We start from the raw sequence: 72089 nt of genomic DNA, 5'->3' as shown, positions 1-72089 counted from the left end.
GCACCCTCGCTGCCACTCGTTCCGGCGCTGGCAGCTCCTGCGGTCGAGCGATCACGTGGCAACGCTCATAAAGGTAATGATTATTCACTCCACGCCTATGGGAGTGGAGAGGCATGCATATTCATTACCTTAATGAGTGGGGGACACGTGGAAATGCTGCTGGCACCGGAATGAACAAGATGCAGCAAGGACGTGCAGGAAGGTGAGTAGAATGTGTGCTGGAACATGGCATCTGTGGCTGTCACTGTGCGCACTACAAGAGAAATGAATATTCATTTCTCTTTAGCAGCAGCACAGGTTTTAGCCACAGCTGCCAGCTCCTGCCTCTGTGACCCGCTGCTCCACCGCTCCCCCCCATCGGCTTTCTGGGACAATTGACTCATGTATAAGCTGAAAAACTCGGCTTATACACAAGTATATATGGTATTTAGATTATGAAATGTGACCTCGTGTATGGCCCACACTATCAGCAGAAATGATTTAGATTCTGAAATGTGACCTGGTATATGGCCCACACTATCAGCAGGTAGAATTTAGATTATGAAATGTAGCTTGATGTATAGCACACACTATTAGCAGAAAGGATTTAGATTTTGAAATGTGGACTCCTGGATGGCCAACACTATTAGCACAAACAATCTAGATTCTGAAATGTGCCCTCATGTATGGCCCTCACTATTAGCAAAAAGGATTTAGATTCTAAAATGTGGCCTGGTGTCTGGCCCACACTATTAGCACAAACGATTTAGATTCTGAAATTTTGCCTGGTCTCTTGCCCTCAATATTAGCACAAATGATTTAGATTCTGAAATGTGACCTGGAGTATGGTCCACACTATTAGCAGAAATAATTTGGATTCTGAAATGTGGACTTCTCGCTGGACCACACTATTAGCACAAACAATTTAGATTCTGAAATGTGTCAGCAGCTCTATCTTAACAAAAGTCCTAACAAAAGTATTATGAGAAACGTAATGATTTACCGAGCTTTGGCAATGTTCGTGCCGATTTTGAGATTGGCAAGCATTTTAAAAGTTGCTTATTTCTATTCGTCACTTCATCACGTGGCCAAAAATATGACTTTCCCATTAGTGATGAGCGAGCATGCTCAGATATAGCATTATCCTTAGCATGCTCAGGTTTTATCTGAGTATTGCCAGGGTTCGAGTAATATGTTTGAGTCCCCAAGGCTACATGATTCACGGCTGTTAGACAGCTGTAACACATGTGGCGATTGCCTGTTTGTTAGACAGCTGCAACATATGCAGGGATTGCCTAACAGCCGCGAATCATGCTGCCACGGGGACTCGAACATATTTTTCGAGGCCCCGCGACACCCGAGTATGCTCAGATAAGGCTATATCCGAGCACACTCGCGCCACACTATTTCCTATCTATATATATAATCGTCTAAGGGTCACTTCCGTCTGTCTGTCTGTCTGTCACGGAAATCCCGCGTCACTGATTGGTCGCATCCACCAGGCCCTTCCGCAAATTCGCCCCTTCCTACTCTCTGTCAGTGCCCCCTCCAGTCAGCGCTCACACAGGGTTAATGTCTGTTAACGCTGCTATTAACCCTGTGTGACCAACTTTTTACTATTGATACTGCCTATGCAGCATCAATAGTAAAAAGATCTAATGTTAAAAATAATAAAATAAAAAATCATTATATTCTCACCTTCCGTCGCCTTTCCCGCTGCTCCTCGCGACACTCCGGTCCATGCATTGCGGTCTCGCGTGATGATGACGTAGCGGTCTCGCAAGACCGCTACATCATCATCTCATGAGACCGCAATGCATTCTTGGGACCGGAGTGTCGCGAGGGGCATCTGTAAACGCCTAGGCTGGATCCGGGGACCGACGGAAGGTGAGTATATAACTATTTTTTTATTTTAATTCTTTTTTTAACAGGGATATGGTGCCCACATTGCTATATACTACGTGGGCTGCGTTAGATACTGCATGTGCTGTGCTATATACTATGTCTCTGTGCTATATACTACGTGGCTGTGGTATATATTACATGGCTGGGCAATATACTACATCGCTGTGCTCTATACTAAGTGGCCTGTGTTATATACTGCATGGGCTGTGTTATATACTATGTGGCCCTGCTATATACTACGTGGCTGTGCAATATATCATGTGGCTGTGCAATATATTACATGGCTGGGCAATATACTACGTGGCCTGTGTTATATACTGCGTGGGCTGTGTTATATACTGCGTGGGCTGTGTTATATACTACATCTCTGTGCTATATACTACGTGGCTGTGGCATATATTACGTGGCTGGGCAATATACTACATCGCTGTGCTCTATACTATGTGGCCTGTGTTATATACTGCATGGGCTGTGTTATATACTACGTCTCTGTGCTATATACTACGTGGCTGTGCTATATACTATGTGGCTGTGCAATATATTACGTGGCTGTGCAATATATTACGTGGCTGTGCAATATATTACGTGTCTGTGCTATATACTATGGGGGCTGTGCTATATACTACGTGGTTGGGCAATATACTACGTGGGCTGTGTTATATACTACGTGGGCTGTGTTATATACTACGTGGGCTGTGTTATATACTACATGGGCTGTGTTATATACTACGTGGGCTGTGCTATATACTACATGGGCTGTGTTATATACTACGTGGGCTGTGTGATATACTATGTGGGCTGTGTTATATACTACGTGGGCTGTATGCTACTTGGCTGTGCTATATTTCTCTGCTGTATTTGTGCATCATGAATCGTAGTATATGTCAAAGTTGGGGGCCCACTGAGACTCTTTCGCCCGGGGCCCTCAAAAACCTGGAGCAGGCCCTGGCTTCACTGATTGTTCGCGGCTGGGCATGACCAATCAGCGACAAGCGCAGTCCGGCCATGAATTGGCGCGGAATTTGAACCACGCTTCGCTAATTGGTTGAGCCTGGCCGGCCATATCCTGTGTATAAATTACATTATTCTGAAAACTTCATAAATAAACTACATACATATTCTAGAATGCCCGATGTGTTAGAATCGGGCCACCATCTAGTCTTTCATATCGATGCAGTTCATAAAACCTCCCTTCATAGTTTCTATAAGGTAGACAAAGGATTTTAAGTTTTCTTTTTAGCTGGGGCTCTTGTCTATACTGGTCTTAAAACTGCGCTTCTTTGCATTCTTATGCATTCAACTAAGATTGGCCTCACATCTGCTAGCTCTTATGATTTGCCTTAATTACCTGTTTCCAAAGGAGTGGGTCAGCTGCAATGGGGTCGCTGATTCAAAAGGAGTTTGAATTGTCCTTTCTGGAGAGTTTTTATGGATTTTAATTCTTCTATGACACACTCAATAAACGCAATGAAAAAACGCAAGTAATCTAATTTAGCTAATTGGTACAAATATGCAACAGATTTTCAAAAACGCACCACTCATAGTCTCATAGTGGAAACTTAGCCATAAGGCAGTAGCCAACTATTCAGACAACCCTTTCATATTATATTCCCCAATGTAAAATAAAAATAGCCCATACTTACACTCCCGATTCTTTTCAGTGATGTCATCCCAAGGTCTCCCAGTGCTTAGCTGTTATTGTTATGCCACATAAGCGCTGCAGCCAATCATCGGCCTCTAATGGGCAATGGGCTGCAGTTCTCACACTTCCTTGGTACATCCAAGTTTCTTCCATAGAAGTGTGAACAAAGCAGCCCATTAATGATGGCTGCAGTGATCACATGTCATAACAATGTCACATAATCCTTGCGAGGCCCAGTGCCAGTATGAAGGTGAGTATCTGCTATTTTTACTTTACCTAGGGTACATAATATAGAAAAAGAGTCTGTCAAAGTATTGAACAATTTCCTGCCTGGAAAAAATTCCCCTATTGATTATGGCTGATGCTGTTTAGAAGAAGAAATCAACTGATTGCCCTTAGTGACAGCTTTAAAAAAAGTGATTGTAACAGAAGGATAAGAGGACATTTCCTATAAATACTGGTATTTTATTGTTACTTTAGTAATTGCTTCTTTAGAAATAATCATGTATAAGCCTTTAAAAACAATAGAGCAAATTGACTTTAGATTGGATAAAGCACATTCTTAAATTAAGAGTTCAATATAGGGTTAGGTCTATAGACATTCTATAGAAATCCTCTTGTGACCTGACCAAGATCATTTTGGTTAAAATGTTATTTCTCATTGATAGTTTCTGAGCTCTTTGAAAACCGATTTCAGAGTTACCTTTGAGTCTGAAAAATAAATTAAAACTCAGTTATAGCGAACCAATTGGTTCTTTGAGTGTAAAAAGCCATTTTCCATATTTTGTCCCCTGAGCTGTGTCATGTAAATGACTGTATTTATCATGAAATTGTTCACATTATATTTATGACCTTTTATAGTTATAAAGCCCTCACTTTTTATACTGAATAGAAAAACCATGCTTCCTCTAGGTAGAGCAGGCATTTTCAAGATTTCAATACTTTTATGTAATTAGGTATTTTTGTTTCTTTCACGGAGGACGGAATTTCTGTAGATGAGAATCTCTTCAACGTATTATACCTTTCAAGATTGCATATTGTAAAGTGCATCTGTGTGGGAGACGTTCATGTATATGTAGATATTATCTGCTGCGGTGTTCTTTTTCTATTGCTATTTACATGTCTACCGTGGTTCTCATGGAAGGAGTACATGATGTAATCTAGCTTAACTGTTTCTATGGACATCTTGTAAATAAATCATGGTATATGGGGCCTCAGTGTTACTATCATTAGAGATGGTGCTTGCAGTTTTAAAAAAAGACTGGCTAGTGGGTGGACCATTTTGGGAGTTAAACAATGAACAGATGTCTATTTCTTCTTTTTGCATCATGAAGGCAAAAAGTCTGTGACAACATAATATGTTTAAGCTCATGCTGAAGTTTGATTTGCCTAGTCAGGACAGGGACATACAATAAAATAGTTTTTTTTCAAATGAGAAAGAAGTCTCTGTTGTGTGGTTTCACCTTCAAACACCAGTTTACTCTACACTTTACATAAGAAGATGAACTTGGCACACATTGAGTGCCAAGTTCATCTTCTTTTTCAAGGTTTGGGACCCTATTTGTGCATCATTCTCTTGGAGTGCCGCTTTCACTACTCTACACTTTACAGCTGCTGGTCAGAAGTGGCAACTTAAACAGAGATGTTGAAACATTCATGTTTTTTCCGGTTTGGAAAAAAAGAAATCACAGAGACATGTCTGTTTTTTTCTTTTGAGTCATGGATTAAAATTACGAATATAAATGTATGGGTTTGTGAAAATCATTGACAGCACATATTACAAATCGTTTGTGGTTGCCAATCGACTTCCCAAAGTCCCTACTGTACTGCAATTTTAGATGGATAAAACAAGGCCTAATGTGTCAATTAGTGATGAGTGAGTATACTCGTTACTTTAGATTTCCCAAGCATACTCGGGCAGTGTCCGAGTATTTCAGCATGCTCGGAGATTTAGTTTATGTCGACCCAGCTGCATGATTTGCAGATGCTAGACAGCTTGAATACATGTGGAGAATCCCTAACAAACAGTGAACCCCCATATATATTCAAGCTGTCTAGCAGCCTCAAATCATGCAGCTGCATCAACATAAACTAAATCTCGAAATACTCGGAGACCACTCGAGCATGCTCGGTAAATCTCGATTAACGAGTTTACTCGCTCATCACTAGTCTCAATCTTAGCTTGCAATAATAAATTGGGTGTGATAAAAAATATTTCTGTGCTGAGATAATCTAATAAATGTGTCTCTGTTATATACTGTTATTTGCTTTGCTATGTCCAATCTTGCTGAGCTGCTTCAGTTCATGGTCAGCACTTGCCACACAGCTCCTGGCCATTTAAGGAAGCATATATGATAAGTGAGTATACAGATGAAAACAGAAGGGGCTTGCAGCCGCCGTTTTCTTAGGAAACACATTTCCCTACCTTTCTGACATATCACCAATCCAGTAAGCTCGTCATAAATCAAGTAAGTTACATATAAGCTAAGTGGCTTTTATGATGAGCTCAAAGCGTTGAACCCCTGCTATTTTGTCTGTATACTCACTTACCATACGTGAAATATGCTTCCTCCTTTGTTCGAAAGCTGAGGTATATGCCAACCATGAACTGGAGAAGCTCTGCATGGTTGGACACAGCAACTATATATAGTGGGTCACATTAATAAAATTATCTCAGCATGGAAACATTTTTTTAACATATCCAACTGTGGAGCTTATTATCGTTCTAAGATCTATTGATTAAAAAATACTTTGATCATGTTCAAGCTTTCCATGATAAGATGTAATTTTTTTTCATCAAAAAGGCATTTTTAGTCCAGCCACTTGGATAGAGCACAACATTTTATTTTTTGAATATTGAGTAAAAACATATTATGACAGAGTAATATTATAAATAAGGTATGGAGCCTACGCATTTCAAGCGGTTAACCTGCTCTTTATGATGGCATATGGTGTTCACCTTGGAGTGAACATATGAAGAGGTAAGCTCCAGAATGGATCAGGGTGATGTCACAAATGTTCTCCATATGGTCTTTCCAAAGGCATTTGATATGGTGCCACATAAAAGGTTGATACATAAAATGAGAGTAATATGACTAAGAGAAAATCTGTGCAGTTTCCTTAAAGGGAATCTGTCAGATATTTTTTTCTATATAAGCTGAAGATAGCATGCTGCATGGGTTAAACACTGATTTCAGTAATTCCCTTCTTATCAAGCTCAGTGGTTTTGTTTGCCTGCAATGATTGTTTTAGCACCAGGAGCTTATCATTGCTGTGACCCAGCAACCTCCTTATCCAACTGCCCCCTCCTACCGAAGCTCAATGTCTATGGACTTTGTACTTACAGAGCCTGCTGTGGGCGGGGTTAGCTTTCTCAGCTCTGCTTCGTTGCTAAATCTAAGAGCTCCTTCTCACTTGCGAGTAATACGTCCAAGTCTCGCAGGTTAAAACCCTGCTCTGGCGCCGACACTCCAGAGCGGAGCATGCGGCCGCACAGCAATACATGGAGCTGCACGCTCCGCTCTGGAGTGCCGAACCAGAGCAGGGTTTTAACCTGCGAGACTCGGATGTAGTTCTCGCAAGTGAGAAGGAGCACTAAAAGCTCTGATTCAGAACAGCTGCATCCAGTAATCTAAGTGATATCTCGTTCCTTGGATTCAGCTTCTCTTTGCTGCTCTCAGATGAGGTACATAAAAAGCTTAGTGATTCCTTTAACAACTGGCTCATTGATAGGAAACAGAGGGTGTTTATTAATGGAGCACTCTCAGATTGGGTCAAAAATAAAAGTGGGGTACCACAGGGGCCAGTGTTTTATTCAATATAAAGTAGTTTTACCCTATTGTTTTCAAATTCTATTACATGATTGCTTCTAAAGATGTATTTACTCAAGTAAAAAACTACTGGCATTTATAGGAAATGTCCCCTTTTGCCAACTTTTCTATCTAATACAATCCCTTTTCTGTAAACATGTCACTAAGGCAATCAGTTGATATTTTTCTTCTAAACAGGATCCTTTATGAACAACAGGAGGATTTTTTTCTACACAGAAAATACTTTTTGTTATCTTCTGTTTTACATAGGGCTAAGTTTGCTTGTTTTTTTTATCTTGTTGCTATCTGGAAACAGACAGGTCAGTCATTTTTAAAGAAGCTGTTCAATACTCAGCTAGCCCCTTTTTAAATACTATATGTCCAGTGTAAAAAAATAGATGCATCCATGTGGACACAGTGTCTCCCAGGGCTTATGTCACATTGTGCATCACAACAATTGCTGACAGATGATCTGCCATGCTCATTTTTATGATGAGTAGTCTGATGTTTTACTGCAGATAGACATATTATAAAACACTATACATATGTGGGTTTCATTTTAGCATTTTTCTATAGGTATAAATTAGACTGTTCGATTAAAATTTTAGATTTATCAACAACTGGGCCTTATTTTTAAGAACCTGAAACACATTGGGATTTTGTTTTCTAGGAGAGTCATTGGAGGGATGTGTTGAGGGTATGGCTTGTTTGTTTCAATTGTACACCATATTCATCATTCTGTCGCAACAAGATTGGATTTTACAAAAACAGATGACAGTAAAGATAGGTTAGAAATAGCACTGAGATTAGAGAGGTTGTCTGGGATTATGATATTGCTAACCTCTCAATTGGATATGTCATCAATATTAGATCAGTTGATATCTGCTCTGTGTATACAGTATAATGTGCGGAGCCTGAATAGCTTGGCTCCACATTTTGTTTAGTGGTCATACTATATTACTGTACTCATCTCCCATTCATTTTACATATGATAACAGATGGTAATGGGGCTGCCAGGTGTCAGTACTCATTGATCTGACATTGATGACCTGTCCAATGTACAGGTCATCAATATGTAACCATTTTAAATCTGTTTGAGAACCATGTTAATTGCGATATATTGGAAAAAAAGGTATTTTATTCAATCATCATGAGATATGCAATACAGACATAATAACTCACAATATTAACAGTCACTAGTTGCAGTCCATATAATTCAATGCTAATTATATGTGACTATTGTAAAGCAAAATACCCACAAATGAGGAGTAAAAAAAGTCACAAATAAGTAGCGCGCATCACACAATATTTAAACATTGTGTGATAAAAACTGGTATAGTCCAAGCTTATCTCTGCCTACTCTGAATTGCCATGGTTTAGTTATCAGATTTTTCATATAGTCAATTTTCATTACAGAACTATTTCCCATTTATTGTGCAGAAAATCAAAGAACATTGATGCTAAGCTCAAGCAATTTGTCTCCCTCCCTGGATGTCCTGCATAATTAAATTCTCTTTGTCTGCATTATGCAACAACTTTTCATAAAGATTAAGAAGGCTCTGGAAAAAATTACAGAATACAGTGTAGTACATTACTGATCAGTGTACTACAGAAGATTCATGACGTGGTCCTCTGGGAATATAAGCAGGTATCACTGCAGCAGGTAAGGCTCTGCTTACAATGGTATCACTGTGCTCTGCTGTTACATTTTGGTTGCCCCTGATGGACTGAATAGCTTTGTCTGCTTCAATATTACACATTGGAAAGATTCACCATGTTTTTTTTAAAAGCTAACAGTTAAAATTGGGGTTTGCAAAAAAGTATTTGATCTCAGACGGAACATCATTAGAGCCATCAAACATTGATTGCCTATCATTGCAATGATCCATTACTATTTGTGTTTTGCCACCATGACATAACTGCACATCGATTCCCATAAAGCCAACATGGCAAACCAAAGCCTATCATCACCATCCCAACTGCGAATGAACGCTTGGATCCTAATGTTACAGTCAGGTTTTAAAAAAAAGCCTGACCCTTGTTGATTAACCTCTTATATCCATTTGCAATCATGATTATAGCATTTATGGAGTATTGGAGCTTGATAGAGGATGAGGAATTTCAATCAGCATCATACAGAGTGTCCACAGGATTTCCAAGGGTATAACCCTATCAGGCCATTCCAGAGGCATGCTCTGGAATACTGTCCCAGGTCACTGCACATATGTAAATAGGACCCTGCCTATAAGAACTTATAATCTGCACGCAAGGGCATACACAGAAATCATGGGGCTCCATAGCAAGAAATTTGAATTTATCCTGATGAAGAGTTAACGAAAAGTGCATTGGGGAGGTGGGAATTCTGCAGACAGCAGGTGACATCTGCATGTAAGTCTTAACCCCTTAGTGACAGAGCCAATTTGGTACTTAATGACCAGGCCAATTTTTACAATTCTGACCACTGTCACTTTATGAGGTTATAACTCTGGAACGCTTCAACGGATCCTGCTGATTCTGAGATTATTTTTTTCATGACATATTGTACTTCATGATAGTGGTAACATTTCTTCAATATTCCTTGCGATTATTTATGAAAAAAACAGAAATATGGAAAATTTTTTACAATTTTGCAATTTTCAAACTTTGTATTTTTATCCCCTTAAATCAGAGAAATATGTCACAAAAAATAGTTAATAAATAACATTTCCCACATGTCTACTTTACATCAGCGCAATTTTAGAAGCAATTTTTTGTTTTGTTAGGGAGTTATAAGGGTTAAAAGTTGACCAGCAATTTCTCATTTTTACAACACCATTTTTTTTAGGGATCACATCACATTTGAAGTCATTTTGAGGGGTCTATATGATAGAAAATAACCAAGTGTGACACCATTCTAAAAATTGCACCCCTCAAGGTGCTCTAAACCACATTCAAGAAGTTTATTAACCCTTTACGTGCTTCACAGGAACTGAAGCAACGTGGAAGGCAAAAATGAACATTTAACTTTTTTTTGCAAACATTTTACTTCAGAACCATTTTTTTTATTTTCACAAGTGTAAAAACAGAAATTTAACCATAAGTGTTGTAGTGCAATTTCTCCTGAATACGCTGATACCCCACATGTGGGGGTAAACCACTGTTTGGGCGCACCGCAGAGCTTGGAAGAGAAGGAGTGCCGTTTGACTTTTTCAATGCAGAATTGGCTGGAATTGAGATCGGATGCCATGTCAGGTTTAGAGAGCCCCTGATGTGCCTAAACAGTGGAAACCCCCCACAAGTGACCCCATTTTGGAAACTAGACCCCTTAAGGAACTTAACTAGATGTGTGGTGAGCACTTTAGACCCCCAGGTGCTTCTCAGAAGTTTATAACGTAGAGCCGTGAAAATAAAAAATCGCATTTTTTCTACAAAAATGATCTTTATGCCCCCAAATTTTGATTTTGACAAGGGTAACAGGAGAAATTAGACCACAAAAGTTGTTTTGCAATTTCTCCTGAGTACATCGATACCCCATATGTGGGGGTAAACCACTGTTTGGGCGCACCGCAGAGCTTGGAAGAGAAGGAGTGCCGTTTTACTTTTTCAATGTAGAATTGGCTGGAATTGAGATCGGACACCATGTCGCGTTTGGAGAGCCCCTGATGTGCCTAAACAGTAGAAACCCCCCACAAATGACCCCATTTTGGAAACTAGACCATTTAAGGAACTTATCTAGATGTGTGGTGAGCACTTTAAACCTCCAAGTGCTTCACAGAAATTTATAAAGTAGAGCTGTGAAAATAAAAAATACTTTTTTTTTTCCTCAAAAATGATTTTTTAGCCTGCAATTTTTAATTTTCTCAAGGGTAACAGGAGAAATTGGACCCCAAAATCTGTTGACCAGTTTGTCCTGAGTACACTCATACCCCATATGTGGGTGGGGGCACTGTTTGGGCACCCATCGGGGCTCGGAAGGGAAGGAGCGCCGCTTGGAATGCAGACTTTGATGGGATGGTCTGCGGGCGTCATGTTGCATTTGCGGAGCTCCTGATGTACCTAAACAGTAGAAACCGCCCACAAGTGACCCCATTTTGGAAACTAGACCCCCAAAGAGCTTATCTAGATGTGTGATGAGCACTATGAACCCCCAACTGCTTCACAGAAGTTTATAATGTAGAGCCATGAAAATAAAAAAAATCATATTTTTTCCACAAAAATGATTTTTCACCCCCACATTTTTGCTTTCACAAGGGTAACAAGAGAAATTGGACCCAAAAATTTATTGTGCAATTTATGCTGAGTAGGCTGATACCCCATATATTGGGGTAAACCACTGTTTGGGTGCATGGCAGAGCTCGGAAGGGAAGGAGCGCCGTTTTGGAATGCAGACTTTGATAGAATGGTCTGCGGGCGTTATGTTGCGTTTGCAGAGCCCCCGATGTACCTAAACAGTAGAAACCCCCCACAAGTGACCCCATTTTGGAAACTAGGCCCCCCAAGGAACTTATCTAGATGTGTGGTGAGAACTTTGAATGCCCAAGTGCTTCACAGAAGTTTATAATGCAGTCGTGAAAATAAAAATAATTTTTTTTTTCCACAAAAAAGATTTTTAAGCTCACAAATTTTTATTTTGACAAGGGTAACAAGAGAAATTGGACCCCAAAAGTTGTTGTCCAATTTGTCCTGAGTACACTGATACCCCATGTGTGGGGGGGACCACTGCTTGAGCGCATGGCAGAGCTCGGAAGGGAAGGAATGCCATTTTGGAATGCAGACTTTGATAGAATGGTCTGCGGGCATTATGTTGCGTTTGCAGAGACCCTGATGTACCTAAACAGTAGAAACCCCCCACAAGTGACCCCATTTTGGAAACTAGAGCCCCCAAGGAACTTATCTAGATGTGTGGTGAGAACTTTGAATGCCCAAGTGCTTCATAGAAGTTTATAATGCAGAGTTGTGAAAATAAAAAATATTTTTTTTCCCACAAAAAAGATTTTTTAGCCCCCAAGTTTTTATTTTCACAAGGGTAACAGGAGAAATTGGACCCCAAAAGTTGTTGTCCAATTTATTCCGAGTACGATGATGCCCCAAATGTGGGGGTAAACCACTGTTTGGGTGCACGGCAGAGCTCGGAAGGGAGGGAGCACCATTTGACTTTTTGAGCTCAAAATTGTCTGTGGCGTTTAGAGACCCCCTGATGTACCTAAACAGTGGAAACCCCCCAAATCTAACTCCAACCCTAACCCCAACACACCCCTAACCCTATTGCCAACCCGATCCATAATCCTAATCACAACCCTAAGGATAATCGCAACCCTAACCCCAAAACAACCATAACCCTAATCAGAACCCTAAATCCAACACACCCCTAATCCTAATCTCAACCCTAACCTCAAACCTAACCCTAATCCCAATACACCCCTAATCCCAGCCCTAACCTTAACCCTAATCCCAAACCTAACCCTAATCCCAAACGTAACCCTAATGCCAACCCTAATCCAAACCCTAATCCCAACTCTAACCCTAACTTTAGCCGCAACCCTAGTCCTAACTTTAGCCCCAACCCTAACTTTAGCCCCAACACTAACCCTAACTTTATCCCCAACCCTAACCCTAAATTTAGCCCCAACTCTAACCCTAGCCCTAACTTTAGCCCCAACCCTAACCCTAGCCCTAACCCTAAATTTAGCCCCAACCCTAACCCTAAATTCAGCCCCAACTCTAACTCTGCCCTAACTTTAGCCCCAACCCTAACCCTAGCCCTAACCCTAAATTTAGCCCCAGCTCTAACCCTAAATTTAGCCCCAACCCTATCCCTAAATTTAGCCCCAACCCTAGCCCTAAATTTAGCCCCAACCCTAGCCCTAACCCTAGCCCTAGCTCTATCCCTAACCCTAGCCCTAACCCTAACCCTAACCCTAGCCCTAAACCTAACCCTAACCCTAAATTTAGCCCCAACTCCTCTAGCTGCCGGCCGGCCATTTTCTTACAGAAGGAAGAAGCCGGCGGCCAGAAGAGGACACAGGAGGACCCAGGGACACCGGAAAGTATAACAGGGTCCCTGAATCCCCCTATTTCTATGTCCTCTGATGTGCGATCACATCAGAGGACAGAGAATTACACATCGCTTTTTTTTTTTTTTGCGGTCGCCGGTAAACAGTTAATTACCGGCGATCGCAAAACAGGGGTCGGTAAAAACCGACCCCGATCATGTTCTTTGATCGATCTCCCGGGTGCCGGCCGGCGGGCGCACTGCGCATGCGCCCGCCATTTTTTTGCCAGAAGAAGATGGCGGCGCCCATCGGGAGCCACGAGGAGCACCGGGGGAGAGAGGGGGGCGATCGGGGACCCCATTTCTCTGTCCTCTGATGTGCGATCACATCGGAGGACAGAGAAATTAAATGGGAAATCGCGTTTTGTTCTTTTTTGCGACCGCTGGTAAACGGTTAATTACCGGCGATCGCAACTCGGGGTCGGTAAAAAAACCCCGAATCATGTTCTCTGGGGTCTCGGCTACCCCCGGTAACCGAGACCCCAGAGAAAATCCGACACTGGGGGCGCTATTCACTTTTTCGTTTTTCCGTTAATTAACGGCGCTGTGGTTTAAGTACCCTTAGCGGCCGCCGTTAAAAGGCGTATCGGCGGTCGTTAAGGGGTTAATATGGCTATTTAAGTCAACCCTTTGGTGTATATATGCTATGGAAAGTTTAACCATGTGATTTCAGCTTCTCCCTGGGGATTACCATATACAGGTGCATCTCACAAAATTAGAATATCATCAAAAGTTAATTTATTTCAGTTTTTCAATACAAAAAGTGAAACTCATACATTAGATAGAGTCATTACAGAGTGATGTATTTCAAGTGTTTATTTCTGTTAATGTTTATGATTATGGTTTACAGCCCATGAAAACCCAAAACTCATTATCTCAGTAAACTAGAATACTTTATAACACCAGCTTGATGAACATTTCAATATTTTGCGTCTTTGCATGTTTTTGCGATTTATGTTAAAAATTAACCTGATTTTATATCATAAATGTGATGTTGAGAAAATTGATGAGATACAATGTATATACTCTGTATTTGTTTAAAGTGAGCAGTACCTTATGAGTGATTGGTGTGCATATGCCACCACACTATATAAGGCTGCCATTTTATGTAATGTACATGCTTGATAAAGACCTGCAATGGTCGAAACATTGCATCATGGCAGAATAAGTCTTTTTGATTTTTTTCATCACCTGGATGGGATGCTGTTCCTTTATAATACTGGACTGTTTACTCTCCTATTGGGCCATGGGACTGGAACGTGTACCCCTACATTGAAGTGCTGTCGGCTGCTATTTATTTTCTATTAAAAAATAAATGTGTGTTACGCAGCGTCCTTCCTTCCAACACATTAGGACATGCAGCAGAATTTTCTCCTCCTGCAAATCTTGAACATGCACACAGCCTTAGTCCCTGTCCTGTGTCCTCATCATTCACAATAAGTTCTTTATAGCATCATATTGAATGGGGGGGGTGGGAGAAGACTGAGCATCATCCGCCACCTCCCAATACATTACAAGTCCCTGACAGAGTCTTCTCCCACCTTTCAGTTCATTATAAATGTTCTATTTACATTATCACCTCTTCTCCCCAATAAATGTTTAGTCCCCGATAGCATCACAATGAATTGTGAGATGGGGAGGATTCTATCAGGGGCTTAGCACACTCCTCCACTACCTAATTAATTTTACATCCATATCTTATGTCCTTCTCCTCCTCCTCCTCCTAACTCCCATCCCAATCCCCCACATCCATCATTATCCTCTCCACCACCCCCATTATTGCCCTCTCCACCACCTCCATCATTGTCCTCTCCACAACCCCAATCATTGTTCTCTTCCAACACCTCCATCATTGCACTCTCCAACACCCCATTGTTCTCCCCTACCACTCCCATTATTGTCCTCTCTCCCACCCCCATCATTTCCCTCTCCACCGCCCCATCATTGCCCTTCCCATCACCTCCATCATTACCCCCTTTCCACACCTCCATAATTGCCTTCTCCCCACCACCCCTTCATCATTCCCCTCTCCACTGCCTCCATCATTTCCTCTCCATCACCCCACTCATTGTTCTCTCCCACCACCTCCATCATTTCCCTCTCCAACACCCCAATCACTGTTCTCACCCACCACTCCCATAATTGTCATCCCCCACCACCCTCATTATTGTCCTTTCCACCACCCCATCATTGCCTTCTTGACCACCTATACACACACACAGAGTTAGAGCATCACTCACCTCTCTGCACACTCCCCGGCAGCTGCAGGGCACACACACACACAGCACTACTCACCTGTATGCACATACACACTCAGAGCACCACTCACCACTCGGAACGTTTCCCACAGCTGCAGCATCATCGTCGCCGGCATCTTCCTCTCTCTGGCATACCCACACACTGAATGTTGACATCATCCACCCACGCTGCTGTGTCAGGTAGGAACAGGAAGTGCAGGCAGGAAGCAGGATTTCTCAAGGAGAATTTCCTAGAAACAAGCCACGCCAAATGGGCGTGGCTCATGGGATTTCTGTATATAAACCCTTGTACAGATGAAATCCGCACATTTTGCTCCTGTATCCTGCATTAAGATGGATCTTCGCATGGAGAGTTTCTATCGGAATCTGGATTTGGATGTCAACTTGTTTCTTTCCTTTGCACTTGCTTGTGAGCAAGAATGGAAAAGAGAAACGCCGCTCCTGATTCTTGAACTCCAACAGAGCCTACCACTCCTTATTCAGTGAGCTCCATGAAAACCCGGAGAAATATTTTGAGTACACAAGGATGTCTCAAGACAGCTTCATGGAATTGCTGGTCTGTGCACAAGGAGCCATAAGCAGGCAGGACACCCAGCTTCGTAGAGTGATTCCTGCTGAGGAACGCCTGCTGGTGACACTAAGGTACGTAATATTTAAACATTAACGCCTGTCATAATTCTTATTGTTCTGCAATGTACTTAATATTTTTCCCTTTTTTTGTTTTGCTAAAATACTGTCCTAAATATTATTGTTATAAAAGCCACGTTCTTTCTCTTTTTTATTTTCTTTCTCTGTTTTCCAAAACCCCAGGCAAAAATATTATTGTTCTGATTTATTTTTTCTTTCTCTGTTTGGCAGATTCCTTGCTACCGGAGAGAGCCTATCATCACTCAATTTCCAGTTCCAGATAGGAATTTCCACACTATCTGGGATTGTCGCAGACACATGCCGGGCTTTGTGGGATGTTCTCCGCGAGCAATTTATCCCCCTACCCACTACTTAAATCTGGCAGGAAATGCCGTGTTTGGGAGCAGTGGATAGAAAACATATTAGAATTACCAAACCAGCTGAAACTGGATCTGAGTACTTTAATTATACATTTTTTTTTCCATAGTGCTCATGGCGATAGCAGCTGCGGACTGTAGGTTTTTCACCGTGGACATTGGATCTTTTGGCCATGGCAATGACTCCCAGACATTTAAAAACTCGGACATGGCCAACTGTTGTATAACAATCATTTCAATTTCCCCCTGCCGCAACCTCTTCCCAACACTCAAGGCCCACCAATGCCATTTGTTGGGGTTGGGGATGAGGCCTTCCAGATGTGTGGAAACCTCCTGAAACCATACTCCAGTCGGGACTTGACACACACAAAAAGGATTTTTAATTACAGACTGACCAGGGCACGAAGAACAGTTGAGTGCGCCTTTGGTATCCTTGTCTCAAAATGGTGCATTTTAGGGACAGCCATTAAAATCAAAATTCAGACAGTCAATGAGGTTGTCAAGGTGTGTGTGGTTCTGCACAACTACATAATGGCTAAAGAACGACCCAACATTGAACTTGATGAACCTGTTTCTAACCCATTGCCATATTACCATCATCAGCCTCACAGGACAACAGTTGAAGTTGCCCAAATGACGGATACATTTGCATCCTACTTTGTTTCTGAGAGTGGACGTCTGTCCTGGCAAGATTAAATGGTTTAGTGTTCTTGTAATGTTGTGTAATGTTATGTACCTGTAATTATTACAATGTACCTTTAATGTTGACAATAAAACACCTCTAGTTAAACACTTTTTCCAAGTTCCCTCTATATTAGAATATTTTTTTCTAAAGTTTAATAAGGTGATCACCGGTTTACAACTACAGTTTTTATAAAATCCACTCGCTGTATCATGTAGATTGCATGAAACAGGGATTGGATTATAACCAAGTTGAGTTATTTAACCCATGCTTTACACTATACCTCTTCTCTCTGAGGTCACTGCTATGGTAGGTGATGTTGGATTTGCTCCATCGTCTCTTCAGTCTGCATTTCTATAGTTCTATATATTAAAGCAGACTGAAGAGATGATGGAGCTAATCCACCTCATATCTTTACTCACCTCCCCGTGTGTCAGAACAAGTGCACTCAGGATGCAGAAAACACAGCATCTTGAGTGCACTAGTACACTGACACCTGTGCAGTTGAGCATTGTTGACCCCAGACCTTTTTTGCTGTATTAATATATATTTTTGGAGGATTTTCAGTCCTCTTTGTGTTTTTGCCACCTTATAGCTCCATGACAGACACAAGACGAAAAGCTGCAGTGTAAAGCAAATAAAGAAGAGGGGCAGTAGATTGTGTGTCATGGAGCTATGAGGTGGCAAAAACACAGTGTGTGCACACGGCGACATGTTTGTTGACGGCACATGGTGTGTGTTGCCGGTGACGAAAGAGACAAAGAACAAGCAATGATTGGGGAGAAACAACACAAATTTATTTTAAAAAAATATATTAAATCTTACGAACCAATGAGGGGGAAATGTTATGGACCTGGGTAGTGGAGCTGGGAGGATTGGCTACGGGTGGACAATGAAGGGTTCTAGGGGAAGGGCTAACTAAACCTCTGGGGTCTGGGAGGTCAAGGATGGAAATAGACACATTAGGAGTGGAAGCATGGGATGGAAGAGACACATTGGAAGGGAGAGAAAAACTGGACAACACAGACACATTGGGAGGGGAGGTTGGAGGTAGTATGACACTTCTGCTGGCACAAGTCTTTTTGGGTTTCTGTCCATGCAGCAGCTTCTTTTTTTGTGTCTCCTTGGGAGGGTAGGAGTGGTGGGGTCAGCAGTTCATTCAGAATGTGGACCCGGCCTGGTGGTGGTGGTGGACTGTCGTTCAGGATATGGAGGCGGCCTAGTGGTGGCAGTGGACAGCCATGCAGGATCTGGAGGCAGTCTAGTGCTGGTGGCGGTGGACAGCAGTGCAGGAGCAGGACTCTACATGGTGGTGGTGGAGTGGCTTTCAGCAGCACCCAGCATGGTGGTGGCAGTGTAGTGGTGTGCGGCAGGACTGGGCATGGTGGTGGCTGTACAGCGGTATGCAGCAGAACTCGGTATTGAGGTTAAGTGTGTAATTTGTGGCACAGGTGGAAATACCACCTGTGGCTACTGGAAGTACCGAGTCTGCTGCATAGCCTGAACATAAGCAGCATTGCAGGCCTGCATCACGTTGAGCTGGAGTTCAGGCATAAGGTGTTCTGACATGCCCTGCTCTATCTTATTGAAAAAATGGTGTGCTGGTCTCTGGAGGTCGGCTTCCAGACAGTTAAGGTGTTGGTTGACATCCTGGAAAAGTGTGTTAATATGGGTCAGACCACTTTCCAGTCTATCTCCCAGCGCCTTCAAGCCATTCTGGAAGACCGAGCTCAAGTGAATAAAATTGGGCATGAGTGATCTGTCCGAAGCATTCTGCCGCTGGCGGGAAGAGCCAAAAAAAAAAAGAGGCAGAGGACTGGGACAGGGGAACACCTGAAGTACCAGCTGCCTGTTCTCCAGGCTGTGAGGCCAGCCCACTTGCTGCTTCGCTGGTGGATGGCTGGGACTGGTCCATGTCTGTTTGATGAGGGATTGCTCCAGAAGACGATCCAGGTTCGAGGGTGCTGCTACAGGTTCTGTGAAAAGAAAAGTAAAACATTACTACCAAAAAATAACAATTGTAAAAGCGCCAACTCCTGTGGAATAGAAAAACTCAGACTAGTGAATACAACACAATGGAATACAACACAAAAAAACGTACGTTCTCTGAGCAAGGACAGGCCTCAGGAAAGACAGCATCTGGTGGTATTTGTATTTTCCGATCCTTGCTGCAGCACCACTGCAAACTTGGATCTCCTGTCTCCTGTCTCAGGTCCCTGTTGAAGCGATCCTTCATCGAACATCAACGGGTTTTGACTTGGTTTACTGTGAATAGGGAAAAAAAATGTGTTCAACAATTGACTTTAGGCCGGGATCACACAACCGTGTGTGATGCGAGAACCTCACCTTTATGAAAGAGTGGCAAGAAGAAAGCCGTTTCTCGAAGATATCCATAAAAAGTGTTGTTTAATGTTTGCAACAAGCCACTTGGGAGACACACAAAACATGTGGAAGAAGGTGCTCTGGTCAGATGAAACCAAAATCGAACTTTTTGGCAACAATGCCAAATGATATGTTTGGCGTAAAGGCAACACAGCTCATCACCCTGAACACACCATCTCCACTGTCAAATATGGTGGTGGCAGCATCATGGTTTGGGCCTGCTTTTCTTCAGCAGGGACAGGGAAGATGGTTAAAATTGATGGGAAGATGGATGGAGCCAAATACAAGACCATTCTTGAAGAAAACCTGTTGTAGTCTGCAAAAGACCTGAAACTGGAATGGAGATTTGTCTTCCAACAAGACAATGATCCCAAATATAAAGCAAAATCTACAATGCAATGGTTCACAAATAAACGTATCCAGGTGTTAGAATGGCCAAGTCAAAGTCCAGACCTCAATCCAATCGAGTATCTGTGGAAATGGCTGAAAACTGCTGTTCACAAATGATCTCCATCAAACCTCACTGAGCTCGAGCTGTTTGCCAAGGAAGAATGGGCAAGAATTTCAGTCTCTTGATGTACAAAACTGATAGAGACATACCCCAAGTGACTTGCAGCTGTAATCACAGCAAAAGGTGGTGCAACAAAGTATTAAGTTAAAGGGGCCAAATAATATTGCATGCCCCACTTTTCAGTTTTTGAATTTCCACAAAAATTTAAAATAACCAATAAATTTCGTTCAACTTCCACTTGTTGTTGATTCTTCACCAAAAAAATTTACATTTGGTATATCTATGTTTGAAGCATGTGGGAAAAGGTTGAAAAGTTCCAAGGAGCCGAATACTTTTGCAAGGCACTGTATAGCTTGTATACTCACATTAGTCAGAGTCTTCCTATGCTTCCCAAAAAGATGCTGCAATCCTATTAGAGTCTTGAGAGTAATGGACTTCCACTGCCCACACCTTCTTTTATAAGGTTTGTTTGGGGGTGGCTTAAAACAAGTTCCAAGACACTTTTACTCATAAAAATGCATGCGTACGCAAACGCAATCGTACGCATGTACTTGCGTGCGCTTGCATTCCCATAGACTGTAATGCTTTTATTTGACGCAGTCCTTCCGCAAGCGTCCGCATGCGTATGGTGGCAGAAATTTTCCACCACAAAAAATGCAACATGGTGCGTTAGCTGCGCCTAGCCGAACATCGCGAAAAGACGCATGCGAAAGCAAACGCATGCACCTGCGTCTACAATGTTAAAGATAGGAAATCAAGACGCATGCGGATGTATGCATCCGAAACGCTGCGGACACAACCGCAAATGTGAAACCAGCCATAATGCTATACTAATATAGTAAAATGAGCTTAATCTACTTTTCTGCAGTCACTCTATGTGGCTGTGGATGACACACACTGTCAAGATTCCCTTTAATTGTCAGAGAGAACTGGCAGACACTTCAGCACCAATATGCAATCTGCATACTGATGGTCATGATCCAACTAGATTCGTATCCTCTTTTCTTAGTGTTCTCTTGAGACAGCTAGATGAGAATTGCGTGATCTGACAATTGAGGAGAATCCTGACAATGTGTGTAATGCATACTACCAGGGTTTGCCAATCTGCAGTCACATAGAGTGACTGCAGAAATTTATGATAAGCCTGAAAACCCCTTTAATACTATAATGATTGTTACTTATAAGGCCCCCTTTTGATAAAGTATGTAATGATGAACATTGTTAAGCTCGTGCTATTGAAAGATTACTGAATATACTGTATATGGACAGAGATTGTGAGTGATAAACATTTTCTACTCCTCAGTGTTTTTATATTTAATAAAGATGAGCAAATAAATTAGAGTGGAATTGAATTCTACTCAACTTTTACCAAAATCTACATGCGCCAAAATGTTGAATTTTTTGTTTGTAATTCACTTTCACAGAGATTAAGCAAAATGGCACTCGCTGGATGGCATTTTTCAAAATCATATAAGGCAATAAAAATATATAAAAAAAAAAACCTTATACTCAGCTCAGCGCTCACATCTCAAGCTCTACCCTCCTCACCGCTATCCGTTCGGTCCTCATAGCCTCTTCTGGCCCAGGAGGGTTCTGCGTATGTGCCCACAAAGGCCGTGACCCATACTGAGACATTATTATATCATGCGTCGCAACTAGTGTTGAGCATCCGATACTGCAAGTATCGGGTATCGGCCGATACTTGCTGTATCGGAATTTCCGATACCGAGATCCGATACTTTTGTGGTATCGGGTATCGGGTATCGCAACAACATTAATGTAATAATGTGTAAAAAAGAGAATTAAAATAAAAAATATTGCTATACTCACCTCTCCGACGCAGCCGGGACCTCAGCGAGGGAACCGGCAGCGTTGTTTGTTTAAATTTCGCGCTTTTACTTGGTTACGTGAAGTCCCGGCTTGTGATTGGTCAGGGCGGCCATGTTGCCGGGACGCGGACCAATCACAGCAAGCCGTGACGAAATTACGTCACGGCTTGCTGTGATTGGTCCGCGTCCCGGCAACATGGCCGCCATTAACCAATCACAAGCCGTGACGTCACGGGAGGCTGGACATGCGCGTATTTTGAAAAGCGCGCGTGTCCAGCCTCCAGTGACATCCCGGCAACATGGCCGCCATTAACCAATCACAAGCCGGGACGTCACGGGAGGCTGGACATGCGCGTATTTTGAAAAGCGCGCGTGTCCAGCCTCCAGTGACGTCCCGGCAACATGGCCGCCATTAACCAATCACAAGCCGGGACGTCACGGGAGGCTGGACATGCGCGTATTTTGAAAAGCGCGCGTGTCCAGCCTCCAGTGACGTCCCGGCAACATGGCTGCCATTAACCAATCACAAGCCGGGACGTCACGGGAGGCTGGACATGCGCGTATTTTGAAAAGCGCGCGTGTCCAGCCTCCAGTGACGTCCCGGCAACATGGCCGCCATTAACCAATCACAAGCCGGGACGTCACTGGAGGCTGGACACGCGCGCTTTTCAAAATACGCGCATGTCCAGCCTCCCGTGACGTCACGGCTTGTGATTGGTTAATGGCGGCCATGTTGCCGGGACGCGGACCAATCACAGCAAGCCGTGACGTAATTTCGTCACGGCTTGCTGTGATTGGTCCGCGTCCCGGCAACATGGCCGCCCTGACCAATCACAAGCCGGGACTTCACGTAACCAAGTAAAAGCGCGAATTTTAAACAAACAACGCTGCCGGTTCCCTCGCTGAGGTCCCGGCTGCGTCGGACAGGTGAGTATAGCGATATTTTTTATTTTAATTCTTTATTTTACACATTAATATGGTTCCCAGGGCCTGAAGGAGAGTTTCCTCTCCTTCAGACCCTGGGAACCATCAGGAATACCGTCCGATACTTGAGTCCCATTGACTTGTATTGGTATCGGGTATCGGTATCGGATTGGATCCGATACTTTGCCGGTATCGGCCGATACTTTCCGATACCGATACTTTCAAGTATCGGACGGTATCGCTCAACACTAGTCGCAACCTTTAGAAGTGCATGCATAAAGCCATTCGGGCCTATAAAACATGGAAACATAGGCATAGCATTAAAAACCCAGGTATTTCACCACATTCAGGAGTGATAAAAAATTTGACCAGGGTGGGTTGGGGTGGAAGTGAGGAGCGGAAGAGCCAGAGAGGTGAGCAGTGAAGTGAGTATGAGGAGTTCCTTATTTTTTACATATTATGTTTATTACTAGATGGTGGCCCGATTCTAACACATCGGGTATTCTAGAATATGTATGTATGCATATAGCAGCCACATAGTATATAGCACAGGCCACGTAGTATATAGGAGGCATGTAGTATATAGCAGACAAATAGTACGTGGCCTGTTCTGTATACTATATGGCTGCTATATACATACATACATATTGTAGAATACCCGATGCGTTAATACAGGCCACGCAGTACATAACACAGCCAACGTACTATATAACACAGCCCACGCAGTATATAGCAGCCACGCAGTATATAACACAGGCGACGTAGTATATAACACAGGCCACGCAGTATATAACACTGCCCATGTAGTATATAGCACAGCCCCCACAGTATATCACACAGCCCACGCAGTATATAACACTGCCCATGTAGTATATAGCGCAGCCCCCGCAGTATATCACACACCGCACGCAGTATATCACACTGCCCATGTAGTATATAGCAGTATATCACACAGATATCACGCAGTATATCACACAGCCCACGCAGTATTTAACACTGCCCATGTAGTATATAGCACAGCCCCTGCATTATATCACACAGCCCCCGCAGTATATCACACTGCCCACGCAGTATATCACACTGCCCACGCAGTATTTAGCAGTGTGGGCACCATATCCCTGTTAAAAAAAATAATTAAAATAAAAAATAGTGATATACTCACCCACCGGGATCCACCGAAGCTCTGGCAATGTGCGCGCGGCTGCCGCCATCTTCAGTTCCCAGGATGCATTGCGAAATTACCCAGAAGACTTAGCGGTCTCGAGACAGATAGAGACCGCGACCAATGAATATCCATGACAGACAGACAGACAGAAGGACAGACAGACGGAAGTGACCCTTAGACAATTATAAATATAGATGCTCTGGGGTCTGGAGAGACCCCAGACCATAGCAAGAGACATTAAATTTGCAAAGAATAACTTCTCATTGGATCAAATTTTCAGGGAAAATCTCCACTAACAGGGATTTTTAATTTTGTCTGATCCGCTTTTTTTTAATAATTACTGTTTGATAGGAGAAGCTGAAATATGAAATCCTATGTCGAACACCTTTGCAGCTGTCGTCTGCATCTCATGGGAATAAGTTAGTATCTTAATCAGCCATACAAATTGTTTGTAGATCAACAAACAGCATGCCCCTAAAGGCATGATTGTTACATCATTAGGGTGTAAAATCTCAAAGCCTAGTTACTAACTGCCTGAAAGCAAACTCCCATATATTATTTACAGTTTGCAAACAGGGAGAAGTGAATATCTGGATCTAAATAAATTCATCATTGTAAAAATCAAATTACAACTCATATTAAAAGTACATATATTTAAGAGTAAATACTCTTAAATATACGGTATGTACTTTTAATATGAGTGGTAATTTGATTTTTACAATGATGAATTTATTTAGATCCAGAATCAATCATGTTTATGTAAAACAGAAAACATAATTGGCCAGAATATACCAGAGTTAGGATCACCCTTTTTGCTTTCACAAAACTTTCAGTCCTTCTAGGACCATTGTCATTCAAGTTCTAAATTGTCTAGTGAGGATTTTAGATTTGCTATTATATCAGCTCCAGTATGGATATTTGCAGAAATGCATTCTGCAGTGCTATTCCGCTATTCATTTCCACCACCCTCTACAGAAAGGCAACCTCAACGAATAATCTACTACATTACGGTAGCTGTCATCCACAACATGTTCGCGATGGGATTCCCAAAGGCCAGTTTCGTGTACATCACAATTGCAGTGACCCAGAAGACTTTTGCAGGGAGGCAAGAGACTTGACATCACGATTCAAAGCCAGAGGCTATGCGCACAATATGGTGGACTGTGCCTTCTAGGCCTCTGCACACGTGGACTGAAAGGATTTACTGAAACCATGCCCAAGACAAGACCATGCTAAAATCAATGTTATCACTCCCTTTAAAAACTACTGGAATGATATTTATAAGATCTTAAAAAAGAATTGGGGTATCCTTCTCAGCGAACCAAGACTGGCTCCCTTTATCAATGATGCCCCCAAGCTGATAGCGAAACGAGCAAAGAATCTACGTCATTCACTTTGCTCCAGTCACTTTAAAAGATCTACTGTGACACTGGGAAGTGGCACGAAACTTGTCGGTACATACCCGTGTGGGAAATGTACCATCTGCCCATACGTGGTCTCTGATAGACAGATCTCCATTACCCCTCACCCAGATCCTATTTATACACGGTACTATTCCAACTGCTGTACCAGAAATGTTATCTACCTCCTAATCTGTGGCTGTCCGAAACTGTACGTGGGTCAGACCAGCCAAGAACTACGTCGGAGAATGCAGCAACTCACATCCAACACATCCAACATCGTGTGTGCCAAGAAAGATAAAACACTTGGTAAGCCCAATACTTTGGTGGCATCTCATTTTTTGGATTTCATAATGGTTCATGTGCACAATTGCAGGTCATGGTAGTGGATAAAATTCATATATCCATCAGGGGGAAGTGTCACAGATGAACTTCACAGGCATGATGAGTCAAGGTGGATCTATGACATGAATAACTTAGCACCCAGGGTCCTGAATGAAGTTACTCTTCTCGGGTTTTTATAAGAAGTAACCTTATACTTTCATACTGTCTTATTTGTTTACATACTCACTTTCTCTCTCCACAGGTTCTATTCTTTGTGGTGTTATCATTACTTTTCGCCCATCAGTACCACAGTCACCTTGGATCCTCACTGCAATATCTCCTTTGCCTTGAGCGTTGCCCTTAAGCATCACCAGTATTTTTGGTTCATGCACTATAAATTAAAATGTATCAAGTATACATTATATGTTTTAAACTTTACTCCTTCACTATGTGAACTCTGTTGTCACGTCTCTAGCATCGGATTAGGAATGTCATGTTCGCATACCATCTTCTGTGGAGCTTCTTGACCCTCTCTGGACTTCTTTTCTGTATTTAAGAATAACATTGAACCAAATAAATATTTCAACTTTTATATTTAGAAACAAATTCAGCGTGGTTCTCACTTCGATTTCATTTCCATCATGATTTATATCACGCGTGCTTCACCCTTAGGGAATTCTTTAGGTACTTTCCATTTGTGGGCTCACATACCTTTTCTTATAGACCCTATCATTTATCAATGATCTTACTCCCAACTCTACCTAAAATGTGGCTGTACATGTCAACCAGATATTTATGATATGCCCCCTATCGAGGAAGCCACAACGGCGAAACGGCGCTGTCGGGGTTTTTGAGGGTATCACCACCGGGACATTAGCTTTGTAAGTATTTATACTTGTTTACATCCGGACTTTTTTATACTAAGGCACCTTTCTTGTATCATGCACTTTTTTGCCCCAGTCTCATTGCGGGCAGTGGGGAGAAAGGTTTTTTTATAAACCTGCCTCACTGTCTTAATACTTGCAATTGAGATATATGTAAAGGATTGAGTGTGTTATTTATATTTCTAACTTGTCCGAATTACTATTTATTTGGTTATTATACTAAGGCACCTTACTTGCACCAGGCACTTTTGTTGCTCTATTCTTATTGTGGGCAGTGGGGAGTAAAGGTTTTTTATGTGTAAGCCTGCTTCACTGTTTAATATCTGCAACTGAGATATGTGCAATGGATCAAGTGTGCTATTTATTTGTATAATTACTCTAATTATTTATTTTGTTCCGGGTGGTTGTGTTACCCTCATGTATTGATGATTATCCCTTGTATGTATATTTTAAATATTTATAGAATTAAAAGATATAATTTTTATCACGTTATTCTTTGTTTCCTCTCAATTCCTCTTTATTATGTATATGGGGGATTTTGATTAGCTATATTGATTAGGAGAGTGTTCTCATCATTTTTTGGACATTGGATATGCAGATATTTATGTCGCCAATATAAATTGCCTTGACAAAACTTTCCTATGTAAATAATTACGCAACTACTGAGACTTAATATGTATGTTGATATATAAATTTACTCCTCAGTGTCTTTAACTGTGATTGCCCACAACGACTTTGCTTCTACTTGCTACACTGTTCTAGTTGATGTAATCTCGGTAAACTTGGTTGCAATTCCACTGTTTTTAACCCCTTAATGACTGCCGATACACCTGTTAACGGCGGCAGTTAAGGGTACTTAATCCTCAGCGCCATTAAAAACGGCAATGAGAAATAAGGGTATAGTGCCCCTCAGCATTGGAAAATTTCCAGGGTCTCGGCTACCGGTGGTAGCTAAGACCCCAGAAAACATGATTCGGGTTGGTTTTTACCGTCACCAGTCTTGTGATCACCGTTATTCACTGAATAATGGCAATCGCAAAAAAAAAAGAAAAGTCAGATTTTCCATTCATTTCTATCTCCTCTGATATGATCTAGCATACCAGAGGAAAAAGAAATGGGGTCCCCTGACCCCCACAGTACCTCCAGCATCCCTGGACTCTCTGGCTCCATCCCCCAGCCCTCTGTGTAATTTTTCTGGAGGCTAGGGTGGGGCTAGGGTTAAGGCTGGAGTTAGATCTAGGGTTAGGGTTGGTGTTAGAGGTAGTGTTATGGTTGGGCTATGGTTAGGGTTGGGGCTAGGGTTAGGGTTAGAGCTAGGGTTAGGGTTGGGATTAGGGTTAGGGTTGGGCTGGGGTTATGGTGGTGTTGGGGTTAGTGTTATGTTGGGGTTATGGTTGTGGTTAGTGTTGGGATTAGGGTTAGGAGTGTGTTGGGCTTAGGGCTGTGTTAGGGTTGGAGTTAGAATTGGGGAGTTTACACTGTTTAGGTACTTGAAGGGACTGCAAATACAACATGGTGACCACCATTGATTCCAGCCAATTTGGCATTCAAAAAGTCAAATAATGCTCCCTCCCTTCTGAGCCCTGCCATGCGCTCAAACAGTGGCTTTTTTCCCCACATATGGGGTATCAGCGTACTCAGGATAAATAGCACAATACATTTTGTGGTCCATTTTCTCCTGATACCCTTGTAAAAATAAAAAAGTTTGATTCCAAAGTAAATTTTTTGTGAAAAAAGTTAAAATGTTAATTTTTTCCTTCCACACTGCTTTAGTTCTCGTGAAGCACCTGAAGGGTTAATAAACTTCTTGAATGTGGTTTTGAGCACCTTGAGGGGTGCAGTTTTTAGAATGGTGTCACTTTTGGGTATTTTCTATCATATAAACCCCTCAAAGTGACTTCAAATGTGACGTGGTCCCTAAAAAAAAAAGTGTTATAAAAATGAGAAATTGCTGTTTAAATTTGAACCCTTATAACTTCCTAACAAAAAAAAAGTTTGTTCCAAAATTGTGGTGATGTAAAGTACACATGTGGGAAATGTTAGTTATTAAGTATTTTGTGTGACATATTTCTGTGATTTAAGGGCATGAAAATTCAAAGTTGGAAAACTGCAAAATTTTCACCAAATTTCCGTTTTTTTCACAAATAAACGCAAGTCATATCAAAGAAATTTTACCACAATCATGAAGTACAATATGTATTGAGAAAACATTCTCAGAATCAGGGGGATTAACTTAAGCGTTCCAGAGTAAATTTTCATACCCCCAAAAAATCACCTGCATTAAATTAGATCTGCTCGTTAGTCTGCATCTAAAAAGGAGTGATCACACCTTGGAGAGCTGTTGCACAAAGTGGACTAACATGATTCATGGCTCCAACACGAGAGATGTAAATTGAAACAAAGAAGAGGATTATCAAACTCTTAAAAAAGGGTAAATCATCACATAATGTTGCAAAAGATGTTGGTTGTTCACAACATCTGTGTCTAAAGTCTGGACTAAATACAAACAACATGGAAAGGTTGTTAAAGGCAAACATTCTGGTAGACCAAAGAAGACATCAAAGCGTCAAGACCAGAAACTTAAAGCAATATGTCTCCAAAACAGGAAATGCACAACAAAACAAATGAGGAATGAATGAGTGGAAACTGGAGTCAACGTTTGTGACCGAACTATAAGAAACCGCCTAAAGGAAATGGGATTTAGATACAGAAAGGCTAAATGAAAGCCATCATTAACACTTAAAACAGAAAAAAACAAGGCTACAATGGGCTAAAAGCAATCGTGGACTGTGAATGACTGGATGAAAGTCATATTCAATGATGAATCACGAATCTGCATTTGGTGATGATGCTGGAACTTTGGTGCCGCTCCAATGAGATTTATAAAGATGACTGCCTGAAGAGAACATGCAAATTTCCACAGTCATTGACGATATGGGGCTGCATGTCAGGTAAAGGCATTGGGGAGATGGCTGTCATTACATCTTCAATAAATGCACAAGTTTATGTTGATATTTTGGACACTTTTCTTATCACATCAATTGAAAGGATGTTTGGGGATGATGAAATAATTTTTCAAGATGATAATGCATCCTGCCATCGAGCAAAAACTGTGAAAACATTCCTTGAAAAAGACACATAAGGTCAATGTCAAGGCCTGCAAATAGTCCGGATCTCAATCCAATTGAAAATCTTTGGAGGAAGTTGAAGAAAATAGTCCATGACAAGGCTCCAACCTGCAAAGCTGATCTGGCAACAGCAATCAGAGAAAGTTGGAGCCAGATTGATGAAGAGTATTTTTTGACACTCATTAACCCTGCTATTCTCCTGGTTACCACTATACACTTGTTATCTTCCGGTCATTTTTGACCGGACCTGATAAAGTCTTGATTTTTAGCTAATTTAAGTGTTTTAATTGAATAATTTTTGCAGTATTATATTGTATGTGAACCTGGTTGTTTATAAACAAATGAAAAATGGAAAGAAAAACTTACTTTTTTTTTTTTTTTTTGTCAAAACATTTAACATGGCTTTATTGGAATATTTATGCATATTGCACATTTGCACATACAAAAATAATGATTCATCCAACTATAAACTATAACTAATAACAATAAATGTATGTGTAAATCTGCATGGACCAAAAGGACCTAAATAAATTGATAAATAGTAGTAGATGTAATATATAGTCCAAAATGAGATTATAGCTCCTTTATTTTACTCATAAAACGGCTGGAGATCACTATAAAAGGCTATCGGTCATTTTTGACCGAAGAGTACAAGTGTATAAAAAATTGTGAAGCAAAAAAGTAAACATAAAAATATATATATAAAAATACACATAGTAAGAACCCCTCAAATGAGGAAAAGTCAATCAACCACAAGTTTCAGAACCGCATCTTAAATTTTTTTAAAAATATTAAAGTTCAAAATCGGTCGTTTTTGACCGAAGACAACAGCAGGGTTAAGTCCATGCCTCAGAGACTGAAGCTGTTATAAAAGCCAGAGGTGGTGCAACAAAATACTAGTGATGTTTTGGAGTGTTTGTTTGTTTGTTTGTTTTTCATGATTCCATAATTTTTTCACTCATAATTTAGTAACTCCATAATTTTTCCTCTATGCTTGGTTAAAAAAAGTAACCATTACTGACTACCACATTTTTTCTTCTTGATTTCTTTTAGTGTTTATTAAAGCCAGAAAGTTGCCATTTGAAATGACTTTAGTTTTGTGCCATGTCTGTGATCTGCTTTTTTTCTACAAAATTAAACAACTGAATGAACATCCTCCAAGGCCGGTGATTCCATAATTTTTGCCAGGGGTTGTACTTCTTCTCCCAGGAAAACAGCGAGACAATGCATCTTCCTTAATGTTCTTATTACCCAGGATATAAGTTACAAAAAGGTTGAATCTAGTAAATAACAATGACCATCTTGCCTGTCTAGGTGTCAGACGTTAAGCTGATTCCAGATAAAAAAGATTATTAAGATTGGTTATGGCAAAGATTAGAACTGCCCCTCCAAAAAATGACACCATACCTCAAAGGCCACCTTTATTGCCAAGAGTTCCCTGTTACGAATGTCATAGTTCCTCTCGGCAAATGGCAATTTCTTAGATAAATATGCAAATGTGTGCCATTTACTTGAAAATTAACAATACAGGCTCAATCCCCACCTCCAATGCGTCAACCTCCACAATGAATGGCTGAGTGATGTCAGGCTGTATAGGAATTGGAGCAGAAGCTAAACATCTCTTCAAAGTAGCAAATGTCTCACAGGCTGGAATGGACCATTTAGAAAAGTCCTTTCCTTTCCTGGTCATATCCATCAGTAGTTTGACCACTTCTGAAAACTCCTTGATGAACATATGGTAATAATTAGGGAAACCTAAAAACATTTGTAAAGCTTTTAAGTTTTCAGGATGGTCCCAATCCAGTATCGCCCATACTTTCACAGGATCTGTGAGAAAACCAGTGAATGATAATAAATACCCCAGAAAGGGGATCTCCTGAACTGAAAACATACATTTCTCCAATTTGACATATAGTTTATTTTCCCTGAGTATTTGTAAGACCTGCCTGACATGTACCTGATGTGACCTGAGGTCCAGTGAATAAATCAATATGTCATCCAGATAGACTACCACAAATCTACCTGCCAAATGATGGAAAATGTTGTTCACAAAATGCTGAAAAACTTTGAGTGCTTTGTTCAACCCAAATGGCATAACGAGATTTTTGGAGTGTCCATATGGTCTATTAAGAGCAATCTTTCACTCATCCTCCTCCTTAATATGGATGAGGTTATAGGCCCCCATAAGGTCCAGTTTGTAAAATCTCTTAGCCTCGATGATCTGATTCAAAAGATCTAGAATGAGAGGGAGAGTGTATGGATCCTGATCAGTAACCTAATTTAGTTCCAGGAAATCTAAGAAAGGGCATAACCCTCCATCTTTTGTTCTTAAAGGGAACCTGTCTCACCCCAGGGCCTATTAAAGTAAAATAGCCACCTTCAGCAGCACTAAGGCTGCATTCTGTGAAGGTGGCTCTAATGTTTATTATCCTTAAGAACGCTGAAATAATGACTTTTATAAATTCCTCTATTGAGTCAGGCAGGTATGTTTTCTCCCTCTGACTCAACCACCTCGCAGCCGTCCATCATCCAGCTCTGTCCTCCGTGCGGCACCTGCGCTCTGCAATCAGTTCTCGGGCATGCGCCCTGCGCGCTGCCCGTGAACTTACATCAGGTGCCTGCGTGTAGCGGAGGCCCCAGATCCCACCCCGCAGTGTGTTATGATGTATTCACAATGAGGGGCTGGGAATCTGGCGCCATTTTCTGAAATGTGGAGACTCCAAGTTGGGTCTCCACCTGATGGGTTGCCTGTGGAGGAAGGTGTGTCAGAGGCCTTTTATGCTATTTATACTCTGTGGAAATTGATGCCACTTTATTGGAGTAGCATTGTTATTGAGCTCCAGATACTCCTGCACCATCCTCTCCAGTCATTCACAACATGTCAGATTTGTACTCTGTTCTGCTGGTCCACAGGATGGTCTAAAAAATGTGTCAAACAATGCACAGAAATTGCTCATGCCACTTACACTACTACTGCTAATGTTTTTGTGAATGACATTCCCAGGGTTGGATATCTAGAACTGTATGCCTCACTACTACCTTGGGGAAAACCACTTTTAAGATGGTCTACAAGCAAGTTTCAATACTCTAGCATGTGCGCATCCCTTTCCAGAGTTAAAAGCATCTGGCTAAATTCTCTTTTGTACCGGGGCAATCCAGTAGTCAGCACTATTTCTAACCCTAAGAATACAGGCATCGTATTGAAGAAAGTGCAGAAAGAAGGCGTCAATGTGTCGGTGATTCCATGAGGTTGAAGACCATGCTGTGTTGGTGGCAGGGTAACACTCAAGGTTGCATCCTCTGTCCCTTCCCACCAACCATGGACAACAGAGAGTGGATCATTATCCTCTTCATCTCCTGACTATTGCGTGTCCATCACCTCATACTCTTATATTTGTTCATGGCTGCTGCATATTCACTAACAGTTTGTTTGGTAACATGAGCCCCCTTTGATTGCTGAAAAACACCCTCTTATGGCATCTGCCTGTGCGGAAATTTGAGATATTGCTATTAGGGTTGAGCGACTTTCATTTTTTTAAGATCGAGTAGGGTTTTGGGAAACCCGATTTTGTCCAGAGTCGAGTCGAGTGCAGTCGGCCGATTATCGCTAAAAGTCGGGGATCGACCGAAACACGAAACCCAATGCAAGTCAATGGGGAAGCATAGTCGGCAGTGAGTGGAGGCCAGGAAAACACCTACAGTGCCCATTTTAATGCCAAAAACATCCATTCTTGTTTCTGAAGCTTGCCAATCTTAATTAACTGTATAATAATAGTTGGGCATAGGGAATTGGGTGAAAGTTGTGGGGGGAGTAGGGCTGGCTCAAGTTTTTCGTGGGCCCAGGAAATGCGGACTACGTCACGGCGGTGTTGCAGGGAAAGGTAAGTATTTAAAAGTTGCAAGTGCTGTGATCCTGAGCAAGCAGGGGGGGGGCCCACTCGTTCGCATTGCCACTGGCACAGGGCCCCTCAAAGTACGGCGGTGTGTTTGCATGGCGGGGGCGCCTCCCACCAGCAGCGACACTTTTGCGTACTCTGAGGGGCCCTGTGCCAGTGACGTCGCCAACGAGTATGCCCCCCCACCTGATGAAGGAACCTGCACTTTCATCTGCACCTTCCTCTTTGTCCCTGTGTAAGGTGGTATAACATGCGGGAAGGGGAACCTTACTTTCAGCAGGGACAGATTCTGGCTGTGTAGAGTACAAGGGGAATGTAGTGGTCTAGGTCAATGTACCAGCAGACTCATTTAGCAGTGGCTGGGCAATGGGCAGGATGAGGAGGAAACAGATATAGGGCCAAAGAATAAAGTAGGCTACATGCAGTTCAAAATTGGTAACAGGACTAAACAGGCGGCATTGCTTTGTTCAGTGGAGTAGCAAACCCAAGAGCAGCAGACACTGTTTCAAGGGCCTAACCACACTAGTAGGCCAAATGCAGTTTAATATCTGATAGTATAGGGCGAAAGCCAGAATGTGGAAGCTCAGCTTTGTTCAGTTGAGGACAACACCAGGGAGGGGCAGACACCTTTAGTAGGCCGGAAAAGCCTATTGCATTTTTTAAAATGGTAATTTGGAGCAGAAGGTTGAAGCTCAGCTTTATTTACTTGAGGGCAACACCAGGGAGGGGCAGAAGCCGTTAGTAGGCCCTAACCACCATTTTTTTTTTTTAAACCACATAATGAGAGCCGGAAGGTTGAAGCTCAGCTTTATTTAGTTGAGGACAACACCAGGGAGGGGCACACAGACAGACACCTTTAGTAGGCCTGAAAAGCCTATTGCATTTTTCAAAATGGTAATTTGGAGCAGAAGGTTGAAGCTCAGCTTTATTTAGTTGAGGGCAACACCAGGGAGGGGCAGAAGCCGTTAGTAGGCCCTAACCACCATTTTTTTTTTAAAACCACATAATGAGAGCCGGAAGGTTGAAGCTCAGCTTTATTTAGTTGAGGACAACACCAGGGAGGGGCAGAAGCCGTTAGTAGGCCCTAACCACCATTTTTTTTTTTAAAACCACATAATGAGAGCCGGAAGGTTGAAGCTCAGCTTTATTTAGTTGAGGACAACACCAGGGAGGGGCAGAAGCCGTTAGTAGGCCCTAACCACCATTTTTTTTTTTAAAACCACATAATGAGAGCCGGAAGGTTGAAGCTCAGCTTTATTTAGTTGAGGACAACACCAGGGAGGGGCACACAGACAGACACCTTTTGTAGGCCTGAAAAGCCTATTGCATTTTTCAAAATGGTAATTTGGAGCAGAAGGTTGAAGCTCAGCTTTATTTAGTTGAGGGCAACACCAGGGAGGGGCAGAAGCCGTTAGTAGGCCCTAACCACCATTTTTTTTTTAAAACCACATAATGAGAGCCGGAAGGTTGAAGCTCAGCTTTATTTAGTTGAGGACAACACCAGGGAGGGGCAGAAGCCGTTAGTAGGCCCTAACCACCATTTTTTTTTTTTAAACCACATAATGAGAGCCGGAAGGTTGAAGCTCAGCTTTATTTAGTTGAGGACAACACCAGGGAGGGGCACACAGACAGACACCTTTAGTAGGCCTGAAAAGCCTATTGCATTTTTCAAAATGGTAATTTGGAGCAGAAGGTTGAAGCTCAGCTTTATTTAGTTGAGGGCAACACCAGGGAGGGGCAGAAGCCGTTAGTAGGCCCTAACCACCATTTTTTTTTTAAAACCACATAATGAGAGCCGGAAGGTTGAAGCTCAGCTTTATTTAGTTGAGGACAACACCAGGGAGGGGCAGAAGCCGTTAGTAGGCCCTAACCACCATTTTTTTTTTTTAAACCACATAATGAGAGCCGGAAGGTTGAAGCTCAGCTTTATTTAGTTGAGGACAACACCAGGGAGGGGCAGAAGCCGTTAGTAGGCCCTAACCACCATTTTTTTTTTTAAAACCACATAATGAGAGCCGGAAGGTTGAAGCTCAGCTTTATTTAGTTGAGGACAACACCAGGGAGGGGCACACAGACAGACACCTTTTGTAGGCCTGAAAAGCCTATTGCATTTTTCAAAATGGTAATTTGGAGCAGAAGGTTGAAGCTCAGCTTTATTTAGTTGAGGGCAACACCAGGGAGGGGCAGAAGCCGTTAGTAGGCCCTAACCACCATTTTTTTTTTAAAACCACATAATGAGAGCCGGAAGGTTGAAGCTCAGCTTTATTTAGTTGAGGACAACACCAGGGAGGGGCAGAAGCCGTTAGTAGGCCCTAACCACCATTTTTTTTTTTAAAACCACATAATGAGAGCCGGAAGGTTGAAGCTCAGCTTTATTTAGTTGAGGACAACACCAGGGAGGGGCAGAAGCCGTTAGTAGGCCCTAACCACCATTTTTTTTTTAAAACCACATAATGAGAGCCGGAAGGTTGAAGCTCAGCTTTATTTAGTTGAGGACAACACCAGGGAGGGGCAGAAGCCGTTAGTAGGCCCTAACCACCATTTTTTTTTTTAAAACCACATAATGAGAGCCGGAAGGTTGAAGCTCAGCTTTATTTAGTTGAGGACAACACCAGGGAGGGGCAGAAGCCGTTAGTAGGCCCTAACCACCATTTTTTTTTTTAAAACCACATAATGAGAGCCGGAAGGTTGAAGCTCAGCTTTATTTAGTTGAGGACAACACCAGGGAGGGGCAGAAGCCGTTAGTAGGCCCTAACCACCATTTTTTTTTTAAAACCACATAATGAGAGCCGGAAGGTTGAAGCTCAGCTTTATTTAGTTGAGGACAACACCAGGGAGGGGCAGAAGCCGTTAGTAGGCCCTAACCACCATTTTTTTTTTTAAAACCACATAATGAGAGCCGGAAGGTTGAAGCTCAGCTTTATTTAGTTGAGGACAACACCAGGGAGGGGCAGAAGCCGTTAGTAGGCCCTAACCACCATTTTTTTTTTTAAAACCACATAATGAGAGCCGGAAGGTTGAAGCTCAGCTTTATTTAGTTGAGGACAACACCAGGGAGGGGCAGAAGCCGTTAGTAGGCCCTAACCACCATTTTTTTTTTTAAAACCACATAATGAGAGCCGGAAGGTTGAAGCTCAGCTTTATTTAGTTGAGGACAACACCAGGGAGGGGCACACAGACAGACACCTTTAGTAGGCCTGAAAAGCCTATTGCATTTTTTAAAATGGTAATTTGGAGCAGAAGGTTGAAGCTCAGCTTTATTTAGTTGAGGGCAACACCAGGGAGGGGCAGAAGCCGTTAGTAGGCCCTAACCACCATTTTTTTTTTTTAAACCACATAATGAGAGCCGGAAGGTTGAAGCTCAGCTTTATTTAGTTGAGGGCAACACCAGGGAGGGGCAGAAGCCGTTAGTAGGCCCTAACCACCATTTTTTTTTTTTAAACCACATAATGAGAGCCGGAAGGTTGAAGCTCAGCTTTATTTAGTTGAGGGCAACACCAGGGAGGGGCAGAAGCCGTTAGTAGGCCCTAACCAAAGTTGAAGGCCAAATGCAGTTTAATTTCTGATACTATAGGCCGAAAGCCAGAAGGTGGAAGTTCCGATTTAGACAGTGGAGGACAATTTGAATTAGGGACTGCAGACAGACTTAGTAGGCTGTCCCCTGTGGACCATGCATCCACCACATTAACCCATTGCGCCGTAATGGACACGTAATCTTCCGTGGCCATGCCTACAGGTCCATGCGTCTGTTGTCAGGTGCACCTTTGTACTCACAGATTGCCAGAGTGCATGGACAATGCGGTCTTCTACATGCTGGTGGAGGGTTGGGATGGCTTTTCTCGCAAAAGAAGTGTCGACTGGTTAGCTTGTAGCGTGGTACAGCGTAGTCCATCATGGCCTTATTAATAGTAAATAAAATATATAACTAGGCTCTATGAACTTTTAAATAGGTTCCAGGGGTACACGGGCAGCATTGGTGTGGTCAGTGGAGGAGTATTGCAAGTAGGGGCTGCAGACAGGCTATCAAAGGCCTAAAATAACAAACAGTAGGCAGTCATGGCAGTTTTACATCGGTTACATGGATACACAGGCAGGCACTCCAGGCAGCATTGTGGTCAGTGGAGGAGTATTGCAAGTAGGGGCCGCAGACAGGCTATCAAAGGCCTAAAATAACAAACAATAGGCTCATGGCAGTTTTACAGCGGTTACATGGATACACGGGCAGGCAGCTTGGTGGTCAGTGGAGGAGTATTTAAAGTAGGGACCGCAGACAGGCTTCAAAGGCCTAACATAAGAAAATGGGCTGGCTGTAGGCACTTTATAATTGGTTCCAGGGGTACACGGGCAGCAGTGGTCTGGTCAGTGGAGGAGTATTTAAAGTAGGGACCGCAGACAGGCTATCAAAGGCCTAACATAACAAACAATAGGCTCATGGCAGTTTCACAGCGGTTACATGGATACACGGGCAGGCAGCTTGGTGGTCAGTGGAGGAGTATTGCAAGTAGGGGCTGCAGACAGGCTATCAAAGGCCTAAAATAACAAACAGTAGGCAGTCATGGCAGTTTTACATCGGTTACATGGATACACAGGCAGGCACTCCAGGCAGCATTGTGGTCAGTGGAGGAGTATTGCAAGTAGGGGCCGCAGACAGGCTATCAAAGGCCTAAAATAACAAACAATAGGCTCATGGCAGTTTTACAGCGGTTACATGGATACACGGGCAGGCAGCTTGGTGGTCAGTGGAGGAGTATTTAAAGTAGGGACCGCAGACAGGCTTCAAAGGCCTAACATAAGAAAATGGGCTGGCTGTAGGCACTTTATAATTGGTTCCAGGGGTACACGGGCAGCAGTGGTCTGGTCAGTGGAGGAGTATTTAAAGTAGGGACCGCAGACAGGCTATCAAAGGCCTAACATAACAAACAATAGGCTCATGGCAGTTTCACAGCGGTTACATGGATACACGGGCAGGCAGCTTGGTGGTCAGTGGAGGAGTATTGCAAGTAGGGGCTGCAGACAGGCTATCAAAGGCCTAAAATAACAAACAGTAGGCAGTCATGGCAGTTTTACATCGGTTACATGGATACACAGGCAGGCACTCCAGGCAGCATTGTGGTCAGTGGAGGAGTATTGCAAGTAGGGACCGCAGACAGGCTTCAAAGGCCTAACATAAAAAAATGGGCTGGCTGTAGGCACTTTATAATTGGTTCCAGGGGTACACGGGCAGCAGTGGTCTGGTCAGTGGAGGAGTATTTAAAGTAGGGACCGCAGACAGGCTATCAAAGGCCTAAAATAACAAACAATAGGCTCATGGCAGTTTCACAGCGGTTACATGGATACACGGGCAGGCAGCTTGGTGGTCAGTGGAGGAGTATTGCAAGTAGGGGCCGCAGACAGGCTATCAAAGGCCTAAAATAACAAACAATAGGCTCATGGCAGTTTTACAGCGGTTACATGGATACACAGGCAGCTTGGTGGTGAGTGGAGGAGTAGTGCAAGGAGTGTCTGTCCCAGTACTCCCAAAATATAAATAGATGTTAATGTCTCGCAAAACAACCAAAACAAAAAAAAAAGGTGGCATACTTAGGTACAGGGGTGGGCTCATCTACTGAGTTTCTGACATAGTAATTTGGCAGTAACTATTTAATGGTGCCAATATAGGACACAGACACAGACTACTTTAAGTTGCATCATAGATGTCTACAAATTTGTATTGTCAGTGCCAGACATTGAATGATGTCAGCGAATAGACTAAAGATTGGTGGAGCTGTGCGACATAATTTTGCACGTGGTAGAGCACATTTTGAGCTGGGGTAGGGGGGAACTCTCTTGAGGCCGGCGGGACCGCCCCAGGGCCCCTCATGTTACAACGGTGTGTCTGACGTTGGGTGCGCACCACCACCGCCAGAGACACTACATTGTACTATGAGGGACCCAGTAGCAATGCCGTCAACCAAAAGCGAGCACACCCACCTCTTCAGACAAACAGCAGTCTCACGGGTGCTTGCGCCAAGTCGCGATACCACGGCCCCGTGTGGGGAGTTTTGCCATTTAGGGAGGTGTAAACATGTCGTATGCTGTACAATCAGCTGCAGCAAATTAGACATTAGAAAAGTAATTCACAGGCAAGAGCTTTTCATAGGAAAGCTAGGTGTCGGCCGGGCAAGGTGGGGCAAAAGATTTCGAAATCCAGTTGTGGTTCATTTTAATGAATGTTAGATCGTCAACATTTTGGGTAGCCAGACGAGTCCTTTTTTCGGTTAATATTGAACCTGCAGCACTGAATACTCTTTCTGATAGGACACTTGCTGCCGGGCAAGCAAGCTCCTGCAATGCATATTCTGCCAATTCTGGCCAGGTGTCTAATTTGGAGGCCCAGTAATCAAATGGGAATGACGGTTGAGGGAGAACATCGATAAGGGATGAAAAATAGTTAGTAACCATACTGGACAAATGTTGTCTCCTGTCACTTTCAATTGATGCAGCAGTACCTGTCCTGTCTGCGGTCATAGCAAAATCACTCCACAACCTGGTCAGAAAACCCCTCTGTCCAATGCCACTTCTGATGTGTGCACCCCTAACACTCCTAGTCTGCTGCCCCCTGGAGCTCGTGTGAGAACGATCACGTGCGCTGTGTGCTGGGAATGCCTGAAGCAAACGGTCAACAAGAGTTGATTGTTTGGTTGCTAATATTAGTTCCAAGTTCTCATGTGGCATAATATTTTGCAATTTGCCTTTATAGCGTGGATCAAGGAGGCAGGCCAACCAGTAATCGTCATCGTTCATCATTTTCGTAATGCGTGTGTCCCTTTTTAGGATACGTAAGGCATAATCCGCCATGTGGGCCAAAGTTCCAGTTGTCAAATCTCCGGTTGTGATTGGTTGAGGGGCAGTTGCAGGCAAATCTACGTCACTTGTGTCCCTCAAAAAACCAGAACCCGGCCGTGACACGCAACCAAATTCCTGTGCCCCCGGGAAAGGTTCGGCATTAAAAATATACTCATCCCCATCATCCTCCTCGTCCTCCACCTCCTCTTCGCCCGCTACCTCGTCCTGTACACTGCCCTGACCAGACAATGGCTGACTGTCATCAAGGCTTTCCTCTTCCTCTGGTGCAGACGCCTGCTCCTTTATGTGCGTCAAACTTTGCATCAGCAGACGCATTAGGGGGATGCTCATGCTTATTACGGCGTTGTCTGCACTAACCAGCCGTGTGCATTCCTCAAAGCACTGAAGGACTTGACACATGTCTTGTATCTTAGACCACTGCACACCTGACAACTCCATGTCTGCCATCCTACTGCCTGCCCGTGTATCCTCCCACAAATAAATAACAGCACGCCTCTGTTCGCACAGTCTCTGAAGCATGTGCAGTGTTGAGTTCCACCTTGTTGCAACGTCTATGATTAGGCGATGCTGGGGAAGGTTCAAAGACCGCTGATAGGTCTGCATACGGCTGGCGTGTACAGGCGAACGTCGGATATGTGAGCAAAGTGCACGCACTTTGAGGAGCAGGTCGGAGAACCCAGGATAAGTTTTCAATAAGCACTGCACCACCAGGTTTAAGGTGTGAGCCAGGCAAGGAATGTGTTTCAGTTGGGAAAGGGAGATGGCAGCCATGAAATTCCTTCCGTTATCACTCACTACCTTGCCTGCCTCAAGATCTACTGTGCCCAGCCACGACTGCGTTTCTTGTTGCAAGAACTCGGACAGAACTTCCGCGGTGTGTCTATTGTCGCCCAAGCACTTCATAGCCAATACAGCCTGCTGACGCTTGGCAGTAGCTGGCCCATAATGGGACAACTGGTGTGCAACAGTGTCATCTGCCGATGGAGTGGTTGGCAGACTGCGTTCTGTGGAAGAGCTGTAGCTTCTGCAGGAGGACGAGGAGGAGGAGGAGGAGGGGGTGCGAACGCCTACAGCCAACTGTTTCCTAGACCGTGGGCTAGGCACAACTGTCCCTAAATTGATGTCGCCTGTGGACCCTGCATCCACCACATTCACCCAGTGTGCCGTGATGGACACATAACGTCCCTGGCCATGCCTACTGGTCCATGCATCTGTAGTCAGGTGCACCTTTGTACTCACAGATTGCCTGAGTGCATGGACGATGCGCTGTTTAACATGCTGGTGCAGGGCTGGGATGGCTTTTCTGGAAAAAAAGTGTCGACTGGGTAGCTCGTATCGTGGTTCAGCGTACTCCATCAGGGCTTTGAAAGCTTCGCTTTCAACTAACCGGTAGGGCATCATCTCTAACGAGATTAGTCTAGCTATGTGGGCGTTAAAACCCTGTGTACGCGGATGCGAGGATAAGTACTTCCTTTTTCTAACCAGAGTCTCATGTAGGGTGAGCTGGACTGGAGAGCTGGAGATCGTGGAACTTTCGGGTGTGCCGGTGTACATGGCAGACTGAGAGACGGTTGGAGACGGTATTGTTTCCGCCGGTGCCCTAGATGCAATATTTCCTCCTACAAAACTGGTGATTCCCTGACCCTGACTGCTTTTGGCTGGCAAAGAAACCTGCACAGATACTGCCTGTGGTGCGGAAAATGGTGGCCTTACAGTGACGGAAGGGATGTTGCGTTGCTGACTAGCTTCATTGGCCGAGGGTGCTACAACCTTGAGGGACGTTTGGTAGTTAGTCCAGGCTTGAAAATGCATGGTGGTTAAGTGTCTATGCATGCAACTAGTATTTAGACTTTTCAGATTCTGACCTCTGCTTAAGCTAGTTGAACATTTTTGACAGATGACTTTGCGCTGATCAGTTGGATGTTGTTTAAAAAAATGCCAGACTGCACTCTTCCTAGACTCGGATCCCTTTTCAGGGATTGCAGACTGAGCTTTAACCGGATGGCAACGCTGTGCTCCAACAGGTTTTGGCTTTGACACGCGTTTTGGGCCAGATACGGGCCCGGCAGATGTAACCTGTTGCGATGTTGATGCCTGCTGCGGCCCCTCCTCCACCTCCGCTTCTGAACTACTGCCGCCTGCACCCTGTTCCCCCAATGGCTGCCAATCGGGGTCAATAACTGGGTCATCTATTACCTCCTCTTCGAGCTCGTGTGCAACTTCGTCTGTGTCACTGTGTCGGTCGGTGGTATAGCGTTCGTGGCGGGGCAACATAGTCTCATCAGGGTCTGATTGTGGATCTGTACCCTGAGAGGGCAATGTGGTGGTCTGAGTCAAAGGAGCAGCATAGTACTCTGGCTGTGGCTGTGCATCAGTGCACTCCATGTCAGAATATACTTGTAATGGGCATGGCCTGTTAAATGTTTCACTTTCTAAGCCAGGGACGGTATGTGTAAAGAGCTCCATGGAGTGACCCGTTGTGTCGCCTGCTGCATCCTTCTCTCTTGTTGTAGTTTTTGCTGAGGAGGACAAGGAAGCGACTTGTCCCTGACCGTGAACATCCACAAGCGACGCGCTGCTTTTACATTTACCAGTTTCGGAAGAGGAGGCAAAAGAGCTAGAGGCTGAGTCTGCAATGTAAGCCAAAACTTGCTGTTGCTGCTCCGCCTTTAAAAGCGGTTTTCCTACTCCCAGAAAAGAGAGCGTTCGAGGCCTTGTGTAGCCTGACGACGAAACTGGCTCCACAGCTCCAGACTTAGGTGGAATATTTTTATCCCCACGACCACCTGATGCTCCTCTACCACTACCATCATTACCAGCTGACAATGAACGCCCACGACGACCTCTTGCACCAGACTTCCTCATTGTTTTAAAATCTTAACCAAAGTAACTTTATTTGTTGCTGTCAAACAACTTACACGGTGAGCTATAACTTCAGTATGATTTCAATATCCCTTAACAGGTTGGTGAGACCACAAGGAAAATCAGGCACAATGTTACACACTCTGTTTTCTGTGGCACAAAATCACAGAGATGACACACACGCAGGACTGTCACTCAAGCACTAATGTCAATATTAATCTCCCACCTAATTTATTTTTTTTTTTTTCTCAGGGAGACTTTAGAAACCAAATAATATTAAAAAAAAAAAAAAAAAAGGCTTTCTATGGCCCACAATTAGAGAGAGAGAGGTGGCACACCCAGGAGTCAAGACTGGCACACAAGCTGAGAGGGCAATATTACTCTCCCACTGTTTTTTTATGTATTTTTTGTTTTTTCAGGGAGACTTTAGAAACCCAATAATATTTTAAAAAAAAAATAAATAGGCTTTCTATGGCCCACTGAATGAGAGGGAGAGAGGTGGCACACCCAGGAGTCAAGACTGGCACACAAGCTGAAAGGGCAATATTACTCTCCCACTGTTTTTTTAGGTTTTTTTTTTTTTTTCAGGGAGACTTTAGAAACCCAATAATATTTTAAAAAAAAAATAAATAGGCTTTCTATGGCCCACTGAATGAAAGGGAGAGAGGTGGCACACCCAGGAGTCAAGACTGGCACACAAGCTGAAAGGGCAATATTACTCTCCCACTGTTTTTTTATGTATTTTTTGTTTTTTCAGGGAGACTTTAGAAACCCAATAATATTTAAAAAAAAAAATAAATAGGCTTTCTATGGCCCACTGAATGAGAGGGAGAGAGGTGGCACACCCAGGAGTCAAGACTGGCACACAAGCTGAAAGGGCAATATTACTCTCCCACTGTTTTTTTAGGTTTTTTTTTTTTTTTCAGGGAGACTTTAGAAACCAAATAATATAAAAAAAAAAAAAAAAAAAAAATAGGCTTGCTATAGCCCACTGAATGAGAGATAGCACACACAGCAGTGGCACACAAGCCCTGACTGAGGCCAATATTTTTCTCCCACTGATTGATGTAGTGTTTTTGTGTTGAGGTAGAATTTAGAACACAAATCACGGAAAAAATAAATAGGCTTTCTATGGCCCACTGAATGAAAGGGAGAGAGGTGGCACACCCAGGAGTCAAGACTGGCACACAAGCTGAAAGGGCAATATTACTCTCCCACTGTTTTTTTATGTATTTTTTGTTTTTTCAGGGAGACTTTAGAAACCCAATAATATTTAAAAAAAAAAATAAATAGGCTTTCTATGGCCCACTGAATGAGAGGGAGAGAGGTGGCACACCCAGGAGTCAAGACTGGCACACAAGCTGAAAGGGCAATATTACTCTCCCACTGTTTTTTTAGGTTTTTTTTTTTTTTTTCAGGGAGACTTTAGAAACCCAATAATATTTTAAAAAAAAAATAAATAGGCTTTCTATGGCCCACTGAATGAGAGGGAGAGAGGTGGCACACCCAGGAGTCAAGACTGGCACACAAGCTGAAAGGGCAATATTACTCTCCCACTGTTTTTTTAGGTTTTTTTTTTTTTTTCAGGGAGACTTTAGAAACCCAATAATATTTAAAAAAAAAAATAAATAGGCTTTCTATGGCCCACTGAATGAAAGGGAGAGAGGTGGCACACCCAGGAGTCAAGACTGGCACACAAGCTGAAAGGGCAATATTACTCTCCCACTGTTTTTTTATGTATTTTTTGTTTTTTCAGGGAGACTTTAGAAACCCAATAATATTTTTAAAAAAAAATAAATAGGCTTTCTATGGCCCGCTGAATGAGAGGGAGAGAGGTGGCACACCCAGGAGTCAAGACTGGCACACAAGCTGAAAGGGCAATATTATTCTCCCACTGTTTTTTTAGGTTTTTTTTTTTTTTTCAGGGAGAATTAGAAACCAAATAATATTAAAAAAAAAAAATAAATAGGCTTTCTATGGCCCACTGAATGAGAGGGAGAGAGGTGGCACACCCAGGAGTCAAGACTGGCACACAAGCTGAAAGGGCAATATTACTCTCCCACTGTTTTTTTAGGTTTTTTTTTTTTTTTCAGGGAGACTTTAGAAACCAAATAATATTAAAAAAAAAAAAAAAAAAAAAAAAAATAGGCTTGCTATAGCCCACTGAATGAGAGATAGCACACACAGCAGTGGCACACAAGCCCTGACTGAGGCCAATATTTTTCTCCCACTGATTGATGTAGTGTTTTTGTGTTGAGGTAGAATTTAGAACACAAATCACGGAAAAAATAAATAGGCTTTCTATGGCCCACTGAATGAAAGGGAGAGAGGTGGCACACCCAGGAGTCAAGACTGGCACACAAGCTGAAAGGGCAATATTACTCTCCCACTGTTTTTTTATGTATTTTTTGTTTTTTCAGGGAGACTTTAGAAACCCAATAATATTTTTTAAAAAAAATAAATAGGCTTTCTATGGCCCACTGAATGAGAGGGAGAGAGGTGGCACACCCAGGAGTCAAGACTGGCACACAAGCTGAAAGGGCAATATTACTCTCCCACTGTTTTTTTAGGTTTTTTTTTTTTTTCAGGGAGACTTTAGAAACCAAATAATATTAAAAAAAAAAAAAAAAATAGGCTTGCTATAGCCCACTGAATGAGAGATAGCACACACAGCAGTGGCACACAAGCCCTGACTGAGGCCAATATTTTTCTCCCACTGATTGATGTAGTGTTTTTGTGTTGAGGTAGATTTTAGAACACAAATCACGGAAAAAATAAATAGGCTTTCTATGGCCCACTCAGTGAGAGATGGCACACACAGGGATGGCACTGTAGCAGAAATGCCAATCTTAATCTCCCACAAAAAAAAAAAAAAAAAAAAAAAAAAACTGTCCTACAATTACTATCTCCCTGCAGTAATGTAAGCCAGGTATGGCAGGCAGCAATAGGAGTGGACTGATGCACAAATTAAATAAAAAGTGTGGACAAACAAAAAAGATAGCTGTGCAGAAAGGAAGGAACAAGAGGATATGTGCTTTGAAAAAAGCAGTTGGTTTCCACAGTGGCGTACACACAGCAATACAGCTATCACGGAGCCTTCTAGGGCAGCCCAATGAGCTACAGCGCTGAGGGGAAAAAAAAAAAAAAATAGCTTCCACAGTCCCTGCACACCGAAGGTGGTGTTGGACAGTGGAAATCGCTGCAGCACAAGCGGTTTGGTGGTTAGTGGACCCTGCCTAACGCTCTCCCTGCTTCTGACGAAGCGGCAGCAACCTCTCCCTAAGCTCAGATCAGCAGCAGTAAGATGGCGGTCGGCGGGAACGCCCCTTTATAGCCCCTGTGACGCCGCAGACAGCAAGCCAATCACTGCAATGCCCTTCTCTAAGATGGTGGGGACCAGGATCTATGTCATCACGCTGCCCACACTCTGCGTTCACCTTCATTGGCTGAGAAATGGCGCTTTTCGCGTCATTGAAACGCGACTTTGGCGCGAAAGTCGCGTACCGCATGGCCGACAAGCACAGGGGTCGGATCGGGTTTCATGAGACGCCGACTTAGCCAAAAGTCGGCGACTTTTGAAAATGATCGACCCGTTTCGCTCAACCCTAATTGCTATCCCTTTTGCATTCTCTTCTGCTTCCAATTCTTCCTCTGGGACTATCACCTCCTCTCGCAGACTATTCAAAATGTGCTACAGTATGTAAACGACCGGAATAGGGATGCTGATGATGACATCATCAGTGCTAAGTTAACCATCTCAGTAGCCACTTCCAAACTGTGCAGAAGGGTGCAGAGGTCCTTCACTTGCGCTCACTCCGCAAGTGTCACAACGTCCGAACTGCGTTGGCCCAGGCTATGCAAAAGGACATACTGCATAAGGGTTTGTTGCTGTTGCCAATGCTGCTGAAACAGGTGCATAGTGGAATTCCACCTTGTCAGAACATCGTGAATCAAACTGTTAACCGGTAGGCCAAAAGACCTCTGTAGTGATGCAAGTTGATGACCTGTGGAGTGCGATCATCGGAAGTGAGCACATAGCAACCATGCTTTGTGTAGAAGCACATCCAGGCTGGGATAGTGGTGGAGAAATCAATGTACCACCAGGTTGATGATGTGATCCATGCAAGGCACACGTGTGAGGTTGCCACGATGTAGGGCCACCACTAGGTTTGCATGGTTATCGCACACAGCCTTCACTTGCTTCAGGATAAGTGGAGACAACCATTGCTCTAATTCAGCCTGGATACCTGTCCACAACTCTTGAGCTGTGTGACTGCGATCTCCAAGGCATATTAAATTAAACACTGCCTGATTGTGGTGAACCAAGGCTGCACAGTACGGAGGTGGGGAAGATTCTATCTGCAAACTTGGAACACGTGTCTGTTTAAGGGAGAGGTTGAGAACACAGGTGGAGGCCCTAGAGGAGGTGAAGGAGGCAGAAGCAGTGGAAAAACAGATACAGAGGTTCATCCCACATGGATGGGCGACATGCTGGTATAGTGCAGGCACAGCTTTCTTACAGATGTAATGATGACTGGGCAACTGGTACAAGGGGACTGTGACGGCCATCAACTTTCTGAAAACTATCTGTATCCACCAGGGGGAAAGGCAACATTTCCATGGCCAACAGATTGGAGATTGTGGAGTTCAAGCTCTTAGCTTTGCCATGTGCAGGAGGAAAAATTCTTTTACCGAACTACAACTGTGGGACCGAGGGCTGAATGCTCTGCTGAGAGAGGGCAGAGTACTGAGACAGGACAAACTACTGGACTGTGAATGAGGAGCAGGCATAGATGTTATGGTGAATTGAGAAAGATGAGTTGTGCTAGGTGACACAAAAGCAGCAGTCATGTCTGCTTCCGTAACAGCTGTCCAACTCTCACTCACCCCGACTGTGGTGGGTAAAAAATTGTACTTTCTGAGGCCAGAAACCTGTGTGAGAAGACTTGGAATGGTGGAGGAGGAAAAAGCAGCAGATGGGGATGATGGGATGGCTGGTGGTTGGCAAGGCCGCTAGTCCGTATTTTAGCACAGTGAGATTCCCACACTAAGGCATGTTGATCACGCATGTGTTGGTTCATGTATGTAGTTGTCAAATTATTGCAATTTTTGCCTTTTTTTTTTGCAAATTTGACAGATAAAATGTTTTGGGTCATCCTTTGCGGTCTCAAAAAACGCCCAGGCTAGGCAATACTTGCTGACCCTGCAAACTGCACACTTGCGACCGGTGCTTGCCACAGCCAGAGTTGGGGTTGAGGGTGCAGTGCTTGCCATGGTTGCATCACTTCATGTCTGTGTGGGAACATAACCTCCTCATCCACCTCCTCTGCTGAGCTGCTCAGCGGCGTACCTGAGTTCACACCAAGTGAGATCTACAACCTCATCATCATTCTCTCTGTTCTCACACTCCTCACCCTGAGAGTCACACTCCTCCTCTTCCTGCCCTGACACCAAAGTACAGTCCGCATGCGCCTCTGGTATCTGAGTCTCCTCAGGATCACCTCCACCCTTGGAGGTTAACGTCTGGTGACGAAGGTCTGGATTCTGCTCAGACCCTACTTCATCCAGCCCCAGATCCAAGATGAAAAACAATTTTGGGCATCGGTGTAGATGCTTTCCTCCTTTGAATTCTGTGATTCTTCGGAGCATAACTCTGATGCCCATGGAATAGAATGTGTGAACAGCTCTTCAGAATAGCCCAGCTGAGGCTTCCCACAGTCAGCTAGGAAATTTTTGATGAACAAGGGTGATTGGGGTGTCATTTCTGAGGATTGTACTGTGTGTGATGTTAAGGTGGATGAAGAGGAGGGCAGGCCATTTGATGCAGCGCTTGCCATCCACTGTAGCACATGCTCTTTCTGAGCCTCATCTACAATAAATGGAGTCAAGTAGCCCATCCAGTAACAGTTGTTGTCAGAGGTCTTTGGATAGAATGAGACAGTGTTTGTTCATTTGAGCTTTCGCTCACATTAACACCTAATCCGCATACACGTTGAATACCAAGCCTATTCCCTCATTCATCACGACCTCGCTTTTTCCCACTCTTGTTGTAAGTAGCCTTCCCCTCTTGTAACCTGGTTTTTCTCACCTGCTCATTATACAGCACCACTATATTAGCCAAAGTAATAACAAAAGTATTAGTGGAAACGCAATGATTTACGGTTTGTGACCGAATTTAGCCAACGTTGAGTAAAAATGCGTGTGAAAGTGAACACAAATCTGAATGTGCTACTTTCTTGCTAAATTTTAGATTGGTGAATGTTTTCCGAACCCTTTCTCTCATCTCTGTTCTTGAAGCAGCAAAACAGCCCCAGACCATCACACTACCATCATCATATTTTACTGTTGGTATCATGTTCCATTTCTGAAATGCTGTGTTACTTCTATGCCAGGTGCCAGCTGAAATGGGACACAGACCTTAAAAAAACTTCAACTTTTGTCTCGTCAGTATTCGTCAGAGTATTCTCCCAAAAGTCTTGGGGATCATCAAGATGTTTTCTGGCAAAACTGAGACAAGCCTTTATGTTGTTATTGCTCAGCAGTGGTTTTCTGCCTTGAACTGACCATTTTTGCCAAGTATCTTTCTTATGGTGGAGTCACAAACACTGACCATAAATGATTCAATGAAAATTCACCGCAAACTCTGTATTTTTGTGGTGATGCCTAAAAATTATATTTATTTACAGTTCATGGGAACAGAAAAAATAGAAATAGGTAAAGAGCAGGAAAAATTCTAAAGCAACTATATTTGAGGATATTTCAACCTGTCCTAGGTCTTATTCAATACGTCGCTGTAGAAAAAAAAGATACATAAGTAACATATTCACACAATAGGATAAAATCAGTTAACCGTGACAAATTACATAAAAACATTCCATATATGTTACAATCCCAAATCTGTGCATAGCATAGCATAGCATTACATTATCCATATATTACATTGGGCATATGAAACAATAATGGCATTAAGCTGAGAGCGATCCACAATACCGTGGATGAGGTAGGTAGGGTATACACTATAGAGTCAGTTAGTCCCAACATAATAATGACTGGTGTTCAAATCTGCTTACTCAGTAATTCGTTTAGTCATGAAGGTAGATATAAGCCACAAAGTCAACTAGTCCCAGCACAATAATGATTGACTTGTTGTTAATATCTAATGCTTTGTCTTACTTGATAATTCCTTACTCATGGAGATAGATGCAGTTTGTTTGGGGCTATTTCCCTGATCAGTGTAGTGTGCAAAGTGAGCTGTGAAGAGGCATAAAGATGAGAGTGAGTCTCTTAACTTAAAGGGAACCTGTCACCCCCAAAATCAAAGGTGAGCTAAGCTCACCGGCATCAGGGGCTTATTGACAGCATTCTGTAATGCTGTAGATAAGCCCCTGATGTATCCTGAAAGACGAGAAAAAGAATATATCTCCAAAGAGAAAGAAATTGTCATGGAGTACCAATGAAAGTAGTTCTAGACAGAACTATAGAACAATAGAAGCAGTAGACAAGTTAGACTGTGCAAGGAGATGTGATACAGCTTCAAGGCCTTTTTATTGTTCCGTAGTGAGCTTAGCACTCGTCTCTCCTCAACGGGGAGATTTTGGTGTGTGGGAAAGAGACCCTGTCTCTATCGATCAATGCATGCAGTGTCCTTGTGGTATTTTCCTGAGGAAGGAGTCATATGCACTCTGAAATGAGTAGAATAAACCACTATTCAATTGTACATTGTACATCTGATTTGGATGAGCTGGCAGCGTGGATCATAACCCACAAATCCTCCTATTCAGCAGGACCCTATTAGAGAAAGAGGAATCTAGAGTCCTCACTACACAGCCCTCCGCTACCCGCCCTCTGGCCAATAATGACAGAGTCCCTTTTGTACATGTATACCATCTTATGATACCTAAAGATCAGGCCACCATTACAAAACATTTGCCCCTCTTAGCTAAATCGTACCCCAACATAGAGGCTTTCAGGTTACCAGCATGCCAGCATTAATGTGTACCAAGAGACTCCCCAATATACGCGATAGACTGGTAAGGGCTGATATTGATAGTCTCAACAAGATCCCCACACAAAGCTACATAGGTAGCCGCAGAAACTGCACCTTTCCATGCCTGAGCTGTGTGGCATGCTCCAATATCATTAAGGCGGACCACATCACACACCCCAGGACAGGTAAAACATATCCCATAAAAGGCTTTTACACATGTGATTCTAACTTTGTGATCTACGTCCTGAAATGTCCTTGCGGGTTACTCTATGTGGGGGAAACAACCCAGCATGTTAAGGACCGCATTGCAAGCTATAAGTCAACTATACGTTGCAGCAACACATGGCTGCCCTTACCTGAACATTTCATGAGCGCAAAACACACAGTTGCACAACTGTGATTACAGGTTATTGAGCAGGTCCCCAGACCCAGACGTGGTGGCGACCACATTAAAATTCTCAAGAGAAGAGAAGCACATTGGATACACACCTTATGTGTCCATGTATCCATATGTATTTCCATTTTGGAAAAAAAAAATTAGCGCCAACAACCCTGTGTATTTCCATTTTGGAAAAATTTTTATAGCTACAACATATTCCGTAGCACTTTACTTTTTAGAGGGGACTTGAGAAGACAATAGACATTACAGCATAACAATGAACACATAGATCAACAGATACCAACAAGAACGAGGGCCCTGCTCACAAGCTAACAATCTATGAGGAAGTAGGGTAGACACAAACGGTGGATGTAATAATTGCTGTCATTGTTTGGACCAGCCATAATGTAAGAAATCGGGTGTTCATGTAAAGCTGCATGAACCGCTTACCAACCAGTATGTGTGAAAGTACAAAAACAGAGGGCTGTTAAATGCATAAAGCGTATGAGAACATGATACGAGGAACCTGGTTATGGTAAAAATTTTGAATGACCAACACAGGGATAGTTAGGTTAATGTGTGGAGGTGGTAGGCCAGTCTGAAGAAAAGAGTTTTTAGGGCACCCTTAAAACTGTGGGTATAGGAGATTAATCGAATTAACCTGGGTGGTGCATTCCAAAAAATTGGCACAGCATGTGAAAAATCTTGGATAGGGAGTGGGAGGTTCTGATTATTGAGGATGTTAATCTCAGGTCATTAGCAGAACGGAAATTAAATTTCAAAAAACTGACCGTCACATCCAAACATAGACTAGGTGTGAATAGATGCTTACCTAGAGTCACCAACTCATATACAATCAGATAAACAAGGCAGGACTCTGTAGCGACATAGCTTGCAAACATGAAATATGAAAATTGAACTGCATTACTGCACTAGAAATATAAAAAATTGAGAATGCTTAGCGCATAAATTGGCCAATTCATGTGTACCTGGAAGCCAGGTTAAGGCGATTCTCTTTTCCAGGATCTCTTAGGTGCCTCCATCTGCCTCATTATAAGGAACTAGATGGTGGCCTTGCAGCGCCCCAGAGTCCTGGTCATTGCAGTATTGTCGCTCTTCCACAAGGGGGAGTGATGGTACGTCTGATGGCACTAAAGGAGTTCACCTGACCAGGTATCACAGTAACACACTACACTTCACACTCCGGCCACCAGGGGGAGCAAAAGGTTCTATGTATTAGCCACTCCTCACACTCTGGTAAAACTGGGAATTGGATAGGAAGTGAGAGAGAAGCTGACTGGGTTTTGCCCAGGTAACATCTAGTGAGAGAGAGCGTTGCTTGGGAAGACTCAGGGAGGTCCCTGTCAGGGGTGGGATCCTGACAGTGGCCTAGCACGAGACAGATCGTTACGGAGCCACGCCTGCACCTCATTGCGGCGGCATCCTAAGAAAGGACACGAAGCGAAGTATATTGTGGAGAAGTGAGAAACGAGATCACAGCACAAAGGAGATAGAACCAGGAGGAGTCGTGCCCCAAGATCGGCAACATCCTTCTGAGGCGCGTAGCCGGCGGCCGGAACGTTGAGGGAGTAATAGGCTCTACGCATTACTTTGAACTACGGCAGGGCAGTTAACTCTAGGTTGGCTGTCTCACCTTTACCCCTAATGAAGACAACGGAGGCAATTGTGGGAGAGGGGCATCTCTAGGGTCCCTATAAAATAACTCCAGGCCTACCCCATCATACGGGTGCGTCCTATCCAAACCATCTGGGGGATGGAGAGAGAGAACAGAAACATACACGACAGTTGTGAGGACTATCCCGTGGTGCTCAGCAGGGAGGTACTACAACACACAGGCACTAGTAGGAAGGCTACTGATTTCCACCTGCAAAGGGAATTCTGGATGTGCCTTCGGACCGGCCGGTCTCAGCCAGCCCTGTTAGCAGTGCTCTGGATTGTGGATGCCGAAGCCTTCAGTAAAAAGGTAAAGAGACTGCAACCCTGTGTCCTCGTCATTTACTGCGACCTACACCATCACCATCTACTCATCAAGGGAAGCCCTGGGGACATACTTCACCTGTGGGAAGTTACACCATCTAGCTGCCATTCCATCACCCCAGCGGACCCCTAGCAGCGTTGGTAACCCTGACCGAACACCACAGGTGGTGTCACGAACACTTGACAAACTCTCACCTACACCTTTAATTGGGCGCCCCTTAGCAGGGCCACGGACCGGGTCGGGCCACCGTGACACCCCCAAAACCGAGACCGAGGGACCCGGTACCGAGTACCCCACTGCCCTGCGCTTGGGGGCCGCTCCAGCCTGATTCTAATGCATCGGGTATTCTAGAATGTGTATGTAATTTATTTATGAAGATTTAAGAATAATGCAATGAATACACAGAATTCAAATCCCGTGCCAATTTGAGGCCGGACTGCGCCTGTCGCTGATTGGTCACGGCCGGCCAGGAGCGACCAATCAGCGAAGCGGTGTTGAAATCCCGTGCCAATATTGCTGATTGGTCACAGCCGGTCGGGCGCGACCAATCAGCGAAGCGTGGTTCAAATCCCATGCCAATTTGAGTCCGGACTGCGCCTGTCGCTGATTGGTCGCGGGAGGCTGGTGCGACCAATCAGCGATGCGGATTTCCGTTACAGACAAACAGATAGAATTAGGCGATTATATGGTAGATTTTCCGCCCGGGGTTCTATCTGAATCATGTACAGTATTTCAGAGATTTACACGGAAATCCCAATGTAAGCGCTCAGCACAGAGCGCACCATAAATGTGCACCGAGCCTTACTGCGATCTTTGGCGAGGCAGAATGAAAAAAAATCAACAGCATTTGAAGAATTGGTTTCATTTATTTTTTATGCCTTTCCTCGTGCAGTATGTATGGTATAGGTGATTAGATGACTTAATTCTTTGGCTCTGTGCAATTACAGCAATACCAGATTTATATCAGGCTTTTATGTTTGGCTGCTGTCACACACTAAAAGGCACTTTTTATTGCGAAAACTAGTTTTTCTATTACAATATTTAGACAGCCATTATTTTGGCCCACATTGTCATGTGAGGTCTTGTTTTTTGCAGGACGATTTGACTTTTTACTGGTACCATTTTCAGGCACATGACTTTTTTGATCGCTTTCTATTCGAATTTTTGAGAGACAATCAACAAAAACCAGCAATTCAGGAATTTCTTTTTGTTTTTGTTTTTTTTTATACCGTTCTGTGTGTGGAAAACTGGTAAGGCAGCTTTATTCTTCGGGTCAGTACGATTACAGTGATACCCAATTTATATATTTTTTATGTTTTGGTGCTTTTACACAATAAAAACTATTGTATAGAAAAAATAACTATTTTTGAGTCGCTTTATTCTGAGAGCTATAACTTTTTTATTTTCCTGCTGATAGAGCTGCATGGCAGCTTATTTTGCGAGACAAGATGACGTTTTCAGCCGTACTATTTTTATTTACATTCATCTTTTTTGTCATGTTTTGTTGCACGTTTTGCTTGGCTTTATGATGATAAAGCATTGTGTTTTGCCTCATTTATTTTATTTAATTTTTTTTTTTGCGGTGTTCACTGAAGGGGTTAACTGATGGAAGTGCATAGGGAGCCCATTCCCTGCACGATGCTCCTCTATGTCTCTGTCACTACGACAGTGGAATCAGAGAGGTTAAATGCCCGCGATAGGTGCTATCACCGATTGTGGGCATTGTTGCATGATGTCAGCTCTCACAAAGAGCTGACACTTGCACCTAATCGCTGCGGTGCTCAGTCTGAGGTCACACAATCGCGACACCGTACATATATTGCTGTTTGTCGATACGCAGCTACCACAAAGCAGTATATGTACTGCGCAATTGCATTTCTTGTGTACTTGTGTTATCTGTGTCTAATATTTAAATTTGTTTGCTGATCTGAAACATTTAAGTGTGACAAGCATGCAAAAGAATAGGAAATCAGGAAGGGGGCAAATACTTTTTCACACAACTGTATATAAATACAGGCTCTATAGGTAGTGGATAGTCATCCAAGCTGTTCAATGTAGTAGTCCATTATATAGGGAAGTCACATGACTGAATTATATGTTTTTTTATTCAGTACCCTTTATTGGACTACTACTAAAGGGAATCTGTCAGCCCCCAGGATGTATATGACCTACTAATATGGGCATACAGGTAATAGAAGTGTTACAGTAGTCCTATTTGCAAGGTCGGCGTCAGCACGGGGCCCTGAGCAGGTGAGGGGGGAACACTTCCTGTCGAGGACACCGGCGTGCTATGGAGGTCCAGTGTCTTTGCCAATGGTGACGCCCGCGAATGGGTCCCCCACTTGCTCAGGGCCCCAGCACTTGCGATACTTACCTCTCTCCGCTCCACTGCTGCAGCGTCTTCCACGTCTACTGAATGTGACGTTCAGGTCATAGGGCGCGATGACGTCATGTCTGTGTGCCTTCTGCCTGAGCAGTTACAGTGCAAAGAGAAGGAAGAAGTAATGCAGAGCAATGGAGAGGTATTTAATTTTTGTTTATGTTTGGAGCATTATACATTAAGACCATCATATACTGGAGCATTATATATGGGTCCATCATATATGGAGCATCATATATGGGGGCCATCATACATTGGAGCATCATATATGAGGACCATCAGACACTGGGGCATCATATATGGGGACCATCATATATGGAGCATTATACATGGGTCCCATCATACACTAGAGCATCATATATGGGCCCATCATACACTTGAGCATCATATATGGGGCCCATAATACACTGGAGCCTCATAAATGGGGCCCATTATACCCTGGAGCATCATATATGGGCCCATTATATATGGAACATTATATGGGCCCATTACAAATGGAACATTATATGGGCCTAACATACACCGGGGCATCATATATGGGGCCCATTATATATGGAGCATTATATGAGGCTCATCATGGAACATTATATGGGACCCATTATGTATGGAGCATCATATGGGACCCATTACATATGGAGCATCATATGGGGCCCATTATATATGGAGCATCATATGGGGCCCATTATATATGGAGCAATATACAGTATGGGGCCCATCATTTACTGTATGGAGTATTATATATGACCCATTATAGCGTATGGAGCAATATATGGGGCTCACTATACTTTATGGGGTCTATCCTATACTGTATGAAGCATTATATGTGGCCTGTGGTAGAGCGGCTCACTCGGCTGAACACAGAGGTATAACTGGAACACTGTCTCTTTAAGAAAATGCTTGGTTTATCGTAGCAGCATAAGCCAAGCTGGGAAAGTAAACACAGCCCTCCAGGCAAAATAGCAAAACAAAGAAACAGGAAAACACATTCCTTTTTCCTAGCAGGATCAGCCCGCTCACAGGTAGCAATGTCCATGGTTCAGATAGAGCACCCAACTTTCTGGAGTCCTACCTTTCCAGGAACCACTGAACACTGGAAGCTCTAGCAGTCAGCAATTTAAGCTCAGACCGTGTGACTCCTTCATCATGTAACCGATCACATGATCCTGACATCACACAGGTCCTGTAAGGACACTGCAGATGGACATACGTGGACCTCCTCCCACCCACTCTATGGAGGTCCACTAAAACCCGCCCATCTTATAACTTTATATAAACCGTCCCAAAACACAGTGTGCTGGAGGAAACTTTTCTGGTTTTACATCACTGACGCCATCATGCAAAGTGACACGTATCTCCCCTCCATCACTTCACCAGTGACTCACATATCCCCCCCTCTGCCCAAAGCCGGGGGTTTTGGCACCTTTACTCGCTGAACAGGGGACTCTGGACAGGGCATCTGTGTTCCCATGCAACCTCCCTGGCCTGTGCTCCACATGGAAAGTGAAGTCCTGGAGCGCCAGAAACCACCTAGTTACCCGGCCATTCTTCCCCTTCTTTTCCCTCATCCATCTCAGGGGCGAATGATCAGATATTAGCCTGAACTTCCTGCCTAACAGGTAGTATCTCAGGGTGTCGCTTGCCCATTTGATGGCCAAGCACTCTTTCTCCACGATAGCATAGTTCTTCTCACAGGAGAGTTTCCTACTCAGGTAAAGGACTGGGTGTTCATCGCCATCTATTACCCAGGAGAACACCCATCCTAAACCACCTTAGGAGGCATCCGTCTGGAGCACAAACTCATTCACGGAGTCTGGTGCGACCAAGACTGACTGCCGGCACAGTACGAACTTCAACTCCTGAAATGGCATCTCCACTTCAGAGGACCATTTGACCGTTATCGACTTTGTGCCCTTGAGAAGATCAGTCCGGGGGGTGACTATCATGGTGAAGTTTGGGATAAATCGCAGACAATATCCCACAATCCCGAGGAACGCCCTGACCTGCTTTTTGGAGACTAGCTATGGCAACTTCTGGATTGCCTCCACTTTGTATACTCGCAGCTTTATCTTGCCTCTTCCAACAATATAGCCCAAGTACTTCACCTCCTCTTTCCTGAGTGCGCACTTCTTTGAGCTTATGGTAAATCCCACTCTCCTTAGGGCGTCGAGTACAGCCTGGACCTTCTGCAGGTGACTTCCCCAATCTGGGCTGAAAATCACAATGTTGTCCAAATAAGCGGTGGCGTACTTTTTGTGAGGGACTAGAATCCATAGGTCTATAGCCCTCTGGAAAGTGGCTGGGGCTCCTTTTAGTCCAAACGGCATCCAGGTATATTGAAAGCACTTGGCACTTGGACACAAGAAAATTTGCCAGTACCGCTTCGTTAGGTCCAGGGTGGTGATGTAGCTGGCTGACCCTAGCCTCTCAATAAGCTTATCGACCCTAAGCATTGGATACACGTCGAACTTGGAAACCTCATTGAGCTGCCTGTAATCATTATAGAAGCGCCACTCTCCATTTGGCCTTGGCACCAGATCAATAGGGCTAGACCAACCACTCTTTGACTCCTCATTGACACCCAGGCTCAACATTTCCTTCACCTCCTGGGAGATCACTTCGCGGCGAGCTTCAGGAATCTGATACGGCCTTTGGTTCACTCTCACATGTGATTCTGTCAGGATCTCGTGCTCCACCACCTGCGTACATCCTAGTAACTCCGAAAACAGGTCTCGGTTCTGCTGAAGCAGCTCATGGCACTGTTTCTGGGGCGGCAACAATGTCTCTGCCTCAGTGACATCCTTGACTTTGGCATGATCATGGGCCCCTAATCACGGTGCTTCTACTGGATCCCGGTCTCACCACGGATTCAGCAGGTTGATGTGGTACACTTGGTACGGCTTCCTTCTCACTGGTTGGTGAACCTTATAGGTGACATCACTCAACTTCTCGTCCACCTCCTATTGCCCTTGCCACTTGGCCAGGAATTTGCTTTCCACAGTGGGGATCAACACGAGCACCTGGTCCCCAAGGCTAAACTGTCTGAGCCTTGCGGCCCGGTTGTAGACCTTCACCTGGGCTTCTTGTGGTTGTAGGAGACTCTCATTCACAATCGTCATCACCCTTATGATCCGGTCCTGCATTTGGGCCACATGCTCAATGACGCTCCAGTGGGGTGTAACTTTTGCTTCCCAAGTCTCCTTTGCTGTCCGTATAACAGTTCGAATGGTGAGAACCCTGTAGAGGCCTGGGTAAATTCCCTGATAGAGAACAGTAGGTATGGCAGGAGGCAATCCCAATCTCGTCCATCCTCTTCCACGACCTTCTTCAGCATGGACTTCAGGGTTTTATTGAACCTCTTCACCAGGCCGTCTGTCTGTGGATTGTACACAAACGTCCTAAGTTGGGTAATCTGGAGTGCCTTGCACAACTCCCTCAGTACCTTGGGCATAAATGGTGTCCCCTGGTCCATCAGGATCTCCTTCGGCAGTCCCGTCTTGGAGAAAATATGAACTAGCCCTCGTGTTATACTCCAGCAGAAGAGTTTCACAGGGATACCGCTTCTGGGTACCGCATAGCATAGTGCATTACCACGAGGACGTATTGATGACCCCTGGCAGACTTAACTAAGGGCCCAAGCAGGTCCATGGCTATACGGTCAAACAGGACTTCAATTATGGGTAACAGAACTAGGGGACTGCAGAAGTGGGATACAGGGGCAGTTAGCTGACAGGTAGGGCAGGAGTGGCAGAAATTAACAATGTCCCTGTTACACCCAGTCCAGTAAAACCTCTGAATGACTCGTTCTTGGGTCTTATCTACATCTAGGTGCCCTCCCAAGATATGAGCATTGGCCAAATCTAGCACCCTACCTCTATAGGGTCCTGGGACTAATAGCTGCTCAAATACTTCCCCTCTCTGTTTAGTAGCCCGATATAGCAACGATAGTAGCCCGATATTGACCGCAAATTACGGGAACCTGGTGTTGGCTCCAGGCTCTTGGGCAAACGCATTTATCACAGTCACACTTTGAAGTACATTTTTCAAAGTCAAATCCTGCATTTGGGCAGTCCCAAAATTCCCGCCAGAAACCCCCAGATCAGGAATTTCAGTCTCACTGGTAACCATCTTGTCCTCATTACCGGCCAAGACACACAAGGGGAACTCATCCATCTCCAACTGTGTTGGGGGTTTTGACAGCGTTGTGCTGGCTCCTCTCTGTGTCCTTTGATATCTCTGCTTTTGCCCACAAGTCCCAGAAAAGGCTGAAGTCCCTCCAAATTATCACGGGGTGCAGCAAACCTTCAACCACCTCGACCTCATGGGACTCCATACCCCTGCTTGTTTTAACTGACACTCTGGCGACAGGATAGTCCATGGCATCCCCATGTATATAACGTGCACCCACTTGTTACCGGGATTAAATGATGGGGTAGTGTGGCCCTTAACAGGGTCACCAAACTCCCTGAGTCTAAAAGTCCTGTCGCCAGCACCCCATTTATTATCATGGGACGTCCACACTGATGGTGGGGTAGGCATAGTAGGAGCAGCACTTCCCTAGGCTACATTCCATCTCTTCAGAGGACAAGGGACAATGGGAGGCTATATCTCCAGGACACATCTTCAGCTGAGCAGGTCTTTACCCGTTGTCTTTGACAACCCCTCAGTGACCCCTTGGGATCTAGGACTCCCCCAGTTGTGGCTTTACTACCCCTCTTTTGGGGCTCAGGTTCTTGCTGGGTACCCCAGTATGAGGATGCACCACCCCTTGGCTTTCTTAGGGGCCTCTCAACCACCTGGAACTGTTCAACTAGGCCCACCAGTTCGTCTGCATTTCAGAGATCTCCCTGGGCAACCCAGGTCTGCACTGGTCTAAGAAGAGAATGCACAAACCTTTCCATGACAATGCACTCAACCATCTGGCCTTGATGGTAGATGCCGGCTGCAGCCATTTTTGCACCAGATGTAGCAGGTCAAACATTTAGGACCGGGGTGGTTTGTCCCCACAATAGACCCAGTGGTGAATCCTTTGTGCTCTGACTGACATAGTCACTCCTGCACTTGCCAAAATTTCAGTTTTTAGTTTGGCATACTCCTGCTCATCCTGCAGTGTCAAATTGTAATAGGCCTACTGGGGCTCACCAGTCAAATAGAGGGCCAGCACCTCCACCCACTGCTTTGGTGGTAGCTTCTCATGCTCTGCCACCCACTTGAACACTGTCAAAAAGGTCTCCACATCATCACCCGGGGTCTTTTTGTGCATGACTCGTTTACCGTCTTACAGACGTACGTGTCATCACCTGGACTTGAGGGAGGGGCTGTCGGCCTTCCATGAACCGCCTCTGCCAGTAAGTCAATCTGCTGATGGTATTGCTGAAGCTGCTACTGCATTTTTTGTATAAGCAACTTACTGGTCTCTTGGTTCGCATCTGTTGCTGCTGTAATTGCTACTGATGTTGTAGCTGCTGTTGCTGCTGTGCTTGTAGCAGACATTTGAGCAGGTCCTCAATCTTGCCTGACATCTACGCTGGTTTGCGGCCGCCACATGTGTTTGCTGGGGACCTGCCCGCACTTCTAACACCACCTGTGGTAGAGCGGCTCACTCGGCTGGACACAGAGGTATAACTGGAACACTGTCTCTTTACGAAAATGCTTGGTTAATTGTAGTTGTTATGATCTGGTGGTTTAGGAGCAACATGGGACGTGCTCTGGAGGAGGTAGTACCTGTACTGACCGCAGTTCCTGAGCTTAACACAACACTAGAAGTAGCCATGGGATGTTCCTGTCACTCCCTAGACACCTCGTCACAGCCGGAGGACTAATTACCCCTAAAGATAGAAACAGGAAAGCTATCTTGCCTCAGAGAAAATCCCCAAAGGATAGGACAGCCCCCCACAAATATTGACTGTGAGTGGAGAGGGAAATGACATACGCAGAATGAAACCAGGATGTAGCAAAGGAGGCCAGTCTAGTTAGATAGATAGAACAGGACAGAATACTGTGCGGTCAGTATTAAAAACTAGAAAAATCCACCACAGAGTTTACAAAAATCTCCACACCTGACTAAAGGTGTGGAGGATAAATCTGCTTCCCAGAGCTTCCAGCTTAACTGAATAAATCCATACTGACAAGCTGGACTAGAAAAAACATAGAAAGTGCAGAAAGATTAAGTCCACAACAAGTGGACTGCAAAAGAACAAAGCAAGGACTTATCTTTGCTGAACTGGTCAGAATATCAGGGAAATCCAAGCAGAGATGTGAATCCAACCAGGAACCATTGACAACTGGCACAGGCTGAAGGATAGAACCAGGCTAAATAGCCGAGCCAGAAAGACAATCAGTGGAAGCAGCTGCTGAGTACTAAATCCAAGGAGCAGCAGTACCACTTAAAACCACCGGAGGGAGCCCAAGAGCAGAACTCACAAAAGTGCCACTTACAACCACCGGAGGGAGCCCAAGAGCGGAATTCACAACAGTACCCCCCCCTTGAGGAGGGGTCACCGAACCCTCACCAGAGCCCCCACGCCGATCAGGACGAGCCAAGTGAAAAGCACGAACCAAATTGGTGGCATGGACATCGGAGGCAACAACCCAAGAATTATCCTACTGGCCATAACCCTTCCACTTGACAAGATACTGAAGCCTCCGCCTCGAAAAACGAGAATCCAAAATTTTCTCCACCACATATTCTAACTCCCCATCAACCAACACCGGGGCAGGAGGATCAACAGAGGGAACAACGGGCACCACATATCTCCGCAACAAAGATCTATGGAAAACATTATGGATGGCAAAAGAGGCTGGAAGGGCCAAACGAAAAGATACCGGATTGATAATCTCAGAAATCTTATAAGGACCAATAAACTGAGGCTTGAACTTAGGGGAAGAAACCTTCATAGGAACATGACGAGAAGATAACCAGACTAAATCCCCCACCCGAAGCCGGGGACCAACACACCGACAGCGGTTAGCAAAAGGTTGAGCCTTTTCCTGAGACAACGTCAAATTGTCTACCACATGAGTCCAAATCTGCTGTAACCTGTCCATTACAGAATCCACACCAGGACAATCAGAAGGCTCAACCTGCCCCGAAGAAAAACGAGGATGAAAACCAAAATTACAAACGAAAGGCAAAACCAAAGTAGCTGAACTAGCCCGATTATTAAGGGCAAACTCGGCCAACGGCAAGAAAGCCACCCAATCATCCTGGTCAGCAGACACAAAGCATCTCAAATAGGTTTCCAAGGTCTGATTAGTTCGCTCAGTTTGGCCATTTGTCTGAGGATGAAACGCCGAAGAAAAAGACAAATCAATGCCCATCCTAGCACAAAAGGCCCGCCAAAACCTAGAAACAAACTGGGAACCTCTGTCAGACACAATATTCTCCGGAATGCCATGCAAATGAACCACATGCTGAAAAAACATTGGAACCAAATCAGAGGAGGAAGGCAATTTAGGCAAAGGTACCAAATGGACCATTTTAGAGAACCGGTCACAAACCACCCAGATAACAGACATCTTCTGGGAAACAGGAAGATCCGAAATAAAATCCATGGAAATATGCGTCCAGGGCCTCTCAGGGACCGGCAAAGGCAAAAGCAACCCACTAGCGCGGGAACAGCAAGGCTTGGCCCAGGCACAAGTCCCACAGGACTGCACAAAAGAACGCACATCCCGCGACAAGGAAGGCCACCAAAAGGACCTAGCAACCAAATCTCTGGTACCAAAAATCCCAAGATGACCAGCCAACACCGAACAATGAACCTCAGAAATTACCTTACTTGTCCATCTATCAGGAACAAACAGCTTCCCCACAGGACAGCGGTCAGGTTTATCAGCCTGAAATTCCTGAAGCACCCGCCGTAAATCAGGGGAGATGGCAGAAAGAATCACCCCTTCCTTAAGAATGCCAACCGGCTCAAGGACTCCAGGAGAATCAGGCAAAAAACTCCTAGAGAGGGCATCAGCCTTAACATTCTTAGATCCCGGAAGATACGAGACCACAAAATCAAAACGGGAGAAAAACAGGGACCATCGAGCCTGTCTAGGGTTCAGCCGCTTGGCCGACTCGAGGTAAATCAGATTCTTATGATCGGTCAAGACCACAACGCGGTGCTTGGCTCCCTCAAGCCAATGTCGCCACTCCTCAAATGCCCGCTTCATGGCCAACAACTTCCGATTGCCGACATCATAATTGCGCTCCGCAGGCGAAAACTTTCTGGAAAAAAAGGCGCACGGTTTCATCAAAGAACCATCAGAACTCCTCTGAGACAAAACGGCCCCTGCCCCAATCTCAGAAGCGTCAACCTCAACCTGAAAAGGAAGAGAAACATCCGGCTGACGCAACACAGGGGCAGAAGTAAATCGGCGTTTAAGCTCCTGAAAGGCCTCAACAGCCACAGAGGACCAATTCGTCACATCAGGGCCTTTCTTCGTCAAATTGGTCAGGGGCTTAACCACACTGGAAAAGTTGGCAATGAAACGGCGATAAAAATTAGCAAAGCCCAAAAATTTCTGAAGACTCTTCACAGATGTGGGTTGAATCCAGTCATGAATGGCTTGGACCTTAACAGGATCCATTTCTATAGACGAGGGAGAAAAAATAAAACCCAAAAAAGAGACCTTCTGAACTCCAAATAGGCACTTAGACCCCTTCACAAATAAAGCATTATCACGAAGGATCTGGAATACCATCCTGACCTGCTTCACATGAGACTCCCAATCATCGGAAAAAATCTAAATATCATCCAAATACACAATCATGAATTTATCATGATAATTGCGGAAAATATCATGCATGAAGGACTGAAATACAGAAGGAGCATTAGAGAGCCCTAAAGGCATCACAAGGTATTCAAAATGGCCTTCGGGCGTATTAAATGCAGTTTTCCATTCGTCACCCTGTTTAATACGAACAAGATTATATGCCCCTCGAAAGTCAATCTTAGTAAACCAACTAGCCCCCTTGATCCGAGCAAACAAATCAGAAAGCAAAGGTAAAGGGTATTGGAATTTGACCGTGATCTTATTAAGAAGGCGATAATCAATACAGGGTCTCAAGGAGCCATCCTTCTTGGCAACAAAAAAGAATCCCGCTCCCAATGGTGAGGAAGACGGACGAATATGCCCCTTCTCCAAAGACTCCTTAACATAACTCCGCATGGCGGCATGCTCTGGCACAGACAGATTGAAAAGTCGGCCCTTAGGGAACTTACAGCCAGGAATCAAGTTAATAGCACAATCACAGTCCCTATGTGGAGGAAGGGAACTGGACTTGGGCTCATCAATTACATCCTGGAAATCCGACAAAAACTCAGGAACTTCAGAAGAGGGGGAAGAGGAAATTGACATCAAAGGAACGTCACTATGTACCCCTTGACAACCCCAACTAGTCACAGACATAGATTTCCAATCCAGCACCGGATTATGTCCCTGTAACCATGGAAAACCCAGTACAACAACATCATGCAAATTATGCAACACCAGAAAACGTCAATCTTCCTGATGTGCTGGAGCCATGCACATGGCCCGCTGAGTCCAATACTGAGGTTTATCCTTGGCCAACGGTGTAGCATCAATGCCCCTCAAAGGAATAGGGCTCTGCAAAGGCTGCAAGGAAAAACCACAGCGCCTTGCGAATTCCAAGTCCATCAAGTTCAGGGCAGCGCCTGAATCCACAAATGCCATGACAGAAAAGGACGATAATGAGCAAATCAAGGTCACAGATAAGAGAAATTTAGGCTGTACAGTACTGATGGTAACAGACCTAGCGACCCTCTTAGTACGCTTAGGGCAATCAGAAATAACATGAGCAGAATCACCACAGTAAAAACACAGCCCATTCTGGCGTCTGAATCCCTGCTGTTCTGCTCTAGTCAAAATCCTATCACATTGCATAGGCTCAGGACTCTGCTCAGAGGATACTGCCATATGGTGCACAACTTTGCGCTCGTGCAGGCGCCGATCAATCTGAATGGCTAGAGACATAGATTCACTCAAACCAGCAGGCGTGGGGAACCCCACCATAACATCTTTAAGGGCTTCAGAAAGACCCTTTCTGAAAATTGCTGCCAGAGCCTCCTCATTCCATTTAGTGAGCACAGACCATTTTCTAAATTTCTGGCAGTATACTTCTGCCGCTTCCTGACCCTGACACAGGGCCAACAAGGTTTTTTCTGCATGATCCACAGAATTAGGTTCATCATACAATAATCCGAGCGCTTGAAAAAATGCATCTACATTAAGCAATGCCGGATCCCCTGATTCAAGGGAGAATGCCCAGTCCTGAGGGTCACCACGCAGCAGAGAGATGACAATTTTAACCTGCTGAATGGAATCACCAGAGGAACGGGGTTTAAAGGCAAAAAACAATTTGCACTTATTTTTAAAGTTCAAAAACTTGGATCTGTCCCCAAAAAACAAATCAGGGGTTGGAATTCTAGGCTCTAAAGCCGGAGTCTGGACAACATAATCTTGGATACTCTGTACTCTTGCAGCAAGTTGATCCACACGAGAAAACAAACCCTGAACATCCATGCCAGCGCCAAAATCCTGAACCACCCAGAGATTAAGAGGAAAAAAAAGACAAAACAGACTGCAGAAAAAAAAATGGCTCAGAACTTCCTTTTCCTTCTTTTGAGATGCATTTAATTCATTTTTGGCCAGTTGTACTGTTATGAGCTGGTGGTTTAGGAGCAACATGGGACGTGCTCTGGAGGAGGTGGTACCTGTACTGACCGCAGTTCTTGAGCTTAACACAACACTAGAAGTAGCCGTGGGATGTTCCTGTCACTGCCTAGACACCTCGTCACAGCCGGAGGACTAATTACCCCTAAAGATAGAAACAGGAAAGCTATCTTGCCTCAGAGAAAATCCCCAAAGGATAGGACAGCCCCCCACAAATATTGACTGTGAGTGGAGAGGGAAATGACATACGCAGAATGAAACCAGGATGTAGCAAAGGAGGCCAGTCTAGTTAGATAGATAGAACAGGACAGAATACTGTGCGATCAGTATTAAAAACTAGAAAAATCCACCACAGAGTTTACAAAAATCTCCACACCTGACTAAAGGTGTGGAGGATAAATCTGCTTCCCAGAGCTTCCAGCTTAACTGAATAAATCCATACTGACAAGCTGGACTAGAAAAAACATAGAAAGTGCAGAAAGATTAAGTCCACAACAAGTGGACTGCAAAAGAACAAAGCAAGGACTTATCTTTGCTGAACTGGTCAGAATATCAGGGAAATCCAAGCAGAGATGTGAATCCAACCAGGAACCACTGACAACTGGCACAGGCTGAAGGATAGAACCAGGCTAAATAGCCGAGCCAGAAAGACAATCAGTGGAAGCAGCTGCTGAGTACTAAATCCAAGGAGCAGCAGTACCACTTAAAACCACCGGAGGGAGCCCAAGAGCAGAACTCACAAAAGTGCCACTTACAACCACTGGAGGGAGCCCAAGAGTGGAATTCACAACATGTAGCAGCATAAACCAATCTGGGAAAGTAAACACAGCCCTCCAGTCAAAACAGCAAAGCAAAGAAACAAAAAACAGTCCTTTTTCCTAGCGGGATCAGCCCGCTCACAGGCAGCAATGTCCACGGTTCAGATAGAGCACACAACTTCCTGGAGTCCTACCTTTCCAGGAACCACTGAACAGTCAGCCATTTAAGCTCAGACCTTTTGACTCCTTCATCATGTGACTGATCACATGATCCTGACATCACACAGGTCCTGTTAGGACACTGCAGATGGAGATCTGTGTACCTCCTCAAACTCACTCTATGGAGGTTCACTAAAACCAGCCCACCTTATATCTTTATATAAACTGTCCCAACATGCAGTGTGCTGGAGGAAACTATTCTGGTTTTACATCACTGACGCCATCATGCACCGTAACACGTATCTCCACTTCCTTCACTTCATTAGTGACTCTGTCACAGGTCCATTATATATGGAGCTATATATGGGGCCCATCATATATTGGAGCATTAAATGGAGCCCATCATACACTGTATAGAACATTATACCATCTCTATGCTGACGACACCCAATTATACACCTCTTCTCCTGCTATCACGCCGACCTTTTTAGAAAACACCAGTAATTGTCTTACCGCTGTCTCTAACATCATGTCCTCCCTCTATCTGAAACTGAACCTGTCAAAAACTGAACTCCTCGTGTTCTCTCCCTCTACTAACCTACCTTTGCCTGACATTGCCATCTCCGTGTGCGGTTCCATCATTACTCCAAAGCAACATGCCCGCTGTCTTGGGGTTATCCTTGATTCCGAGCTTTCATTCACCCCCCACATCCGATCACTGGCTTGCTCTTCTTATCTGCATCTCAAAAACATTTCTAGAATTCGCCCTTTTCTTACTTTCGACTCTGCAAAAACTCTTACTGTCTCACTTATTCATTCTCGTCTGGACTATTGTAACTCTCTACTAATCGGCCTCCCTCTAACCAAACTCTCCCCGCTCCAATCTGTCCTGAATGCTGCTGCCAGGATCATATTCCTCACCAACCGTTACACCGATGCCTCTACCCTATGCCAGTCATTACACTGGCTACCCATCCACTCCAGAATCCAGTACAAAACTACTACCCTCATCCACAAAGCACTCCATGGCTCAGCACCATCCTACATCTCCTCTTTGGTCTCAGTCTACCACCCTACCCGTGCCCTGCTTTCTGCTAATGACCTCAGGTTAGCATCTTCAATAGTCAGAACCTCCCACTCCCGTCTCCAAGACTCTACACGTGCTGCGCCGATTCTTTGGAATGCACTACCCAGGTTAATACGATTAATCCCCAATCCCCACAGTTTTAAGCGAGCCCTAAAAACTCATTTGTTCAGACTGGCCTACCGCCTCAATGCATTTACCTAACCATCCCTGTGTGGCCCATTCGAAAAAAAAAAAAAAAAACATAATCAGGTTCCTCTCATCATGTTCTCATACACTTTATGCAGTTAATAGCCCTCTGTGTCTGTACTGCTACATACTTAGGCTGATAACTGGTTCATGCAGCTTTACATGAACACCCGAGCCTTACACTATGGCTGGTCCAAATAACTAAAGCAATTGTTACCATCCACCTCTCGTGTCTCCCCTCTTCCTCATAGTTTGTAAGCTTGCGAGCAGGGCCCTCATTCCTACTGGTATCTGTTTTGAATTGTGATTTCTGTTATGCTGTAATGTCTATTGTCTGTACAAGTCCCCTCTATAATTTGTAAAGCGCTGCGGAATATGTTGGCGCTATATAAATAAAATTATTATTATTATAATTATTATTATTATTATATCACTATGCAGGAAGGAAATAGGGAGAGCAATTTATCGGTGCGCACACCATAGGTCACTGGATCGGAAGTTGGTGGCGCCTGCGCAGAAGATCCCTGAATATAGTGCCCATAGAGGGGAGGATGAGGTATGTATTTCTGATTGGAGTGAAGGATGCAGGCATAACTAATGTGCATGGGAGGGGGGTAATATTACAATGAAGTCAGGAGGCAGGGATTTCTTCCAGGCACTGTATGCCCCGGAGCTTGGAAGAAATCATTAGCATAAAGAAGGAATATGACATTTCTCCACAACAAGACCATTAATATGAAACAAACAGGTAGAACTAGTTTAACATTTCTATTACCTGTATGCCCATATTAATAGGTCATAAATGTCCTGGGGTGACAGATTCCCTTAAAGGATATTTCAGCTTGTTGAATATCTTGTTCATTTGTCAAGGTATTTTAGTGTCATCTTTATAAGGCATTACCTAATGGCTACCATTTTAATTGTTTTTTATTTATGAATAATAAAGATTTATGTTTTTTTAATTGTTTATGTGGATCTCTTCTTTCTTTTTGGAAATTACCTCTAGCTGAAATATGGGTTTAATCCCCATGTTTCTGTATAGCAACCTCTTCTCCAGGAGCCCCAAAATTCATCCTACAGAATTCAGCAAAATGGGGATGAAAACCATAATTACAAGAAAGGTGAGGGTCCAGTAGACTGGTTAACCCAACTGTTAAAGTCAGCAAGAGGTAAAAATGAGGACCAGTCCTCCTGCTGATTCATCCTTTCTGTCTGACTGTATAATAAATGTTATGACCCCAATGGCAGAGGGTCCCAGAAATAATTACTAAGTCTGCAAACACAAAAAACCAGCTCATAGGGCAGTGGTAACTGAGCTGACCATATATCTAATCCTAGCACCACAAATAGCAGCAGCCGGGGAACGTGCCTACGTTGGTTCTAGACGTCTCGCGCGAGCCGGAGAACTAACTAACCCTAGAAGGGAAAAGAAAGACCTTTCTTGCCTCCAGAGAAAAGACCCCAAAAGTTGGATACAAGCCCCCAACAAATAATAACGGTGAGGTAAGAGGAAAAGACAAACGTAAGAATGAGCTAGGTATTTAGCAAAGAGAGGCCCACTAGCTAATAGCAGAATATAGTAAGATGACTTATATGGTCAGCAAAAACCCTATCAAAATATCCACGCTGGATATTCAAGAACCCCCGAACCGTCTAACGGCCCGGGGGGAGAACACCAGCCCCCTAGAGCTTCCAGCAAGGTCAGGAATCACATTTAGTACAAGCTGGACAAAAATGAGAGCAAGCAAATAACCAAAAAACAAAGAAGCAAGACTTAGCTTAATTTTGCACGAACCAGGACCAGCAGACAGGAGCAAACAGAAAGGATCTGATTACAACGATGCCAGGCACTGGACTAAGGATCCAGGAAGCTTATATAGCAACACCCCTGGACTAACGACCCAGGTGGGTGCCAAACTGAGGAAAGACAATCCCAGAGTCATATCACTAGTAACCACAAGAGGGAGTCAAAAAGTCTAATTCACAACAGTACCCCCCCCTTAAGGAGGGGTCACCGAACCCTCACCAAGACCACCAGGGCGATCAGGATGAGCAGCGTGAAAGGCACAAACTAAATCGGCCGCATGCACATCAGAGGCAACCACCCAGGAATTATCCTCCTGACCATAGCCCTTCCACTTGACCAGATACTGAAGCCTCCGTCTGGAGAGACGAGAATCCAAGATCTTCTCCACCACGTACTCCAACTCGCCCTCAACCAACACCGGAGCAGGAGGCTCAACAGAAGGAACCACAGGTACAACGTACCGCCGCAACAAAGACCTATGGAACACGTTGTGAATGGCAAACGACACCGGAAGATCCAAGCGAAAGGACACAGGATTAAGGATTTCCAATATCTTGTAAGGACCGATGAAGCGAGGCTTAAATTTAGGAGAAGAGACCTTCATCGGAACAAATCGAGAAGACAGCCATACCAAATCCCCAACACGAAGTCGGGGACCCACACCGCGGCGGCGGTTGGCAAAACGCTGAGCCTTCTCCTGTGACAACTTTAAGTTGTCCACCACATGATTCCAGATCTGCTGCAACCTATCCACCACAGAATCTACCCCAGGACAGTCAGAAGGCTCCACATGTCCCAAGGAAAAACGAGGGTGGAAACCAGAGTTGCAGAAAAATGGCGAAACCAAAGTAGCGGAACTAGCCCGATTATTAAGGGCAAACTCAGCCAACGGCAAGAAGGTCACCCAATCATCCTGATCTGCCGAAACAAAACACCTCAAATAAGCCTCCAGAGTCTGATTAGTTCGCTCCGTTTGTCCATTAGTCTGAGGATGAAAGGCAGACGAAAACAACAAATCAATGCCCATCCTAGCACAAAAGGATCGCCAGAACCTGGAAACAAACTGGGATCCTCTGTCAGACACAATATTCTCAGGAATGCCGTGTAAACGAACCATATTCTGAAAGAACACAGGAACCAGATCGGAAGAGGAAGGCAGCTTAGGCAAAGGCACCAAATGGACCATTTTAGAAAAGCGATCAC

This window comes from Ranitomeya variabilis, chromosome 4, assembly GCF_051348905.1.
Source record: "Ranitomeya variabilis isolate aRanVar5 chromosome 4, aRanVar5.hap1, whole genome shotgun sequence".
Lineage (NCBI taxonomy): Eukaryota > Metazoa > Chordata > Amphibia > Anura > Dendrobatidae > Ranitomeya > Ranitomeya variabilis.
The sequence above is the reverse complement of the archived record's forward strand: the minus strand, read 5'-3'. Positions refer to the sequence as shown.